Genomic DNA, 72089 nt, shown 5'->3' with positions numbered 1-72089 from the left:
AAATGCTTGGCTTAGTTTTAGTATAGTTCTTCTCACTCTTGGCTTGGAGTTGAGGACTTAGGTGACTTTGAGTCATTGATGTCCATTCTTGATTGATATATTAGAATAGTTAGTTGATTTGGTTTCCACTAACGCTAGTCTTTCACTGAGCTAATTAGTGAGTTGGCTAGGACTTGTGGATTGAGATCAATTATGCCTATTTGACTTATCCTCGAAGTTAGGGTTGATTAAGTAGGATTAACTCTTCATAATCATCATGTGTTTGTGATCAATGGCTAGGATAGGTAACCTTGACTCTCAATCCTTGCCAAGAGGTTTCTTAGCCTTTGAATTTCCCTTTCTTTTGATTACTTGTCTTGAGTTGATTACTTTTGGTATTTAGTTATTGTTTACTCATTTAATTCCTTGCTTCTCTATCATCAAACCCCCTTTCCCTCATAGCCAATAATTAAGATTTCATTGCAACTCCTAGGGAAGACGACCCAGGGTTTCAAACTCCCGGTTATTTGATTTGAATTGTGACATTCTTTTATTTAAACTTTGATTGAGAGTTAATTGTTGGTTTAGACTATGCTATCAACGAAAATGCTCTTTTCTAGTGTGAAATTCTAAACAACCATTAATTCTCACGTCAAGTTTTTGGCGCCGTTGCCAGGGAGTTGCAATGGTGTTATATTGTTGGCTATTGTACATATGTTAATATTGTGAATAGCTTGAATTTTGGTTTGTTTGTTAGTTTTTGCTAGTTGTAGGATTTGATTTTCATTATTTCTTGTTAGTTTTTGTTTTTATCTTCCATTGGTACTATGAATTCTCACCACTTTGGCTATGAGTTTGGTTTAAACTATGTTGTAGGAGATAGAAATTACAATGAAAACATGCATCAAGGATAGGACAATTAAAGGTGGGAGGAACCATATGCCTATGATCAACCTTCATGGCAACAACTTCCTTCAATGCACTATGAGCAAGATCCATTCCTTGATGTATACCAATCCAACGGTTATGGTGGATCTCCTTGTGATTATCAACAACCACCACCATATGCCATCTTATCAACCAATATTTTGTTTTGGTGTGTGTTGTTCTCTCTAAATTTGTGATCTGTGTCTTGTTTGATTCTATATTTCCATTGTTTGATGTATGCATGCATTTATATGATTGAGGCATTTGTTTCACTAAGCTCACATACCCATATGGCCTTAACCTTTCATCATCCATTGCAAACCAATGTTGAGCCTATTTTACCCCATTTGTTCTTATTTTAGTACATCACTAACTCTAAGCGAAAAATAATAAATGTTCTTAATTTGAATCCTTGGTTAGCTTAGACTAGTGAGTGTGTGCATGATTTAAGTGTGGAAAAACTGGGTTTGAAAATATTTGGTTTGTGAATTGGGTATTGTATATTTTTTTAAAAATGTGAAAAAGATAGTTGAGCACATGAACATGCATTCAATACCTTAATCATATGCATTGATTTCACATATATGTATATCCACCACATATATAAAAAAAAGAAAGAAAAAGAAAGGAAAAAAATAACAAGTAAAATAAAGAAAAAAAAGCAAGCAATAAAAGGGGACAAAATGCCCCAAAGTAAATGGTGGTAGCAATGCATATGTATTGTACTCGAATTTGGGATGCATGAATATGTGGAAAACATAGTTAATGGGTAGTTAGGTTTTGTATTTTGATTACATGGATTGTCTTAGGTTAGGTAAGAAGTTTAGGTTAATCAAGGATTCGGATTTTAGTCCACTTAACCAAATACATTCCTACCTTGACCCTAACCCCATTACAACCCTTGAAAAGACCTCTTGATACGTGTATTTGTGTATTAAATTTTTGTTGATTGGTAGAAGAAGAGCAAGCCTTAGAAAACAAGATTAGTAGAGAAATGAGAGAATCAACCCTCAAACACTAGAGTGATTAGAGTGCATACACTTCTGGTGAGGGTTTGATGCTTAATTCCTTGTTCTCAACTTTCATAAGCTTTCTTCTTACAAGTTTGCTTATACTTCATTTTGAGATTTGAATTAGTGAAATTCAGTTCATATTTATTTTTGGAAGATTGATTTACTTTTAACCAAGTAGGTAGAAGGATTTAGCATGTAGTTGCATTCATATTGATAGGTTGCATTGCATAAGTCCTACCATTTTTCCTTCGCTCTTTTGGTTCCCTTGAGCTTAGCATGAGAACATGCTAACGTTTAAGTGTGGGGAGATTTGATGAGCCACTATTTTATGACTTATTTTGGATCGAATCAAGTGGATTATATCAACTTTACTCACACTTATCCATGTAATTTGCATGTTTTTAAGTTTCCTTCCTAATTTTGTGCTATGATTGAAAACATGCTTCCTAAGCCTTAAAATTGCTTATTTTTAATTATCTTTTATTACCATTCGATGCCGTGATGTGTTTGTTAAGTGATTCCAGGGTTTATAGGACAAGAATGGCATGGACGATGAAGAGAAAGCATGCTAAAGTGGAAGGAACACATGAAATTGAAATTTTGAGAAGCTGGAGATGACGCGTGTGCATGGCTAAAGCGTACGCGTGATCGCACCATCTTCCAGGCGACGCGTACGCGTGACTGAAGCATACGCGTGACCAGGAGTTTCTTCCATTGACGCGTATGCATGGCTGACGCGTACACGCGACGAGAGTCACGTGCCTCAGTAAAGGGAATACGCTGGGGGCAATTTCTGGGCTGCTTTTGACCCAGTTTCAGGCCCAAAAACTTAGACAAGAGGCTGGGGAGTAGAGCTGGATTCAATCATTCACATCATTCATTCATTCACACACTTTAGATTTTAGATGTAGAATTCTAGAGAGAGGCTCTCTCCTCTCTCTAGGTTTAGGGTTTCTTCTTTCAATTTCTTCTTAGATTTAGATTTAATTCTTACTTTCATTTACATTTTCTTGCAACCTATTGTTCCTTCACCTTTGTCCTTTAATTCTACTTGTTATTACCTTCACTTTGTTGCCTTTATGTTATGCACTCTTGCTACTCTTGATCTTTGTTAATGCAATTTATATCTTCACGTTATTATTGCTTTCTTTAGTTGTTATTATTCATTTTTTTTGTAATTGGTAGTTGTTAGATTTTATTATTGTTGCAATTTTAACATGCTTTATTTTGTGCCTTCCAAGTGTTTGATAAAATGTTTGGTTGAATTTTAAATTAGATTTTTGTGTTCTTGGCTTGGGTTGATGATTTGGAGACTCTTGAATTGTCAAAGTCTCTTGTTGATTGGTAAATGAAGATTGCCGGTTAGTTTGACCTTCACTCCATCTAGTCTGTCACTATGAGTTGACTTGGACTTGTGAACTCAATTTGATTGTATGCACTTGACTTTCCTTCATTGGTTAGAGGTTAACTAAGTGAAGGCAATTTACATTTACCATCACAATTGACGACGTTAATGAGGATAGGACTTCTAATTCTCTTTCCTTGCTAAGAGCTTTCTTAGTTGTTAGTTTATTTTCTCGTTATTTACATTCCTTGTTCATCATTCAAAAAACCCAAAAATATACCTCATAACCAATAACATAAACACTTCCCTGCAATTCCTTTGAGAGACGACTCGAGGTTTGAATACTTCGGTTTATTTTTATTGGGGTTTGTTCTTGTGACAACCTAATTAAACGTTGATTGAGGTTTAATTTTCAGTTTAGATCTATACTTGCAACGCAATTTTATTGAGAAATTCTTTACCAACATTTTTTCTCCGTCACGGACACCAAGTTTCTAAATGTCAATTCGGTAAATTGAGTTCCATTGTCTATGGTGATAGAGTGTGGAATTCCAAACCTTGTGACAATGTTCTTATATAGAAATTTCCGACTTCTTTTGACAGTGATAGTTGCTAAGGGCTCTGTCTCAATTCATTTAGTGAAATAATCAATTTCTAGTATGAGGTATTTGACTGGTGCTTGTAGAAAGGGTTTGAGTAGGTCAAGGCCCCATTTTGCAAATGGCCATGGTGAGGTAACACTGATAAGTTCTTTAGGAGACGTTATATAGAAGTTTTCATGTTTCTAACAAGGCAAACATACCTTGACGAACTCAGCCATCTCCTTCTGCAAGGTCGGCCAAAAGAAGCTGGCTCGAATCACTTTTTTGGCCAGTGACCGAGCTCCTAGGTGGTTTCCATATATACCACTGTGTATGTCTTCCAAGACTTCCTTTGTGATGGAGGTCGGGACGCATTTTAAGAGGGATGTGATCCCTCTTTTGTATAGGATATTATGGACCAGTGTATAGTTTTGTGCCTCTTTTATGAGCCTTTTGGCCTCCTTTTCATCCTTGGAAAGTATATCAAATTTGAGGTAGTTGACTATGGGGGTCATCCACCCTAAATGTTGATTGTGTATAGTCAGTACTTCCTCTTCCTTTGATATGGATGGGGTTTGCAGAGTCTCTTGAATAAGACTTCTATTGTTGTCTCCTGGCTTGGTGCTAGCTAACTTTGATAGAGCATCAGCTCGAGCATTGGACTCCTGAGTTATATGTCTGTTGATATATTTGAGTAAAAATCAATTTTTGGGGTCTAACAAGGATTTGTATTCTCAAATAATATCAGGACCTTTTAGCAATGTAAAATACTACAACGAGCTGAAATAAAAAAGAGAATAAAAAAATAAAAAAGGATCTTAAAATTCCAATTAAGAATTCATAAGGTCCCGTAGGAATAGCACTTCAAGTGTTAAATTTTTATTCAGTTTACCTTTTAATAACTCATAATCAGATCTCGATGAATAAAAAATTTGAAACTTGACAAGTTAAAATTTCTGAAAAGTGTGTCAGTTGTTCTCGCATCTCATCCAAGTACTTCTTCATAGTGGGTCTTTAGCTTGGTAGGTGCCATTAATTTGCAAAGTGATTACTTGCGAATCAATGTACACCACCACCTTTTCTTCCTCCACTTCTTTAGCCAGCTTCAAGCCAGCAAGTAGGGCCCCATATTCTGCCTGATTATTGGAAGCGGGGAACTCGAACCTTAAAGATAGCTCTATCCGAGTTCCTTGGTCACTTTCTAGGATAACACAAGCCCCATTTCCATCCTTATTTGTTGACCCGTTGACGATTAGATTTTTGACGGTTTAGAATTCACAAATGAATTCTCGTTGCAAGTATAGTTTCTAAACCAATCACTAATCCTTTCATACAAAAAGTTGTTTGTCACTAAAACAAACCCCTAAATTTATAAACCGAAGTATTGGACCTCGGGTCGTTCTCCCTAGGAATTGTAATGAAGTGTCTTGTTATTGGTTGTGAATTATATTTGGGGTTTTTAAGCTTTTGGACAAGAAATATAAATGGCAAAGAAAATAAACTAACAACTAACAAAGCTCTTGGCAAGATATGAGAACTAGAAATCATATCCTAGTTATCCTTCTCAATTGTGATGAGAATTGTTCATTGCTACCACTTAGTTAACCCTTACTAAAGAAAGGCAAGTCAAGTGGATGAATTGACTTGAGCCACAAGTCCTAGCCAACTCCCAAGGAAAGACTAGCTTTAGTGCACTCCAAACCAATTAGCAATCTCTCCAATTATCAATCAACAAAGGAATTAGATAACTCAAGTGTCACTAATTACTCTACCTAGGCCAAGAGGAACAAAATCTAACTAATAGCTATAAGAGACATTTCATAAAAAACATAGAGTGCAATACAAGTGAACACATAAATTTGCAAGAATTAAAGAGAGATCTAACTACAAAGGCAAGAGGTCCACAATAGAAAACTAAATCAATCATGAAACAACAAAGAACTTACCAATTGCATTGAAGGAGAAATGTAGATCTACAAAAGAGAATTCACAAACTACAAACAAAGGAATTACATTAGAAGAAGAATCTTACAAGTGCAATAGAGGAGAAGAACGAAAATTAGAAGAGAGAATAAGAAGAAATAGATCTAGATCTAAGAACTAATCTAATCCTAATCCTAGAGAGAAGAGAGAGCTTCTCTCTCTAGAAACTAACTACAAAGCTAAACTAAAACTAATTGGTAACTAACATATGTTTCCCTCTTCACTCCTTGGGTTAAATAGCATCAAAAATGAGTTGGATTGGGCCCACAAGGCTTTAGAATTCGTTGGCCACGTTTTGCTTTAAGTGAACCAGGTGGCAGCAACGGTGCGTGCGCGTACTTTGCGCGTGCACGCCACCATACGTGTAGCAACTATGGCAAATCTTATATCGTTTCGAAGCCCCGGATGTTAGCTTTCCAACCCAACTGAAACCGCATCAATTGGACCTCTGTAGCTCAAGTTATGGTCATTTAAGTGCGAAGAGGTCGGTCTTGACAGCTTTTGCAATTCCCTCATTTCTTCATGAGTTCTCCATTTTTACATGCTTTTCCTTCATTCCCTTGATCCAATCCTTGCCTCCTAAATCTGAAATCACTTGGCAAATACATCAAGGCATCTAATGGAATCAAAGGTAAATCAAGATTAAACAATTAAGGACCTAAAAAGCATGTTTTCACTCTTAAGCACAATTAAAGGAGAATATGTAAAACCATGCTAATTCATTGAATACATGTGGGTAAAAGGTGATAAAATCCCCAAAAATCAATACAAGATAAACCCTACAAATGGGGTTTGTCAACCTCCCCACACTTAAACCAAACATGTCCTCATGCTTAAACCAAGAATGAAGTAAGGGTATGGCATTTATTCGATGGAAACTAACTAAATGCAATCTACCTATATGAGTTGTGAAATGAAAAGAAATAATAAGGGGACAAAATGCCCCAAAGTGAAGCTCAATAAGATCAATGCATATGAGTTGTGAAATGAAAAGAAAATGCATGAGTATGTGAAAAGGTGAAAAAAATGGGTAGTTAGATTAGAACTTAATTGTATAGGATGTCATAGGTTAGGTGGGAAGTTTAAGCTTATCAAAGATTCAAATTTCAAGCTCACTTGACCAAATATGCATCCTAATTTGACCCTAGCCCCATTACAACCAATGAAAAGACCTCATGATACTTGTATGCATGCATGAAATAAATGTTGATTGTTAGAAGAAAAACAAATCTTGGAAAGCATGAAATAGAGGAGAATTGAGTGAATCAACCCTAAACACTTGAGCGAATAGAGTGCAAACACATCTGGTGAGGGTTTGATGCTCAATTACATGTTTTCACCTATGATCATCATTCTTCATGCAAGTTTGTAAAAATATTTAATAACTCAATTCAATTGTGGATTAGACTTGCTAGTCCTTAGCCCTTGTGCATATATGTTTCTTGGGAATTGATTTATTTTGACCAAGCACTTGCATTCATTTAGTTAGTTGCATATAGGTAGATTGCATTTAGTTAGTTTCCATCGAATAAATGCCATACCCTTACTTCATTCTTGGTTTAAGCATGAGGACATGTTTGGTTTAAGTGTGGGGAGGTTGACAAACCCCATTTGTAGGGTTTATCTTGTATTGATTTTTATAAAAGCAAGGAAGCATACATTGTTGGAATGAGGTAAATCACTAGAATGAGGTGAGTGAATTAGTGTGACATTAAGAAATATTAGGTGTGTGAATTCTAAATTGCGCGGTTTAGAATACACATTAGCAGAAAAGCTATGTCACAAAAGAAGCATGCACTTCACTTATCCTAGTGTGCTTGAGATGCTTTAAGTAAGCTTGTAAGGTAAGACAAGCATTAGAGAAGCATGAAAGCATTCAAGTCAAACATATGGATGGATATAATCATAAAATACAATGCATTAAGGTAAATGCATAACATCATCCATCAAGAGGTTGCCTAATCGAGGGAAAAGGGATCCAAATCACATGGTGGCTAGCTACAACATGCAATTCAAAAGAGTTATAAGCTCGAAGACAATTCTCATCACTTGGTATTTTTCAAAAGGTAAGCATGAGGAACTCAAAACCAAGTAACAAAATATAACCTCAATCATAGAGTCCATCAAAGATTATCTAAAAACATTCATGCTAAAATAGCATTTAGGCAATAAGGGATATAGCAATGTATAGTAAACAAAGTCAATACTCCAACACTTATGATGAAAAGAGAGAAAATAAAATGAAAACTAAACTAAAAATAACTAATCAACTAACTAACTAACTAATTTGTTAACTAAAATAAATGGTTATCAATGGTGTTTGGAAGTGTTGGATGAGGGGTAGGAGGAGGGAAGAAGAAAGGAAAAAGGGAGAAATGGAAGGAGGAGAAGAAAAGAAATGGATGGAAGAACGGGGCATCCACGCGCACGCACGCATGGCGCGCGCGCGTCGTTGGCTTATTTCGAGAGTGGCGCGTACGCGTCATGTGCGCGTACGCGCGAGTTGGTTTGTGCGAAGGGCACAACGTTGGCGCGGCGCAGGCACAACTCTCTGGAAAATGTATGGAGGTTGGAACTTCTCAATCCACGCGTACGCACGCATGGCGCGCGCGCGTGGATGGTCGGAAAGCTGTAAGTGCGCGTACGCGCCATGTACGCGTACGCGTGGATGGTGCTCTGTTTTTCAAAATTTTTTTTTCTATGTTTTTGCACCAATCCAAGCATTCCAAACCTCCAAACAGCTACCAAAACACCATAAAACCTTATTTAACATACTTAAACTACCAAACATACTCAACTAACTAAACAAAACATGAAATTAAGCTAATTCTACCAATATATACAAAAGAGAAAATGAAAGGATTTTACCATGGTGGGTTGTCTCCCACCTAGCACTTTTGTTTATTGTCCTTAAGTTGGACTTATGGGGAGCTCCTCTCAAGGTGGCTTGTGCTTGAAGCTATCCTTGAACATCCACCAATGCTTGAATCTCCAATAAGCTCCATTCTTCAATTTTAATATCTTCAAGCCTTGATGGAGTTCTTCACAAACCATGGGCTCCTAAAATTGATCCTCATATATTCCCGGATCCCATATCTTATTTCCACACCCATCTTCAAGTTGATTATCATTATTCCATTTGGGTGGCATGACTTTAGAATTCTCAATAAAGTGACCAAACATTCTCCTAGACCCAAACAATCTAGCTCTATACCAAACCGTGCAATTAAGCTTTGAACATGCAACCATAATGAGCCTAGAATAATGTTTCCAACCACTAGCCATTTCCTTTTTGCTTTTAAAGCCACAAATATGTCTAAGTTGACCATCCGTCTCAAGCAAACCATATTCAAGGGGAATAATAAAGCTTGAGTATAAGGAATTTACCCACTTGAATGAAAGAATGGATGGTGGTGGCTTGGGGAGAGGTATCTCCAACGTGCTAGCAAGCTTTACTCCCTTGTGTTCTTCCTTATTAATCTCCACATCTTCATAAGCTTCTTCACTTCCAATCCTTTGTTCATCAATTTCATCTAACTCTTCCTCATCACTCAAATCATAAATGGGAGGTTGAGAGAAATCTACCTCCACATTGCTTTCTATCTCATTGGGAGAAGGTTCTTCAAATTCAAAGTATTCACCACCAAGATGGTTGGATGCATGATCTTCATCACCAAGGGAACTCAATTCTTGCTTCATTCTTTCCAAGTCTTCATTCAAAAATTGTTTTGGAGGTTGTGCACTTTCCTCCTCGACATCAAATTCAATCTTCTTGGATGGATTTTCTATGATTTTAGCTTCCCATGGAGGTTCCGCATCTCCTAGGTCTTCAACCACTTCTTCCTCTTCTTCAATAATCATAGGCTTCTCCAATTGTTCTAACACAAAGTAGCATTCCTCCTTTTCCACCGGAGTTTTCAATCTCTCCTTCATGCTATGTTCCTCTTTAGATTCTCCGCATGTAGCCATGGGAGTTCCTTGAGTGTCCAAAAGTTGGGATGCTAGCCGGTTTACCACCTCATCCAAGGCGGTCATGAATTGTTGCACATCCCTTGTCATCTCCTCTTGTCCTTGAAGAAGAACATCGAGGGTTTCATCCATTAGAGGTTGGGGTGGATGGGAGGGTTCATCATATTGGAGAAAGGGTTCATTATAGGAAGGTGGTTCTTCTTGGTAAGGTGGTGGTGTGTATTGAGGTGGTTCTTGGGAGTAGTAATCTTGAAATTGTGATTCCATGTATGGCTCATATGGTTCAAAAGGAGGTTGGTATGGCGGGTAAGGATCATGGTCATATGGAGGTGTTTGTTGAAAATAGGCTTGTGAGTGTGGTTGAAGGTTATGTTGAGGGCATGGCTCATGGGCATATGGTGGTGGTTCTTGAAAGTCACAAGGGAGTTCACCATAGCCATTAGATTGATATGCATCAAAGAATGGCTCTTCTTCATAGTGTATTGGTGGAGGTTGTTGCCATGAGGATTGATCATATGCATATGGCTCCTCCCACCTTTGGTCATCCCATTCTTGATACACATCTTCATTGTAGCTCCCATCACCTACAACATAGTTGTAATCACACTCATAGCCAAAGTGAGAATTCATAGTGAAAAGTAAAAATAGGAAGCAAAAGCTAACAAGAAATAATGAAACAAAGTCCTAGAACTAGCAAAAACTAACAAGCAATCCAAAAATCAAGCTATTCACAATATTCACATATATACAATAACCAATAACATAACACCATTGCAACTCCCCGGCAACGGCGCCATTTTGACGATTAGATTTTTGACGGTTTAGAATTCACAAATGAATTCTCGTTGCAAGTATAGTTTCTAAACCAATCACTAATCCTTTCATACAAAAAGTTGTTTGTCACTAAAACAAACCCCTAAATTTATAAACTGAAGTATTGGACCTCGGGTCGTTCTCCCTAGGAATTGTAATGAAGTGTCTTGTTATTGGTTGTGAATTATATTTGGGGTTTTTAAGCTTTTGGACAAGAAATATAAATGGCAAAGAAAATAAACTAACAACTAACAAAGCTCTTGGCAAGATATGAGAACTAGAAATCCTATCCTAGTTATCCTTCTCAATTGTGATGAGAATTGTTCATTGCTACCACTTAGTTAACCCTTACTAAAGAAAGGCAAGTCAAGTGGATGAATTGACTTGAGCCACAAGTCCTAGCCAACTCCCAAGGAAAGACTAGCTTTAGTGCACTCCAAACCAATTAGCAATCTCTCCAATTATCAATCAACAAAGGAATTAGATAACTCAAGTGTCACTAATTACTCTACCTAGGCCAAGAGGAACAAAATCTAACTAATAGCTATAAGAGACATTTCATAAAAAACATAGAGTGCAATACAAGTGAACACATAAATTTGCAAGAATTAAAGAGAGATCTAACTACAAAGGCAAGAGGTCCACAATAGAAAACTAAATCAATCATGAAACAACAAAGAACTTACCAATTGCATTGAAGGAGAAATGTAGATCTACAAAAGAGAATTCACAAACTACAAACAAAGGAATTACATTAGAAGAAGAATCTTACAAGTGCAATAGAGGAGAAGAACGAAAATTAGAAGAGAGAATAAGAAGAAATAGATCTAGATCTAAGAACTAATCTAATCCTAATCCTAGAGAGAAGAGAGAGCTTCTCTCTCTAGAAACTAACTACAAAGCTAAACTAAAACTAATTGGTAACTAACATATGTTTCCCTCTTCACTCCTTGGGTTAAATAGCATCAGAAATGAGTTGGATTGGGCCCACAAGGCTTTAGAATTCATTGGCCACGTTTTGCTTTAAGTGAACCAGGTGGCAGCGACGGCACGTGCGCGTACTTTGCGCGTGCGTGCCACCATACGTGTAGCAACTATGACAAATCTTATATCGTTTCGAAGCCCCGGATGTTAGCTTTCCAACTCAACTGGAACCGCATCAATTGGACCTCTGTAGCTCAAGTTATGGTCGTTTAAGTGCGAAGAGGTCGGTCTAGACAGCTTTTGCAATTCCCTCATTTCTTCATGAGTTCTCCATTTTTACATGCTTTTCCTTCATTTCCTTGATCCAATCCTTGCCTCCTAAATCTGAAATCACTTGGCAAACATATCAAGGCATCTAATGGAATCAAAGGTAAATCAAGATTAAACAATTAAGGACCTAAAAAGCATGTTTTCACTCTTAAGCACAATTAAAGGAGAATATGTAAAACCATGCTAATTCATTGAATACATGTGGGTAAAAGGTGATAAAATCCCCAAAAATCAATACAAGATAAACCCTACAAATGGGGTTTGTCAACCGTCTACATACAAACTCCATGTAGCTGGGATTCCTGGACTTTTGGTGTATTTGACAATGAAGTCAGCAAGATACTGAGACTTAATGGCCGTTTGAGCTTCATACTTTATGTCAAATTCGGACAACTCTACCGCCCATTATAGCATCCGACTTGCTAAGTCTGTCTTTTGTAGAATGTGTTTCATTGGTTGATTAGTTCAGACTTTGATAGTGTAAGCTTGGAAATAAGGTCGGAGCCTTCGAGATGTAATGATAAGAGCATAAGCAAACTTCTCTATCTTTTGATCATTCAACTCTGACCCTTGTAAGGCCTTGCTGATGAAGTAGATAGGTTGCTACTCCTTTTTGCCCTCTCGGACCAGGGCCGAGGCTATAGCCCGACTTCCAATAGATACGTATAGCACGAGTTCTTCCCCTTTTTTAGGTTGGATAAGTATGGGTGGTTGCCCCAAGAATATCTTGAAGTCTTGAAAGGTCTGTTCGCATTCTGGAGTCCATTCAAATTGCTTCCTTTTCCTTAGAATTGAGTAGAGGAAAAGTGATTTCAGAGCTAACCCGGCTAAAAATCTAGATAGAGCGGCCAACCTTCCATTTAGTTGTTGAACCTCTTTAACATAATTCGGGCTTTTCATATTGAGTATAGCCTGGCATTATCGGGGTTTGCTTCTATTCCTCTTTGTGTCAACGTAAATCCCAAGAATTTCCCAACTTCTACTGCAAAGATGCACTTTGAGGGATTTAACCTCATCTCATACTTTCTTATAGTCGAGAATACTTTAGGGAGGTCGGACATTAGTGTTGCATCCTCTTGGGTCTTGACGAGCATGTCGTCGACATATACTTCCATGAGTTTTCCTATGTGAGTGAAAAACACCTTATTCATCAATTGCTGATATGTAGCCCGTGTGTTCTTTAATCTAAAAGGAATTACCACCTAGCAATAGTTAGCTTTTGGAGTTATGAATGAGGTCTTCTCTTAATCCAGCTTATTAATGAGCGGATATTTTATACGCTTTTTGGCATCATTTTCATATAGTTTTTAGTATGTTTTGTTTAGTTTTTATTAAGTTTTTATAGGTTTTAGTGTTAAATTCACATTTTTGGATTCTACTATGAGTTTGTGTTTTTGTACAATTTCAGGTATTTTCTGGCTGAAATTGAGGAGCTGAAGTAAAAGTCTGATTCAGAGACAAAGAAAGCACTGCGGATGCTGTCCAGATATAACCTCCTTGCACTCGGAAGAGCTTTTCTGGAGCTACAAAAGTACAAATAGAGCGTTCTTAATGACTATGGAAATCTGACTTCCAGAGCTTTCCAGCAATGTATAATAGTCCATACTTTGCTACGGATTAGAAGGCCCAAAACTGGCGTCCAACGCCAGCCTCTTGCCCCTTTCTGGCGTCCAGCGCCCAAGGAGCAGAGCCAGGCATCCAAATGCCCAGAGAGGACCCCCTAGCCAGCGTTTCATGCCTAAAAGACCTTATAGCACATGAATCTCATTAAAGTCCAGCCCAAACACTCACCAAGTGGGGCCCAGAAGTGGATTTTAGCACTAAAAAGAATGTTTTACCCTTACTAGTCATTAGTTTAATATTTAAGGGATTTGATTTATGTTATTCGGACATCTTTTACCATCATTCAACATATTTTCATGTATTACTTTGTTTTTCACATCAGTATGAGTTTCTAAACCTCCTGGGTTGAGGGGAGGAGCCCTGCTGAGTCCTATGAATTAATAAAAGTATTAGTTTTTCTTCTTCGATTCGTGTCTGATTTATTTCTAAAATGTATATTCGTTCTTCAACATGGTGAATAGGATGATCAGTGACAATCAGCTCTGTTCATCATACTAAGATGAACGTGCCTGACAAACACCCGCGTCTACTTAGGTTCGTGTGAATACGTGGTCGAAAAGCGTGAACGAACAACTATGTTTATACATCTCTCAGACAGCTAATCCAAAGAAGCAGCATTCTCTGATCCGGACGATTCGACCTTGTTTGTGGCATTTTGAGTAGGATCGCTAAGAGAATGAACTGCTAAAGCTTCACCCTCCATCAGATTGGATGACCACAGGCAATGGCATTTGATCTGGAGCAGAGGAGATCAATGACCACGGACAATGGCTTTGATCACATACAGCCTGCCATAGAAAAGATCATTTACAAGCAGAGAAGACAGTGATACCAGAGTTAATTCAGAAAGACAAAGCAAATCCAATCTTCAATTATATTACTATTACTGATTCCAATAAATTCATAAAGTATTAGCACCCTGTTATAATAGATCTTTATCCTAAACTCCGTAATCCAACAACTCTTGATCTGCCTGACTAAGACCTGCAAGATAACGATAGCTTGCTTCAAAACATAATCCTCGTGGGATCGACTCTGACTCGCTCAGGTATTAATTATACGACCCAGTGCACTTGCTGTTACAGTTGTACAAAAGTGTGGGAATTCATGCACCACTTATACGTAGGGATTTGATTATACCCCGAATAACCATCCATAAAAAACAAGTATCTGTAGCCTGATGCTGAGTAGACCAAAGCATCTATGCTGGGGAGTGGGTAAGGGTCCTTAGGGCAGGCTTTATTGAGGTCGGTGGTGCGCGTGTACGCAAAACCCACACTATTTTGTACAACAGTAGCAGTACCAGCAAGTGCACTGGGTCGTCTAAGTAATACCTGAGTGAGTCAGGGTCGATCCCACAAGGATTGTGGCTTGAAGCAAGCTTATGGTTGTCTTGCAGGTCTTAGTCAGGCGGACTCAGAAGGTTGTTGATTTTATGTTGAATTTTGTATTTGTAAAACCAAGTGTTTCAGAGAATGGAATAGAGTTGAGAGTTGGAGTTGCTTTGTCTTTCTGAAGTAGCTCTGGTACTACTGTCTTCTTTGCTTGTGAATGATCTTCTTCTATGGCAGGATGTATGTGATTGACACTGGTTTGAGCAGCTGCCAATACTCCTCCGGATCTGAACTCCCAGTTTAAGGTAGATCCATCTTTACTTGAGGGTGAGGCACGTACAGTCCATTCTCCTTCATGATCCTACTCAAAATGCCACAGACAAGGTCGGATCTTTCGGATCAGAGAATGCTGCATCTTTAGGTTCTAGCCTCTCCCACAAAGACCCTAATCTCCCCAGAAATCGGCTAAACTGATGTCTCGAGAAGTCCCCAATGAAGTCGCGGATTAGCCGTCTGAGAGATGTATATTCAAGCTGTTGTTTATTACTGTCTAGTGAAAGACGTGTTCTGAATCCAAGTAGACGCGGGTGTTTGTCAGGCACGTTCGTCTTAATGTGATGAACAGAGCTAATTGGTTAGATCATCCTATTCATCACGATGAAGTACGAATAAACATCTAAGAGATAGATCAAACACGGATCGAAGAAGAAGAGATAGTACTTTTATTAATTCATAGGTCTCAGCAGGGCTCCTCCCCTCAACTTAGGAGGTTTAGAAACTCATACTGAAAATAAAACAATGGAAGAACGAACATAATGGCAGACCTCCCTTAGCGGGAGGTCTCCCCTAATGGAGAATTTGAAGAAGGTAAAAGTTCTTTTGAATTACATAAGTTTAATCCCCTTAAATAGATGACTAGTAGGGTAAAATAGTCTATTTAGTGCTAAAATCCACTTATGGGGCCCACTTAGTGAGTGTTTGGGCTGAGCTTTGATGAGATCCACGTGCATTGAGGTTCCTTGGATGTGGAATGCCAGATGGGGGTCCTCTCTGGGCCTTTGGACGCTGGGCTCTGCTCTTTGGGCGCTGGATACTTGGAAGGGTGCAGGAAGCTAGCGTTAGATGCTAGTTTTGGGCCTTCTAATTCGAAGAAAAGTATAAACTATTATATATTGCTGGAAATCTCTGAAATTCAGCTTTTCATAGCTGTTGAGAGCGCTCCATTTGGACTTCTTTAGTTTCAGAAAAGCTCTTCCAAATGTAGGTAGGTCAGATCTGGACAGCATCTGCAGTGCTTTCTCTGTCTTTGAATCAGACTTCTACTCCAGCTCCTCAAGTTTAGCCAGAAAATACCTGAAATTGCCCAAAAATACAAAAACTCATAGTAGAATCCAAAAATGTGATTTTAACACTAAAAGCTATAAAAACTTAATAAAAACAAAATAAAAACTACTAAAATCTATATGAAAGTGATGTCAAAAAGCGTATAAAATATCCGCTCATCATAACACCAAACTTAAACCATTGCTTGTCCCCAAGCAACTAAAAATACAGTAGGATAAAAAAGAAAATTAAGATACAATAAATTTCTAAGTTTTAAATGAAGCTTAGTTAAAATCAGATGAACGGGACTTAGTAGCTTTTTGCTTCTGAATAGTTTTGGCATCTCACTGTCCATTGAAACTTAGAGATGTTGGCATCCTTAGAAACTTAGAATCCAGATGATATCATTGACTTTCCTAGTTAAGCATATTTTGATTCTTGAACACAGCTTTTTGAGTCTTGACCGTGACCCTAAGCACTCTGTTTTCCAGTATTACCACCGGATACATTCATGCCACATACACTTTACCTAGGTGAACCTTTTTAGATTGTGACTCAGCTTTGCTAGAGTCCCAGATAGAGGTGTCCAGAGTTCTTAAGCACACTATTTTTGCTTTGGACCACGACTTTAACCGCTTAGTCTCAAGCTTTTCACTTGACACCTTCACGCCAGAAGCACATGGTAAGGGACAGCTTGGTTTAGCCGCTTAGGCCAGGATTTTATTCCTTCAGGCCCTCCTAACCACTGATGCTCAGAGCCTTGGGCCCTTTTACCGCTGCCTTTTGGTTTAAAGGGTTACTGGCTTTTTCTGCTTGCTTTTTTTTTCTTTCTTTTTATTTTTTTTGCCACTTTTTTTTTCGCATGCAAGCTTTTTCTTTTTCTTTTTGCTGCTTTTTCTTGCTTCACGAATCAATTTTTAGATTTTTCAGATTTCCAATAATACTTTTCCTTTTTTCTTATTTTTTCAAGAGCCAACATTCTAAAATTTCAACTTCAAATATGCACTGTTTATTTCATACATTCAGAAAACAAAAGCAAGTGACACCACATCAAACTAATTAAACTAATCTTATTTTAAACTTGAAATTCATACATCTCTCAATTCTTTTCAATAAAAAATTTTTATTTAAGCAAGGTGAGAGATATATGGAATATTTTACAACCTTAAGACATCAATGCAAATGATCATACAACTATAACAAGAGAATAAATAAAACAGACAGGAAACAAAAAAATAACAGAAAAGGAGTAAAAGAGAACGAATCCACCTGAATGATGGTGGCTGGTACTCCTCCTTGAGGATCCAATATAGTGCTTGCTCTTTTCAATGTGACTCCTTTGTCTTTGTTGAGGCGGCTGCACAGGTTCATGTGCATGCTTTCTGGTTTGCTCCATTCTCTTCTTCTACACTTAAGAGTGGTAGAGGTCACAAAGCAAGGCTTTTGCAACACCAAACTTAAGAGTTTTGCTCATCCTCGAGCAAATATAATCAATGGAAAAGAAGAAGGTGGGGTAGGTGGAGCTTCTGTGGGACCTCTTGGTCCTAAGAGGCTAGAGAACTCCAGATTCTCTGCTTCTCTACACTGGCATTTGAATGCCCAGGGGCTGCTCCCTGGCTGGCGTTCAACGCCAGCAATGCTCCCCTCTTGGGGTGTTGAACCCCCCAGGAGGGCTTCCTCACTGGTGTTCCAACTTTGACACTCTTTCCGGAGTGTTCTATTTTTACTACTGTGAATTCTGTCTCTTGACTGATACACATGATCATGACTCTAAAAAAGAAAAACAAAATAAAATAAAAAAGGTTGAGTAAAGTTGGGTCGCTTCCCAACAAGCGCTCTTTTAACGTCATTAGCTTGACCTTCATCTCCTTATGGAGGTGAATATGGGCTCGGATTTTTGCCCTCGACAGTGAATTTTCTGCCTGTCCTCTCATGAATGAGCTCTATATGCTCTAGAGAAAGGACACGGCTCACTATATGTGGTAAGGCTGGCTTCTTAGTGAAGACGACTCTCATGCCAGGTGAGAGGCCTTCAGTAGGAACTTTCTGTTCCCTCCAGCCTTTAGGTACTTTTTTTTAGTACCTTTATGCTTAGAGCTTGTTGAGGGCTGCCTGGTGCACGAAATTGTGATCTCAGGCAACGGCGCCAGAAACTCTGTACGCACGTCTTAATAAATCGTTTTTCATTCACAACTTCGATACAACTAACCAGCAAGTGCACTAGGTCGTCCAAGTAATAAACCTTACGTGAGTAAGGGTCGATCCCACGGAGATTGTTGGTATGAAGCAAGCTATGGTCACCTTGTAAATCTCAGTCAGGTGGATATAAAATAGTCATGGAGTTTTCGAACATAAGTAATAAATAGATAGAAAATAAGGATAGAAACACTTATGTATATCATTGGTGAGAATTTCAGATAAGTGTATAGAGATGCTTTCGTTCCTCTGAACCTCTGCTTTCCTGCTGTCTTTATCCAATCAGTCTTACTCCTTTCCATGGCTGGCTTTATGTAAGGACATCACCGTTGTCAATGGCTACTTTTTATCCTCTCTGGAAAATGGTCCGATGCGCTGTCACTGCATGGCTAATCGTCTGGAGGCATCACCCTTGTCAATGGCTGCATCCCATCCTCTTGTGAAAATGGTCCAAATGCTCTGTCACAGCACGGCTAATCATCTGAGGTTCTCGATCATACTGGAATAGCATTCACCCCCCTTTTGCGTCTGTCACTACGCCCAGCACTCGCGAGTTTGAAGTTCGTCACAGTCATTCAATCCCAGAGTCCTACTCGGAATACCACAGACAAGGTTTAGACTTTCCGGACTCTCATGAATGCCGCCATCAATCTAGCTTATACCATGAAGATTCTGATTAAGAGATCCAAGAGATACTCATTCAATCTAAGGTGGAACGGAAGTGGTTGTCAGGCACGCGTTCGTGGGGGAATGATGATGATTGTCATGTTCATCACATTCAGGTTGAAGTGCGAATGAATATCTTAGAAGCGGAATAAGTTGAATTGAATAGAAAAACAATAGTATTTTGCATTAATCTTTGAGGAGCAGCAGAGCTCCACACCTTAATCTATGGAGTGTAGAAACTCTACCGTATGAAAATACATAAGTGATAATGGTTCAGGCATGGCCGAATGGCCAGCCCCCATGAAAGTCTAAGATAGCATAAAACTGATCAAAGATATCTAATACCATAGTAAAAAGTCCTATTTATACTAAACTAGTTACTAGGGTTTACAGAAGTAAGTAATTGATGCATAAATCTACTTCCGGGGCCCACTTGGTGTGTGCTTGGGCTGAGCTTAAATGTTACACATGTAGAGGTCAATCTTGGAGTTGAACGCCAGTTTGTAACGTATTTCTGGCGTTCAACTCTGGCTTGTGATGTGTTTCTGGCGTTTAACTCTAGACAGCAGCGTAAAACTGGCGTTCAACGCCCTTTTACGTCATCTAAACTCGGCCAAAGTATGGACTATTGTATATTGATGGAAAGCCCTAGATGTCTACTTTCCAACGCAATTGGAAGCGCGCCATTTTGAGTTCTGTAGCTCCAGAAAATCTACTTTGAGTGCAGGGAGGTCAGAATCCAACAGCATCAGCAGTCCTTCTTCAACCTCTGAATCTGATTTTTGCTCAAGTCCCTCAATTTCAGCCAGAAAATACCTGAAATCACAGAAAAACACACAAACTCATAGTAAAGTCTAGAAATGTGAATTTAACATAAAAACTAATGAAAACATCCCAAAAAGTAACTAGATCCTACTAAAAACATACTAAAAACAATGCCAAAAAGCGTATAAATTATCCGCTCATCACAACACCAAACTTAAATTGTTGCCTGTCCCCAAGCAACCAAAAATCAAATAGGATAAAAAGAAGAGAATATACTATAAATTCCAAACTATCAATGAAACATAGCTCCAATTAAATGAGCGGGACTTGTAGCTTTTTGCCTCTTGAATAGTTTTGGCATCTCACTTTATCCATTGAAGTTCAAAATGATTGGCATCTATAGGAACTCAGAGTTCAGATAGTGTTATTGATTCTCCTAGTTCAGTATGATGATTCTTGAACACAGCTATTTTATGAGTCTTGGCCGTGGCCCTAAGCACTTTGTTTTCCAGTATTACCACCGGATACATAAATGCCACAGACACATAATTGGGTGAACCTTTTCAGATTGTGACTCAGCTTTGCTAAAGTCCCCAATTAGAGGTGTCCAGGGTTCTTAAGCACACTCTTCTTTTGCTTTGGACCTTGACTTTAACCGCTCAGTCTCAAGTTTTCACTTGACACCTTCACGCCACAAGCACAAGGTTAGGGACAACTTGGTTTAGCCGCTTAGGCCAGGATTTTATTCCTTTAGGCCCTCTTATCCACTGATGCTCAAAGCCTTGGGATCCTTTTTATTTACCCTTGCCTTTTGGTTTTAAGGGTTATTGGCTTTTTGCTCTTGCTTTTTCTTTTTTATTTTTTTTCACCTATATATTTTTTTTTCTGCAAGCTTTGTTCTTTGCTGCTTTTTCTTGCTTCAAGAGTCATTTTTATGAATTTTTAGATTATCAAATAACATGTCTCCTTATCATCATTCTTTCAAGAGCCAACATATTTATCATTCTTAAACAACAACTTCAAAAGACATATGCACTGTTCAAGCATTCATTCATAAAACAAGAAGCATTGTCACCACATCAATATAATTAAACTAAGTTCAAGGATAAATTCGAAACTCATGTACTTCTTGTTATTTTGAATTAAAACAGTTTTCATTTAAGAGAGGTGATGGATTCATAGGACATTCATAACTTTAAGACAAAGTTACTAAATACTAATGATCATGTAATGAAGACACAAACATGGATAAGCACTTAACATAGAGAAAACGAAAAACAGAAAATAAGAACAAGGAATGAGTCCACCTTAGTGATGGTGGCGTTTCCTTCTTGAGGAACCAATGATGTCCTTGAGCTCTTCTATGTCTCTTCCTTGTCTTTGTTGCTCCTCCCTCATTGCTTTTTGATATTCTCTTATTTCATGAAGGATGATGGAGTGCTCTTGATGTTCCACCCTTAATTGTCCCATGTTGGAACTTAATTCTTCTAGGGAGGTGTTGATTTGCTCCCAATAGTTTTGTGGAGGAAAATACATTTGAGGCATCTCCGGGATCTCATGGTGATGAGCTTCGTGCGTCTCTTGAGATCCATGAATGGGCTCTCTTGCTTGCTCCATCCTTTTCTTAGTGATGGACTTCTCTTCCTCAATGCAAATGTCTCCTTCTATGAAAGCTCCAGCTGAGTAACATAGATGACAAATAAGATGAGGAAAAGCTAGCCTTGCCCCAGGAGAGGGCTTTTCGGCTATTTTGTAGAGTTCAAGGGAGATGACTTCATGAACTTCTATTTCTTCTCCAATCATGATGCTATGGATCATGATGGCCCGATCCACAGTAACTTCAGATCGGTTGCTAGTGGGGATGATGGAGCGTTGGATGAACTCCAACCATCCTCTAGCCACAGGCTTGAGGTCCAGTCTTCTTAATTGAACCGGCTTGCCTTTGGAGTCAATTTTCCATTGAGCTCCTTCCACACATATGTCCATGAGGACTTGGTCCAACCTTTGATTAAAGTTGACCCTTCAAGTGTAGGGGCGTGCATCTCCTTGCATCATAGGCAAGTTAAACGCCAACCTCACATTTTCCGGACTAAAATCCAAGTATTTCTCCCGAACCATTGTAATATAATTCTTTGGGTTTGGGTTCTTACTTTGATCATGGTTCCTAGTGATCCATGCATTGGCATAGAACTCTTGAACCATTAGGATGCCGACTTGTTGGATGGGGTTTGTTAGAACTTCCCAACCTCTTCTTTGGATTTCATGTCGGATCTCCGGATACTCATTCTTCTTGAGCTTGAAAGGGACCTCGGGGATCACCTTCTTCTTGGCCACAACATCATTGAAGTGGTCTTGATGAGCTTTGGAGATGAATCTTTCCATCTCCCATGACTCGGAGGTGGAAGCTTTTGTCTTCCCTTTCCCTTTTCTAGAGGATTCTCCGGTCTTGGGTGCCATCAATGGTAATGGAAAAACAAAAAGCTTATGCTTTTACCACACCAAACTTAGAATATTGCTCGCCCTCGAGCAAGAGAAGAAAGAATAGATGAAGAAGAAGAAGAAGAAAATATGGAGGAGAGGGGGGAGGGGTGTATTCGGCCAAGAAGGGGAAGAGAGGGTTGTGTTGTGTGAAAATGAAGAAGAATGGAGGGCTTTATATAGGGAAGGGAGGGGGGTAAGGTTCGGCCATAAGGGTGGGTTTTGGGTGGGAAATTGATTTTGAATTTTGAAGGTAGGTGGGGTTTATGAGGTAGGTTTATGGGGAAGAGTGGATGGATGTGAGTGGTGAAGTGGTTATAGGGAAGAGAGATTGAGGTGATTGGTGAAGAGTTTTAGGGAAGAGTGTTTATGGAATTGTGTGAAAGAGGGGTGAGAAGAAGTGAGTGGAGGTAGGTGGGGATCCTGTGGGGTCCACAGATCCTGAGGTGTTCAAGGATTTACAAACTTGCACCAAATTAGGCATGCAAAATGCCCTTGCACACAACTCTGGGCGTTCAGCGCCAGATTGGTGCTTGTTCTGGGCGTTCAGCGCCAGCTCTTCTCCAGGGTGCAATTCTGGCGTTCAAACGCCCAGATGCTGCCCATTTTGGGCGTTCAGCGCCAGAACTATGCTCTGTTCTGGCGTTGAACGCCAGCCAGATGCTTCTTACTGGCGTTTAAACGCCAGTAAGGTCTTTCTCCAGGGTGTGATTTTTCTTCTACTGTTTTTGATTCCGTTTTCAATTTTTATATTTATTTTGTGACTCCACATGATCATGAACCTAATAAAATATGAAAGAACAAGAAAAATAAAATTAGATAAATAAAAATTGGGTTGCCTCCCAACAAGCGCTTCTTTAATGTCAATAGCTTGACAGTGGGCTCTCATGGAGCCTCACAGATGTTCAGAGCATTGTTGAGACTTTCCAACACCAAACTTAGAGTTTGGTTGTGGCCTCCCAACACCAAACTTAGAGTTTGACTGTGGGGGCTCTGGTTGACTCTATTTTGAGAGAAGCTTACTGTGCCTCTTTTCCATGTTTACAGAAGGGTAACCTTGAGTTGTAAACACAAGGGAGTGAGGCTCATTCAATTGAAGGACTAATTCACCTCTGTCAACATCAATCACAGCTCTTGCTGTGGCTAGGAAAGGTCTTCCAAGGATGATGGATTCATCCTCATCCTTTCCAGTATCAAGGATTATGAAATCAGTAGGGATGTAAAGGCCTTCAACCTTTACTAACACGTCCTCTACTTGTCTATAAGCCTATTTTCTTGAATTGTCTGCCATCTCTAATGAGATTTTAGTAGCTTGCACCCCAAAGATTCCCAGTTTCTCTATTATAGAGAGGGGCATGAGGTTTATCCCTGAACCAAGGTCACACAGAGCCTTTTCAAAGATCATGTTGCCTATGGTACAAGGTATTACGAACTTTCCAGGATCCTGTTTCTTCTGAGGCAATGTCAGTTGATCCAGATCACTTAGTTCATTGGTGAACAAGGGAGGTTTATCTTCCCAAGTCTCAATACCAAATAATTTGGCATTCAGCTTCATGATTGCACCAAGGTACTTGGTAACTTGCTCTTCAGTAACATCCTCATTCTCTTCAGAAGATGAATACTCGTCAGAGCTCATGAAGGGCATAAGGAGGTTCAATGGAATCTCTATGGTCTCTAGATGAGTCTCAGATTCCTTTGTTTCCTCAAAGGGAAACTCCTTATTGATCACTGAACGTCCCAAGAGGTCTTCCTCACTGGGATTTACGTCCTTCCCTTCCTCTCCAGGTTCGGCCGTGTTGACTATGTCAATGGCCTTGCACTCTCCTTTTGGATTTTCTTCTGTATTGCTTGGGAGAGTACTAGGAGGGATTTCAGTGATCCTTTTACTCAGCTGGCCCACTTGTGCCTCCAAATTTCTAATGGAGGACCTTGTTTCATTCATGAAACTTATAGTAGCCTTAGATAGATCAGAGACTAAGTTTGCTAAATTAGAGGTATTTTGTTCAGAGTTCTCTGTCTGTTGCTGAGTGGATGATGGAAAAGGTTTACCATTGTTAAACCTATTTCTTCCACCATTATTAAAGCCTTGTTGAGGCTTTTGTTGATCCTTCCATGAGAGATTTGGGTGATTTCTCCATGAGGGGTTATAGGTGTTTCCATAAGGTTCACCCATGTAATTCACCTCTGCTATTGCAGGATTTTCAGGATCATAAGCTTCTTCTTCAGAAGATGCCTCTTGAGTACTGTTGGATGCAGCTTTCATTCCATTCAGACTCTGAGAAATCATATTGACTTGCTGAGTCAATATTTTATTCTGAGCCAATATGGCATTCAGAGTATCAATTTCAAGAACTCCCTTCTTCATAGGCATCCCATTACTCACAGGATTTCTCTCAGAAGTGTACATGAATTGGTTATTAGCAACCATGTCAATGAGTTCTTGAGCTTCTGCAGGCATTTTCTTTAAGTGAATGGATCCACCTGCAGAGGTATCCAATGACATTTTAGCTAATTCAGACAGACTATCATAGAATAGGTCCAGGATGGTCCATTCTGAAAGCATATCAGAAGGACACTTTTTGGTCAGTTCTTTGTATCTCTCCCAAGCTTCATAGAGGGATTCACCTTCTTTCTGTCTGAAGGTCTGAACATCCACTCTAAGCTTACTCAGCTTTTGAGGAGGAAAGAACTTGGCTAAGAAAGCCTTGACCAGCTTATCCCAAGAGTTCAGGCTATCTTTGGGTTGAGAGTCCATCCATATTCTAGCTCTGTCTCTCACAGCAAAAGGGAAAAGCATGAGCCTGTAGACTTCAGGATCTACTCCATTAGTCTTAACAATATCACATATCTGCAAGAATTCAGTTAAGAACTGAAAAGGATCTTCAGATGGAAGTCCATGAAACTTGCAGTTCTGCTGCATTAGAGAAATTAATTGAGGTTTCAGCTCAAAGTTGTTTGCTCCAATGGTAAGGATGGAGATGCTTCTTCCATGTAAATTGGAATTAGGTGCAGTAAAGTCACCAAGCATCCTCATTGCATTATTATTATTTTCGGCTGCCATCTCCTCTTCTTGTTCGAAAATTTCTGAAAGGTGCTTGCTGGATTGTTGTAATTTAGCTTCTCTTAGTTTCCTCTTTAGAGTCCTTTCAGGTTCTGGATCTGCTTCTACAAGAATGTTCTTGTCCTTGCTCCTGCTCATATGAAAAAGAGGGAAACAGAAAAATAATAATAGGGATCCTTTTTACCACAGGTATAGAGGTTCCCCTGTGTGAGTAGAAGAAGAAAAGAATGTAATGTGAAGAAAGAAACACAAGGGTAAGGAGAGCAGAGATGTGGGATGAAGAGAGGTGTTAGTACATGAATAAATAAATAGAAGGAGATGAGAGAGAAGGAGAATTTTCGAAAATTATTTTTGAAAAAGAGTTAGTGATTTTCGAAAATAGTTTTTGAAAAAGGTTAGTAATTTTTCGAAAATTAAAATCAAAAATTAAAATAATTAGTTAATTAAAAAGAAATTTTGAAAAAGAGGGAAGATATTTTCAAAAATTAGAGAGAGAGGGAGTTAGTTAGGTAGTTTTGAAAAAGATAAGAAACAAACAAAAAGTTAGTTAGTTAGTTGAACCAAATTTGAAAATCAATTTTGAAAAGATAAGAAGATAAGAAGTTAGAAAGGATATTTTAAAATCAAATTTTGAAAAAGATAAGATAAAGAGATATTTTTGAAAAGATATGATTGAAATTAGTTTTGAAAAAGATTTGATTTTTAAAATCACAATTAATGAATTGATTCACAAGAAATCACAAGATATGATTCTAGAACTTAAAGTTTGAATCTTTCTTAACAAGCAAGTAACAAACTTGAAATTTTTTGAATCAAAACATTAATTGATGATGTTATTTTCGAAAATTATGAGATAAAATAAGAAAAAGATTTTTGAAAAATATTTTTGTAATTTTTGAAAATATATAAGAAAAATGAAAAAGATTTGATTTTTGAAAAAGATTTTGAAAAGATAAGATTTTTAATTGAAAATTTGATTTGACTCATAAGAAACAACTGAATTTTAAAAAAGTTTTGAAAAAGTCAACTCAAATTTTCGAATTTATGAGAAGAAAAAGGGAAAGATATTTTTTTGATTTTTGAATTTTTAATGATGAGAGAGAAAAATATGAAAATGATGCAATGCATGAAAATTTTAGATCAAAACAATGAATGTATGCAAGAACACTATGAATGTCAAGATGAACACCAAGAACACTTTGAATGTCATGATGAACATCAAGAACATATTTTTGAAAAATTTTTTATGCAAAGAAAACATGCAAGACACCAAACTTAGAAATCTTTCATGTTCAGACACTATGAATGCAAAAATGCACATGTAAAACAAGAAAAGATGCAAAACAAGAAAACATCAAGATCAAACAAGAAGATTTACCAAGAACAACTTGAAGATCATGAAGAACACCATGAATGCATGATTTTTTCGAAAAATGCAAGATGAACATACAATTGACACCAAACTTAAAAATTGACTCAATACTCAAACAAGAAACACAAAATATTTTTTATTTTTATGATTTTATGATTTTTTTGGATTTTTCGAAAATTATTTGAAAAAGAAAAATAAGGATTCCAAAGTTTTTAATATGAATTCCAGGAATCTTGTACTCTTATTCTAAAGCTCCAATCTGAGGGTTAGACATGGCTGAATAGCCAGTCAAGCTTTAGAAGATATTGATACTTTCGATGTATAGAGCAACTAAGTGTGTGAGAATCAACAAGCTCTTGTGATGATAAGTTGAAACCCCAGTCCAAAAGATTAGACATGGCTTACAGCCGGCCAGGATTCAACAAATCATCATGAAACACTAGAATTCATTCTTAAAAATTCTGAAGAACATAATAAAATTTTTGAAAAGAAATTTTTTTTTTCAAAAATAAAGGAGAAATTTTTGAAAGATTTTGTAAAATTTTTTGAAAATAAAACAAAAAGAAAATTACCTAATCTGAGCAACAAGATGAACCATCAGTTGTCCAAACTCGAACAATCCCCGGCAACAGCGCCAAAAACTTGGTGCACGAAACTGTGATCTCAGGCAACGGCGCCAGAAACTCTGTACGCACGTCTTAATAAATCATTTTTCATTCACAACTTTGATACAACTAACCAGCAAGTACACTGGGTCGTCCAAGTAATAAACCTTACGTGAGTAAGGGTCGATCCCATGGAGATTGTTGGTATAAAGCAAGCTATGGTCACCTTGTAAATCTCAGTCAGGTGGATATAAAATAGTTATGGAGTTTTCGAACATAAGTAATAAATAGATAGAAAATAAGGATAGAAACACTTATGTATATCATTGGTGAGAATTTCAGATAAGTGTATAGAGATGCTTTCGTTCCTCTGAACCTCTGCTTTTCTGCTATCTTCATCCAATCAGTCTTACTCCTTTCCATGGCTGGCTTTATGTAAGGACATCACCGTTGTCAATGGCTACTTTTTATCCTCTCTGGAAAATGGTCCGATGCGCTGTCACTGCATGGCTAATCGTCTGGAGGCATCACCCTTGTCAATGGCTGCATCCCATCCTCTTGTGAAAATGGTCCAAATGCTCTGTTACAGCACGGCTAATCATCTGAGGTTCTCGATCATACTGGAATAGGATTCACCCTCCTTTTGCATCTGTCACTACGCCCAGCACTCGCGAGTTTGAAGTTCATCACAGTCATTCAATCCCAGAGTCCTACTCGGAATACCACAGACAAGGTTTAGACTTTCTGAACTCTCATGAATGCCGCCATCAATCTAGCTTATACCACGAAGATTCTGATTAAGAGATCCAAGAGATACTCATTCAATCTAAGGTGGAACGGAAGTGGTTGTCAGGCACGTGTTTGTGGGGGAATGATGATGATTGTCACGTTCATCACATTCAGGTTGAAGTGCGAATGAATATCTTAGAAGCGGAATAAGTTGAATTGAATAGAAAAACAGTAGTACTTTGCATTAATCTTCGAGGAACAGCAGAGCTCCACACCTTAATCTATGGAGTGCAGAAACTCTACCGTATGAAAATACATAAGTGATAATGGTTCAGGCATGGCCGAATGGCCAGCCCCCATGAAAGTCTAAGATAGCATAAAACTGATCAAAGATGTCTAATACCATAGTAAAAAGTCCTATTTATACTAAACTAGTTACTAGGGTTTACAGAAGTAAGTAATTGATGCATAAATCTACTTCCGGGGCCCACTTGGTGTGTGCTTGGGCTGAGCTTGAATGTTACACGTGTAGAGGTCAATCTTGGAGTTGAACGCCAGTTTGTAACGTATTGCTGGCGTTCAACTCTGGCTTGTGACGTGTTTCTGGCGTTTAACTCTAGACAGCAGCGTAGAACTGGCGTTCAACGCCCTTTTATGTCATCTAAACTCGGCCGAAGTATGGACTATTGTATATTGCTGGAAATCCCTAGATGTCTACTTTCCAACGCAATTGGAAGCGCGCCATTTTGAGTTTTGTAGCTCCAGAAAATCCACTTTGAGTGCAGGGAGGTCAGAATCCAATAGCATCAGCAGTCCTTCTTCAACCTCTGAATCTGATTTTTGCTCAAGTCCCTCAATTTCAGCCAGAAAATACCTGAAATCACAGAAAAATACACAAACTCATAGTAAAGTCCAGAAATGTGAATTTAACATAAAAACTAATGAAAACATCCCTAAAAGTAACTAGATTCTACTAAAAACAATGCCAAAAAGCGTATAAATTATCCGCTCATCACTGCCCAACACCAAACTTAGAATTGGTGTTTGGGACTCTGCAGAGCTCTGCACAGAAAGAGAGGCGTGGCACACTAGATGTTGCACTGTTATCTCTCTTTTAGAAGGAAAATTGGGATGAGGCATCTTGAATAAGATGTGATCCTCTCTTAACTTTAGGGTTAATTCTCCCTTATCCATATCAATGATAGCATTGGCTGTGGCTAGGAAAGGTCTTCCAAGGATGACACAGTCATCCTCATCCTCTCCTATGTCCAAGACAATAAAGTTGCAGGGATGTAAAGGTTTTTAACTTTAACCAAGATATCCTCCACTAAGCCATATGGCTTCTTCATGGTCTTGTCTGCCATCTCTAAGGAGATGTTTGCAGCTTGTACCTCAAGTATGCCCAACTTCTCCATTACAGAGAGTGGCATGAGGTTAATGCTTGACCCTAGGTCACATAGAGCCTCTTTAAAGGTCATGGTACCTATGGTTCAAGGAATCAGAAAGCGTCCAGGATTTGGAAGCTTCTGAGGTAGCTCTTGTTAAACCAAAGCATGGAGTTTTTGGTAAGCAGTGGAGGTTCTTCCTCCAGAGGCTTTGTAGCAAATAGCTTGGCATTCAACTTCATTAGAGCTCCTAGGTACTGCGCAACTTGCTCTTCCCTAGTGTCTTCATCCTCACTTCAGGATGAGTAGTCATAAGAACTCATGCATTGCAGAAGTGCATTCAAAGGAACCTCAATAATAGGACACTTAATTGCAATTCCTAGGGAGAATGACTCGGGACTTAAAACTCTTAGTTATTTTGGTTTGAATTGTGACAATCTTTATTTTAAACTTTGATTGAGAGTTAATTTTTGGTTTAGACTATGCTTGCAATGAGATTCTATTTTGTGGAATTCTAGATCAACAATAATTCTCACACCAAGTTTTTGGCGCCGTTACCGGGGATTGTAATGATGTTACATTATTGGCTATTGTTAATATGTGAATATGTGAATAGTTTGTTTTTGATTGGTTGCTTGTTTTTGCTTGTAAATATGTCTCTTGGTTGTTAGTTGCTTTAATAAATTTTTGTTTTAAAATGCATATGTGAATAGTTATTGCCTTTTTGACTTGAGTTTCATGTTTAAATTTTTTATTAATTTTTGAATGGTTAAATTTGGATAGATTTTTGTTTGTGCTTGAATAGTCCATGATTTTGATTTGAAAGATAAAATTTTGGTTAGTTTTAAAGTTTACTGTAACACCCCAATTTCCCTAAACCTTACCTCTAGCCGTAAGGCAAAGGTTAATCAGAAGTTACGACAGTTCTAAGGCTTATACATATTTATATATAGAAGGAAATAATATATTCTAGAAGCCTGATGAAGGATTAAGCTCAAAGACAGAATTACAAAAGTGCAAAACGTTCACGCGAAACTAACGCATAAGATATAAGGTACAGATGCAAAAGATCAGAACATATATAGATATAAGAATATAATAATCATAGGGAACTAGCCGCAGCTTGCGGAGTTTATACCGACTAGTATATATAAACATACAGAGTTTTGGAGTTCAAAACAGCTTATACAACTATTCTCTCTAAATAAGCCTCTAAGGCCATAAAGATAAATATACAAAGAGATGTGAGAGTAACTACAACAAAGTAAAATAGAAATGAATAAAGAAGGAACCATACTCCACTCTGTCACCATATCCACAATTTACCAAGGTGAATTACGACCTACATCTAAAAAACAATAACAAAGTATGGAATGAGAACCGGAGGTTCTCAGTATGGTAACAGTGCCCAATGATGTAAGATGTAAGGCTCCGGGACACCGAAGGCAATCCTAGAACTTCACATCACATACGGATATTCAAGCTTAGAACAAAATAAATAAATAAATCAGGAACTTAAACCATAAACCGGGTTATCTAAACTTAGAGGAATTCTAACTAATACTAATCACACCGCTGTATCCCACAGCCTTCACCACCCTAACCTCCGTGCGATCCCATCGCCACCGCCTACCTAACCTCCTCAGCACCAGACAATCACAAGATAAATGCAAGCAAGTAATACACAGGTAATAATCATATATAGAAAGTAATTCAAGAAGCAAGTAGGCATATTATACAATTAGGCAAACCCAAGTAGTCAAAGCAAGCAAGCATATAAGAGATGCATATGATGAATGCCTATCCTATTGGCTCATGATATCACTTGTCGGTCTATGAATGCCAACCCGACATATCCTTTCGGATGTCGCCATTCTGCCATGTTCGAGGATATAGTGCTTGGCACGCTTTCGTTCCTAGGATATAGTGTCTGGCACACTATCGTTCTGAGGATATAGTGCCTGGCACACTTGCATGCTCAATTCGAGGATATAGTGCCTGTCACACTCTTGCGGCAGAGAAGGAAAAACAACACCAACATATAACTCATCACAAATCATTCCAAGGATATAGTGCCTGGCACACTTTTCACATCCAACAAGTCAATCCACCTCAAATCATCACCGATCATCACCATTTCTTATCCCAATCACTTTTAATTATCAATTATCAACATTCCAAGGATATAGTGCCTGGCACACACTCTCTCTCAATCATTATCACTCCAAGGATATAGTGCCTAGCACACTCTCAACATTAATCAGGATCATTCATTCCTTTTTAAGTCTTCAACTCATCACATCCATCATCGATTCATAATTTCTATTTCAAACTCATCAATTTACCAGTTTCTCAATTCATACATCATTCTTCCTTCCCCCTCAACTAAACTGATCATCAATACACCAGAAACCTAAACCTCCGTTCGCTAACTTTTCAAAGAAAAACTCACATAGATTCTCCTAAAACCTTTCCTATATTTCAATGCCCAAAAATAAGTCCAAGAGTCTTAAAATGGTGTCACAGAAGCTTACAAGCCTAATTCTCCATATCTAAACTCAAAACGGAAGTATCCTATAGATTCGAATCCAGTTGAAATAGTTTAGTTGAATAAAATAAAAAAGGAAAATCATTCCTCTTGCAAAAACTAATTTTAAGTTGGAAATCTCTGCACCAAGACAGCAAGCTACCTGTTCTTACAAAATTTACCAAAAATCATATTTTCATTTGATGTATCTGAAATTTTTCAGAAATAAACTAGACTCATAGAGCTTTAAATCAGTCAAAGTCTCATAGAAAAATTATTTTTCTGGAGAGAGTTATACTGATTACAAGTTTACTTTCAAAAACTAGTTTTGCTGTCAAAATAGCTAAGAGCTCTATTTTTAAAACGAGCACAACTCCTTCTACAAAATTCATAATAGTCTAAAATTTTGACACAAACAAGAAAATAGTCCAAGTCTCAATGTCCTTTTGGTCAAAATTATGGTCAGGATTGAGAGATATAGGCTTGGAAATTTGCTGGTTTGATTATGTAGCAGCAGAAAGTCAGTTTTAAAGTAACAAACTTCAAAAATTTATATATCCTAATCCAACTGTTAAAATTTAACCAAAATTTCCAAGATTTTTCTACACATCACAAATATGTGAGAAAAATTAATCTTATTCAATTGTGATGGTTAGATCGTTTCCAAAAAGTGTCCGAAACTGCTGCCAGAAAATAGATTATGCAGAATTTTGTCAAACCTCAACTTTCAAAATATTTCAACCAAAAGCAGGCCAAAATCATACCAACTCCAATTTACCTCATAACTCACCATTTGTGTCACAATCTACCATTCATACCAAATTTGTCATTCACCCTTTAATATCCTCAACCTTAAATATCAAATATATAACACTGTAATCATTCCTCCACCAATCACACTCATCAATTTCCATTATCAAATACATAACAATAAATTCATTTTTTTTAATCAACACATTAATCAAATTCCATTCCACCATTTCCAACAATCATCATAATTAATTTCAATCTCAATCCTCAATTTCCTCAACATCAACAACCATCATAACACTCATAATCAATATCAACCATCAACAATATCAACAATCACTACAAATCCTCATCAATTTCAATAATCATCAATCCCTCATCAATTACAATTAAATCACACATTTATCATCAACTTTCATCGTCATTAAATACCAAAAATCATCATCAAACTCATATACTCCTCATACCAAAACTCCATATCATTATCACTATCATACAAGTTATCCCCAAACATCAAAATCACATACAATTAGACATACACCCAAAGCATTCAATCCTATCTTAAGGTCAATTAGCCTAAGTTTCTAGAAACATTACATATTACATAAAAAAAACTGAACCATAGCTTGACCGATTCCCAAACGCACCAAAACACCAAAACAAAGCCACCAAGCTTGATCCAAGGTCTCAACCAACTCCAACAAACACCAAAGCTCAAACTAACAACACATATATCACCAAAAATCAAAACCTAAGATACACAAAACAACTAAACACAAGGGTTTAGTGAAACCTTACATTTCCCAATGAGATTAGGAGTAAAATTCAACAATTATCCGCTACTAGAGGTCACCTAAATAAGCAAAACCACAAAACCTCCTCAAAAACCAAACCCAAAAATATAGAAACTTAGGGCTTGGAACTGGAGCATGAAAAAAGAGATCTTACCAAATTTTCTTAGATAGAAAGAAAGAGCTCGTCAAGGGCTTTGCGTGGCCACAAATAGCTCGTCAATCGGAGCTCCGAATCAAAAGTTATGGCTCCTAGAAGGTGGAGGTGAATAGTAACACCACCCCTTCTCCTCTCTTCTCTAAAACCGCGGCCCTCTCTCTCTATTTGCATCAAATGAGCTTCTTTGGCTCATTTATTCACTTATATATGTTAGGCCTTGGGCCCGGTTTAACCCGTTAGCATTTTAGGTCCGTTTGGCCCACTTTGGGCCAAAACCTTTAACATAAGTGCCCGGTTTTCAATTCTGAATTATTTTTATCCTTTCAAAACAATAAATGAATTTTTTCAAAATCTTATTTTCCTAAAAACGCGGTACTGGACAGACTAGAGCCGGTACTGCCAGCTTAAGTGCCAGTACGTATTTTACAAAAACTGATCGAAACAGATATATTTTTCAGTTTAGAAAAATCCATTGAAATCAAATTTCACCTTTTTATCTTCAATTTAAAACTTCTAAATTTTGAATCTATTCCGGGCACTAAAATTATTATTTTTATAAACCCTATGCATTTACTGTGCGTGAAAACTCTGGTTCTTACATTTACTGTAAATAGTTGCATATTTTTTTAATTTCTGTTTTAAAAAAAAAATCACCCTCTGTGCGTGCGCACAGCTCTATGCATACGCACACTTTCATACCACCTTTCTGTTCATGGCGTTCGCAAAGCATATGCATACGAACTATTGCCCATTTTCCTGTACGTGCGTATGCACGAATGTTGATGCGTATGCACTCCTAATTCATCCTTCTCTGTTGGGTGTTGAGAGCACCCGCACACTATATGCGTCCGCATCCCCTACTTTTCCATTCTCTCCTCTTTTTCTTCTTCTCAAAGCCACCGTAACCCTTCCTCTTCTCTGACCCAACCATTCACCATCATCATCTTCATCTTCTTCACTATCATCACCATCCATCACTGTCTCTTCCCAGCCACTATAACCTCCATCACCATCACCTCAGCATCGCCACAGCCACCTCCCTTTACCACAACCGCCGGTGACAACCTACACCGCCGCGCCCCTTTCTCTTCTTCTTCCCCTCTTCTCACCTCCATGGAGCCCAGAAACCACAGCACCAGCTCCTCCTCTCCGCTAAAGCCCAGAGCAGCAGCGGCCACCTTCTCCATTCCTGGGTCTCTTCTCAGCGGCGGAACTTGAAATAAAATTTTGGGGACCAGATAGAATAATTGTCAAGATGCTTTTGATATGGACCCATTTAAGATAAGTTCGTCTAACCTCATCTCTCTAATTTAGGTGATATTGCCAAATTTAAAGCCGTTTTTTAGGGTCTCGTTCTAAAGAATTAAGGTCAAATTCATCAGCTGCAACTCTTTAAACTTTTGAAGGTTGTATCTCAATTTCTTCGTGATTCATTAAAGTAGAAGAACTATTTACAGGTGTTAATATTGTAAAAGTTTTATGTTCTCTTTCTTAAATATTAGCCTTCTTCTTAAAAAATGTATCAATTCTTTGATTTTTTATGATTATTTTATATAAAAATTTGAATATATATCCTGTAAAATATGTAAAAAAGAAGTTAGAAGGACAAATATTAAAATTTATAATATTTATTAAATTTTTTAATCAATTTATACAAATACAATAATATCAATATTTATTGAAATTCTAATATTTTTTATCATATAAAAAATTAAATTAAATAAACAGTAAAATATAAAATAATATTAAATTACATAAATAAAAAATACCTAATTTTTTATATTTGAACTCAAAGGTAGAATGAGTGTTACTTATTGAATAGAGAGCTGCGAAATGCGAATACACTCAGTTCAGTCCAAATCCAACATGTTTTGAATGTTTAAAACTAAAAACTATTGTGCAATAAAAGCAAGAGATGAAGATTGAACTTTGGTATTTTAAGTCAAACTAAAATATTTAAGCCAACCGAATTATTTTTTATTTTTTAAAGAAGTATTACTAATTTTTTTAATAAAAGTTTGGGGGGCCATGCCATGGCCCCCTTGTTTGAACTAAGCTCCGCCTCTGTCTCCTCTCGTCTGCCACCAAACAGCCGCGACACCCAACCTTCGCTGCAGCGTCCTTACCGGCGTTCCCGCCGCGTCACCACCACTCCCTGTCCGAACCCTAACTCCACCCACCATCATAAAACCACCGTAGCCTCTACCATCGATGAGCCACCGCAACCCTCTCCTCCTCTCTTCGTTCCCCAAAACCACCGCACCTAGCTCCCCTGTATCCTTTCCGTCGCCATCAGGTCCAGAGACTACAGGGTCTTCTTCTTCGCGAACCTTCTTCCGACATGGCCCCTGTCCCTCTCGTTCTTTCTTGGTTGAAGAACAGAGCAAGTACAAGATCTTGTTCTCTTCGTCTCAAGCGAGTTCCGACTTCTGCGACATATCCCCTGTTTCTCGGCCCTGTGCCGCCTTTCCTCTCTGACGCAGACCTTGGCCGGCCATGCTGCCACTGTGCCAGTGCCACCACCAAGCCGGCCGGGTTGCCCCAGCCATTCTCTCAGCATCATCATCCTTTCCCTTCCCTTCCTCTGTTCCAATTCCCTGTTTCCCAGGTTACCCTTTCATCTCATTTTATTTTAGTTCTATTTGATTAATCTGGTTTAGCTGATTCTGTTTAGCTTGTTTTGTTCAATTAGTTTAGTTTAGTCGAATTAGGTGGTTAGATAATCTGGCGTGGATAGTAGATTTAGGTTTGTTTTGATTCATGCTACTGTTTGGAAATTTTGCTGTTTCATTGATTTGCCCCTGTGCTAATTTGGCTTGTCTGATTCTTCTGCACCCCTGTTTCTTGCTACTGTGCTTTTGTTCATGGCTGTTTGGAGTGAACCAGTTGCTAGATATTGTTAATGGTTGCTTGTGCAGTGATAATTCTTGCTCAATGTATGAATTTAAGTTGTTATTGCTGCTCTATACTTGCTGTTGATGCTGAATTCCCTCTATGCTAATCTGGATCATTCCTTGCTGCTGTGTTCTTATTTATTGCCGCTGTTTGGAATGAATATTTTCTAAATGTTAATCCTTCTTTTGATATACGGATAAGTTCAGAATATTGCTTGTGCAGTGAGGATGATTTTTGATAATTTTCTGAAATTGATTTGACCTTGCTGCTGCAATTTTTGTTCGCTGCTGATGTTGCGCAATCAATGTTGCTTAATTGTTTTTGATATCCATCTTTAATGCACTTGATTAGTCGAGTTGACGCTTCATTGTTGTTGGTTTTCAACTGTTGTTAACTCCACTGAAAATGAAACTTGCATGATTTATACATTGTGAAATATGATTTTTGAGTTGAGGAACATACAACTTGTGAGTTTTTGAGCCTTATTGTGTGGTTACATTATTTGACCACTTATTTCATTCTTGTGTGTTGCTCTTCTCTATTATTGCAATCTTTAGTTTGTTTAATTCTATATATCCATTATTTAATGTATGATTATGCAATTATGTGATTGAGACCATCACTTTATTATAGCTCACTTAACCTAAAAAGCCTACCATTTCATTTACCTTTGTTTGCCACTTTGAGCCTTTTTAATCCCATTTTGTTCTTTATATTGTCATATCACTAACCTTAAGTGGAAAACAATTATTTTTCCTATTTGAATTTTTGGTTAGCTTAAGTAGTGAGTGTGTGTGTGTCAACTAAGTGTGGGAAAAATATGGGAACCTTAGTAGATAAAAATGTGTTTTATGCTTATTGGAAATATTGGAAATTTGGGGTACATACTCATGTAATATTATAGAAACCATATGCATTGATGTGTTGGTATATATATATATATTATGATTAAAAAAAAAAAGAGAAAAAAACAAAAAAAAACAAAAAAATAATAAAAAAGTTGAAAAAATTACCCCAATGAAAAATTTAATAAGAGTCAATGCATATGTGATGGATTGAATTAAAATGCATGAGTGTGTGTATATGTAAAAGTGAGATTATGGGTAGCTAAGCTTGATATTAGAATTGTATAGGTATTGTATGTGTTAGGTGAGAATTTAGGTTAATCAATACATCTTAGAATTAAATCAAACACGGATTGAAGAGAAACAGTAATACTTTTATTAATTCATAGAACTCAACAGGGCTCCTCTCCTCAACCTAGGAGGTTTAGAAACTCATACTGATGAAAAAGTACAATGATAAACAAAATATGGCAGACGTCCTTATGAGAGGTGTAAAAGTTTTTTAAATACTAAGCTGACGACTAAGGAATACATAAGAAAGGGTAAAACAGTCTTTTAGTGCTAAAATCCACTTTTGGGGCCCACTTGGTGAGTGTTTGGATCGAGCTTTGATGAGATCCACTTGATATGAGGCCTCTAGGGCATTAAACATTGGCTAGGGGGTCCTCTCTGGGCGTTTGGACACTAGTCTCTGCTCCTTGGGCGCTGGACGCCTGGAAGGGATCAGAAAGCTGGCATTTGACGCCAGTTTTGGGCCTTCTAATCTGAAGCAAAATATGGATGATAAACAGCTATTTTACAGTTTATCTTGTGCTTAATTTAGGGGATTTTATCCACTAAACTCACACTTATTCATATAATTCGCATGTTTTACATTTTCCTTCCTAATTTTGTTATGATTGAAAACAAGCTTCTTTGGCCTTAAATTTGCTAATTTTAATCCTCTCTTATTACCATTCGATGCCGTGATATGTTTGTTAAGTATTTTCAGGGTTTATAGGGCAGGAATGGCTTAAAGGATGGAAAGGAAGCATGCAAAAGTGGAAGAAATACAAGAAATTGAAGGAATTGCTAAGCTGTCAAGCCTGACCTCTTCGTACTAAATCGATCATAACTTGAGATACAGAAGTTCAAATGAGGTGGTTCCAGTTGCGTTGGAAAGCTAACGTCCGGAGCTTCAAAATGATATGCAATTTGCCATAGTTTCCATGAAGTTAGGTGATGCGCATGCGTGGATCACGCGTACACGTGACCTTGCGAGAGTTCAGCGACGCGTACGCGTGACAGAGCCACGTGCTGGACGTATCAGAAATCACTGGGGGCGATTTCTGTGCTGTTTTTGGCCTAGTTTCAAGCCCGAAAACACTGATTAGAGATTACAGAGTGAAGGAAACATGAAGACAACTTTCATTCACATAATTTTAGGTTTTTAGATGTTGTTTTCTAGAGAGTCCTCTCTTTAGGTTTTAGGATTCTTAGGTTTAGCTATTTTCAATTCCGAATTTCTACTCTACTTTAATTTAGTTTCTCTTCTACTCTTATTTATTCTAGCACTTTAGTTTCTCTTCTCTTGGTGATTTATTTATTTATCCACTTTAGTTTATGAATTCTCATGTTAGATTTGATTTTCTATTTAATGCAATTTGAGATATTTTGTATTTATGATTGCTTTCTTCAATTTATGTTATTGATGCTTTCAATTGGTTGTTTGGATTTTATTATCTCTTATTGCTTTTCTATGCTTTTATGTTGTGCCTTCCAAGTGTTTGATAAAATGCTTGGTTAGATTTTAAATTATCTTTTTATGTTCTTAGCTTAGATTGAGTAATTGGAGACTCTTGAGTTACCAAACTCTTTTGTTGATTAGCAGTTAGTAGTTGCTAGTTGATTTGAATTCTACTAAAGCTAGTATTTCCTTAGGAGTTGACTAGGACTTGAGGAATCAAATTGATTATTTCTACTTGACTTTCCTTCAGAGTTAGAGGTTGACTAAGTGGAGCAATGGACGATTCTTGTCACAATTGATGATGATAATGAGGATAGAACTTCTAATTATCAATCCTTACTAGGACTTTTCATAATTATTAGTTTATTTTCTTATTATTTACATTCCTTGTTCCACCTTTCAAAAACCCAAAAAGATATAATCCCATAACCAATAGTAACATACTTCCCTGCAATTTCTTGACAGACGACCTAAGGTTTAATACTTCGGTTATTTTTATTGGGTTTGCTTAACTGACAAACAAATTAAATTTGATTGAGGTTTAATTGTCGATTTAGATCTATACTTACAACGCGCTTATTTTGTGAAATTCTTTACCGATGATTTTTCCACCATCAATGGACTATTATACATTGCTGAAAAGCTCTAGAATTCAGCTTTCCATAGCTGTTAAGAATGATGCATTTGGATTTCTGTAGCTCCAAAAAAGATCTTCCGAGTGCAAGGAGGTCAGATCTGGACAGCATCTGCAGTACTTTCTCTGTCTCTGAATCAGACTTTTGCTCCAACTCCTCAATTTTAGCCAGAAAATACTTGAAATTTCACAAAAATACACAAATTCAAAGTAGAATCCAAAAATGTGAATTTAACACTAAAACCTATGAAAACTTAATAAAAACTAAGCAAAACATGCTAAAAACTATATAAAAATGATGCCAAAAAGCGTATAAAATATCCTCTCATCACAACACCAAACTTAAACTGTTGCTTATCTCCAAGCAACTAAAAACACAGTAGGATAATAAGAAGAGTAGGATACAATAAATCTCAGAGTTTCCAATGAAGCTCAGTTTGAATTAGATGAGCGGGACTTAGTAGCTTCTTTTACTTCTGAATAGTTTTGCCATCTCACTATCCATTGAAACTTAGAAATGTTGGTCTCTTTAGGAACTTAGTATCCATATGATATTATTGACTCTCCTAGTTCTGTTCTTTTTGATTCTTGAACACAGCTTTCAGAGTCTTGGCCGTGACCTTAAGCATTTTGTTTTCTAGTATTACCACCGGATACATAAATACCACAAACACTTTAACTGGGTGAACCCTTTCGGATTGTGATTCAGCTTTGCTAGAATCGCCAGATAGAGGTGTTCATAGTTCTTAAGCACACTCTTTTTGCTTTGGACCTCGACTTTAACTACTCAGTCTCATGCTTTTCACTTGACACCTTCACACCACAAGCACATGGTTAGGGATAGCTTGGTTGAGTTGCTTAGGCCAGGATTTTATTTCTTGTAGGCCCTCCTAGCCATTGATTCTCAAAGTCTTAGATCCTTTTACCCTTGCCTTTTGGTTTAAAGGGTTATTGACTTTTTCAATATGCCCTCCTTTTCCTGCATTTTTGGGCAGTAATGGATTTTTTTGCTTTGTATTTATTTTGTTTGCTATTTTATTATTTTTTTTGCATACATAATAATTTTTTTCTTTTGCAACATGCTTTTTCTTTTCTTTTTCTTTTTGCTATTTTTTCTTGCTTCAAGAATCAATTTTTGAGATTTTTCAGATTATCAATAATACTTTTCTTTTTTCATCATTCTTTCAAGAGCCAACATTCTAAAATTTCAACTTCGAATATGCACTATCCATTCATACATTCAGAAAACAAAAGCAATGCCACCACATCAAGATAATTGAACTTTTCTTATTATAAACTTGAAATTCATGGAACTTAATTTTCTTTTTTCAAAAAAGAAGTTCTTTTAAGCAAGGTGATAGATGCATGGAACATTTTATAACTTTAAGACATAAATGCAAATGATCATGCAGCAAGAACAAGAGAACAGATAATACAACATAACAGAAAACAGAAAAGTAACGTAAGGTTTAGGGTTTAGGGTTTATGGGCTTGAGGTCAAGCCTTCTTAGTTAAATGGGCTTGCCTTGGGAATCCCTTTTCCACTGTGCTCCTTCCACACAGATGTCTAAGAGCACTTGATCCAGTCTTTGATCAAAGTGGACTCTTTTAGTGTAAGGATGAGGATCACCTTGCATCAGAGGCAAGTTGAATGCCAACCTCACACTTTTCGGGCTAAAATCTAAGATTTTCCCTCGAACCATGGTGCTCCAATTCTTTGGATTTGGGTTCACACTAATGTCATGGTTTTTAGTGACCCATGCATTAGCATAAAACTCTTGCACCATTAGGATCCCAACCTCTTGGATGGGATTGGTTAGGACTTCCCAACCTCTTCTCCGGATCTCTCTTTGGATTTTCGGATACTCATTCTTCTTGAGCCTGAAAGGGACCTGACGAGCAGACTTCTACCAGTAAAGAATTTTATAAAAATAATCACATTGTAAGTATAGTTTCTAAACCAGCAGAGAATCCTTTCCTACAAAAATTTTGGTTGTCACTAAAGCAAACCCAATAAAATTTATAACCGAAGTATTTAAACCTCGGGTCGTCTCTCAAGGAATTGCAGGGAAGTATGATTTATTATTGGTTATGGAAAAATGTATATTTTTGGGTTTTTGAAATAGGGAACAAGTAATTTAAATGGCAAGAAAAATAAATTAATAATTAGAAAAACTTTTGGCAAGGTATGAGAACTGGAAATCCCATCCTAGTTATCCTTATCAGGTGTGATGAGAATTGTTATTGACCCCACTTAGTTAACCCTTACTAAATAAAGGAAAGTCAAGTGGACTAATCAATTTGATTCCTCAAGTCCTAGTCAACTCCTATGGAAAGACTAGCTTTAGAGGGATCCAAATCAATCAGCAATTTCCAATTTTTAATCAACAGTTGAGTTTGACAACTCAAGTGTCACCAATTACTCAACCAAAGCCAAAAGGGAAAAATCTAAATTATTTATATCATAAATAGAAGAAAGCAATCATAAATCTGAAATACCTCAAATTGCATTTAAACATAAATTCAAATCTATCATGGGAAGGTTCATAAGCCAATTTGGTAATATAAGTAATTAACAAGTAAAAGCAATAGAATAAATAAAAGTAGAAGAGAAACATAAATTAAAGGAACATTGAACCTGGAATTAGAGAAAACGAAGGAATCCTAATCCTAAAACCTAAGAGAGAGAAGAGAGCCTCTCTCTCTAGAAATCTACATCTAAAACCTAAATTGTGAATAATGAATGTTGTGTTTTGAATGAATTGATTCCCCCACTTTATAGCCTCTAATCTGTGTTTTCTTGGCCAAAAATTGGGTCAAAAACAGCCCAAAAATCGCCCCCAGTGATTTTTGATACGTCCAGCATGCGGCAAAGTCACGCGTACGCGTCGTCCACGCATACGCGTGGATTGAATTTTCTCCAGGTCACACGTACGCATGATCCACGCGTGCGCGTCACCTATCTTTGAGGCAGCTATGGAAAATTATATATCATTGTGAAGCCCCGGATGTTAGCTTTCCAACGCAACTAGAACCGTCTCATTTGGACATCTGTAGCTCAAGTTATGGTCGATTTAGTACCAAGAGGTCAGGCTGGACAACTTTAGTAGTTCCTTCAGTTTCTTGTATTCCTTCCACTTTTGCATGCTTCCTTTCCATTCTCTAAGCATTCCTGTCCTGTAAATCCTGAAATCACTTAACACACATATCAAGGCATCGAATGGTAATAAGAGATGATTAAACATAGCAAATTTAGGGGCAAAGAAGCATGTTTTCAATCATAGCACAAAATCAGGAAGGAGAATGTAAAACATGAAATTTACATGAATAAGTGTGAAAATAGTGGATAAAAATCCACTCAATTAAGCACAAGATGTACCACAAAATAGTGGTGCATTAAATCTCCCCACACTTTAACATTAGTAGGTCCTCATGCTAAGCTCAAGAGAAACTATAAGAGTGAAAAGGAATGGTAGAAAGTATAAAATGCAACCTATCTATATGAATGCAACTACATGCAAAATGTTTCAACCTACTTGGTTAAAAGTAAACAAATCTTCTAAGAATAAATATGAACTGGATTTCACTAATTCAAATCACAAAATAAAGTACAAGTGAACTTGCAGAAGAAAATAGCTCATGAAAGCCAGAAACAAGGAATCGAGCATCGAACCCTCACCGAAAGTGTATACACTATAATCACTCAAGTGTTTAAGGTTCGATTCTCTCAATTCTCTACTAATCTTGCTTTCTAAGGCTTGCTCTTCTTCTAACAAGCAACAAAAATTTAATGCACAAAATACACATATCAAGAGGTCTTTTAAGGGTTGTAATGGGGTTAGGGTCAAGGTAGGATTGTATTTGGTTAAGTGGACTAAAATCTGAATCCTTAATTAACTTAAACTTTTCCCACCTAACTTAAGACAATCCATGTAATCAAAATACAAAATCTAACTATCCATTTACTATGTTTACCACATATTCATGCATTCGATTTTGAGTATAGTACATATGCATTGCTATCGCATTTACTTTGGGGCATTTTGTCCCCTTTTACTTATTTGCTCTTTTTCTTTTCTTTTCTTTATATATATATATATTCTTTTATTTTAATCTGAATACATATGATTAAATTATTGAATGCATGAACATATTCTCAACATTCTTTTACATTTTCAGAAAATTCTAACATACTCAATTCTCAAACCAAATGTTTCCAAACCCAATTTCTCCACACTTAAATCATAAGCACTCTTACTAGTCTAAGCTAACCAAGGATTCAAATTAAGGACATTATTATTTTCCTCTTAGAGTTAATGATGTGCTAAAGTAAAGAACAAAGGGGTAAAATAGGCTCAAAAATGGTTTGCAAGGGATAATGAAAAGGTTAAGGCCATATGGGTATGTAAGCTAAGTGAAACAAAGGCCTCAATCATGTAAGTGCATGCATACATCAAACCATGGAAATATAGAATTAAGAAAGACAAAGATCACAATTTTAGAGAGAAAAACACACACCAAAAAAATAAAATATTGGTTGATAAGATGCAACCAATCAAGTAGCCTCAAAATCTCACTGGTTTTGTGTGTTCGAGCTCTAAAACCATGTTCCAAATTAAAATTTCTTCAAACAAGTTTTTCAAAAAGTTTAATTCACACGAGTGAAATGCTATAAAAAGTTTCTTGAAAAAGAAAATATTATTTCAACAAAGTGGTAAAATATGCACAAAATCAAATAATCATGCAATCAAACATGCAAATGCAACAACTAACTACAAAGAAAATAAAACATTAGTGTTGAGAAGGAAATAACTAACCCACGAAAGTTGGTATCGACCTCTCCACACTTAAAGATTGCACCGTCCTCGGTGCATGCTAAGATGTGCAAGTGGACGGGTGGTTATAACTGATGTGTTTCCAAAGAATGTGCAGATGGACTTGTCTGTCGCCCCATTAAGAAGCTATCATTTTTTCCTTTCTCGGTGGCCATCTTGAAAGAATAGAAAAAGGAAGAAAAGCAACCCAGAAATAAAGATAAGAAAACAAATAAAGTATGAGTGGGTAATGCCAAATAATAAGAGTCTCAATTACATGGTAGTTACAACATGCAGTGAGAAAATAGTAGAAGCATACGGCATATCAATAGTGAAGAATTGCAACAATGGGGAAGAGAGTGTGGGTAATGAAAGACAATATAAATTCATGTCAATGCAAAAGGAGTACAAGTATCATAAAAGATTAGCAGTGACTTAAATAATATTACCTTAATCAGAATAAAACAAGTCATGAAGCACCAGAGTAATGCAAGAAAAGATGCTATAGTTGAATAAGAAAATTTAACACCAATGGTAAAATAATAAACTTAGAAAGAAAAAGAAAATAAAAATATGCACAAAATTAAAATGCAATGAATGAAAGTATGCAAATAAATTAAGTAAAATAGAATGAAAGTGAAGAGGGATGAGAAGTTAAAGGGATAAAGAAGAAGAAAGTAAGAAAGGAGAAGGAGGAAAAGGATGTAGAATAAAGAAGAAGGAAGAGAAAGAAAGAAGAAAGAAATAAGGATTAGAAAAGAAAAGATAATAAAAGTGGCGGCGCAGGGATCTGGTGGTGTTGCGCTAGTGACACGCATGCGTACTTCACGCGTGCGCGTGGGTCGCAAAATTTGGAAGGTGGCGCGTGGGCGTCGGTCACGCGTACGCGTGACTGTGTTTGTGCTATTCGCGTGAAGGCATTCTTGCATGCGCACAACTCTCTGTTTGTCTTAGGGTGTGTGCCAAAATAACATGTGACGCGTGCGCGTCATTGACGCGTGCGCGTCATTGACGCGTACGCGTGAGTGGTCAGAATTTGAAAATGGCGCGCATGCGTCAGTTACGTGTACGCGTGGGTGAATTTGTGCCTTGGGCACAGTGCCCACACCAGGCCAGCACAACTTTCGGCCTGACACCTTTTTACGCTGATTTTCCTAGGTCACGTATGCGTGGTGATGCTTGTGCGATTGGCACACTTTTTGCATTGCTCCAACGCAACTCTCTGCCACTTTTTTTTATATGCAATATGCAGATGCAAATGCAGAATGCAGGTGAATATGCAGAAATTATGAATGAACAATAGTAAAAATAAAATAAAATAAGATTAAGAATAAGAATAAAAAGGAAAGAATATACCATGGTGGGTTGTCTCCCACCTAGCACTTTTAGTTAAAGTCCTTAAGTTGGACATTTGAGAGCTCCTTGTTATGGTGGCTTGTGCTTGAACTCATCCAGAAATTTCCACCAACGTTTGCAATTCCAATAGCCTCCAGGGTCCCATACTAGGCACGTAAAGCCTTCGAGCAAGTTAAAGTAGGTTTTCAGGCTCCAGGAGTATTGATTGTCAGGATGAATTCCAGGATCCCAAACCTTGCTTTTGTAACCGCCTTTGCTTTTATCTACATTGTTCCAATCGAGCGGTACACAACCTGAATTTCCACCGAGATACCCAAACTTCTTCCAAAATCCATCCAATCGAGTTCTATACCAATCCTTGCACTTCCAATTGGAGCGTGGAACCATATTGAACTTTGGATGCCAACTTCTATTATTAACCATCTCCCTCTTACTCTTAAAGCCACAAAGAGCTGTAAGCTGGCCATCTGTTTCAAGCAAACCATATTTTATTCAGTCTCAAAGAATTCAATTACAGATGCAAGTTCATCTCTAGGAGAGCTTGATTCATGATCATCATTACCAAGGAAAATTGCTTCTTGATCTGTTCTGTCCAGTTCTTCATAAGGTACATGCTTTGGGGGTTGTGCGCTATCCTCCTTAGCATCAGTTGCAAATATCTTGGCGGGATTCTCTACAATTCTTGATTCCCATGGAAGTTCAGCGCCTCCTAAGTCTTCAACTAATTCCTCTTCTTCGATAATTGTAGCTTCCTCTACTTGTTCCAGTACAAAGTCATGCTCTTTACTGTCCACCAGAGCTTCTAGTGTCTCCTACGTACTGGGGGCTAATCGATTTATCGCTTGCTCCAATTGATGAAGGGTTGCATGAAATTTATCCACGGTTTCCTTAAGACAATCCTGTGATTCTTGGGTCGACGGATATGGACATGGTGCGTATGGAAGTGGTGGTTCTTGGGAGTAATTGGATTGGAATTGGGGTGAATAAGGGTTAGGGTCATATGGAGGTGAATGGTTGTGGTTAGCTTGTGAGTATGGTGGCTCAAAGCTATGTTGAGGAGGTGGTTTATAGGCATATGATGGGGCTTGTTGGTAACTACAAGGGGGTCCACCATATCTATCATCTTGGTATGCACCTCGGAATGGCTCTTGACCATAGTAATTTGGTGGAGGTGGTTTGTCACGAGAGGGTCCACCATAACTATTGTCTGGGTATGCATCGTAGAATGGTCATTGTCCATGGTACCTTGAAAGGTGTTGTTGCCGAAAGGGTTGATCAGATCCTCGTGGCTCATTCCATCTTTGATTTTTTTGACCTTGATGCATATTCCTGTTATAGCTTCCATTCCTTACAACAACATTAGAACCAAACTCAAAGCGACGGGGATGAGAACTCATAGTAGCTAATAAAAATTAAAAACCAAAACTAATTAAAAAAATTAATGAAAATAAACTCCTAAAACTAAAAATATTAACAAAGAAATGAAGAAGCAAAATTATTTACAATAACCAATAATAAGGCACACGTTTGCAATTTCCCGGCAGCGGCGCCATTTTGACGAGCGAACTTCTGCCAGTAAAGAATTTTATAAAAATAATCACGTTGTAAGTATAGTTTCTAAACCAGCAGAGAATCCTTTCGTACAAAAACTTTGGTTGTCACTAAAGCAAACCCAATAAAATTTATAACCGAAGTATTTAAACCTCGGATCGTCTCTCAAGGAATTGCAGGGAAGTATGATTTATTATTGGTTATGGAAAAAGGTATATTTTTGGGTTTTTGAAATAGGGAACAAGTAATTTAAATGGCAAGAAAAATAAATTAATAATTAGAAAAACTTTTGGCAAGGTATGAGAACTGGAAATCCCATCCTAGTTATCATTATTAGGTGTGATGAGAATTGTTATTGCTCCCACTTAGTTAACCCTACTAAATAAAGGAAAGTCAAGTGGAATAATCAATTTGATTCCTCAAGTCCTAGTCAACTCCTATGGAAAGACTAGCTTTAGAGGGATCCAAATCAATAAGCAATTTTCAATTTTCAATCAACAGCTGAGTTTGACAACTCAAGTGTCACCAATTACTCAACCAAAGCCAAAAGGGAAAAATCTAAATTATTTATATCATAAATAGAAGAAAGCAATCATAAATCTGAAATACCTCAAATTGCATTTAAACATAAATGCAAATCTAACATGGGAAGGTTCATAAGCCAATTTGGCAACATAAGTAATTAACAAGTAAAAGCATTAGAATAAATAAAAGTAGAAGAGAAATATAAATTAAAGGAACATTGAACCTAGAATTGTAGAAAACCAAGGAATCCTAATCCTAAAACCTAAGAGAGAGGAGAGAGCCTCTCTCTCTCTAGAAAACTACATCTAAAACCTAAATTGTGAATAATGAATGTTGTGTTTTGAATGAATTGATTCCCCCACTGTATAGCCTGTAATCTATGTTTTCTGGGCCAAAAACTGGGTTAAAAATAGCCCAGAAATCGCCCCCAGCAATTTCTGATACGTCCAGCACACGGCAAAGTCACGCGTATGCATCGTCCACGCGTACGCGTGGATTGAATTTTCTCTAGGTCACGCGTACGCGTGATCCAAGCGTGCACGTCACCTATCTTAGGAGCAGCTATAAAAAATTATATATTTTTGCGAAGCCCCAGATGTTAGCTTTCCAACGCAATTGGAACCGCCTCATTTGGATCTCTGTAGCTCAAGTTATGGTCGATTTAGTACCAAGAGGTCAGGCTGGACAGCTTTAGCAGTTCCTTCAGTTTCTTGTATTCCTTCCACTTTTGCATGCTTCCTTTCCATCCTCTAAGTCATTCCTGCCCTGTAAACCCTGAAATCACTTAACACACATAGCAAGACATCGAATGGTAATAAGAAATGATTAAACATAGCAAATTTAAGGCCAAAGAAGCATGTTATCAATCATAGCCCAAAATCAGGAAGGAGAATGTAAAACATGCAATTTACATGAGTAAGTGTGAGAATAGTGGATAAAAATCCACTCAATTAAGCACAAGATTTACCACGAAATAGTGGTGCATCAGGAACTCAAGGATCACTTTCTTCTCTGTCACTACTTTATAGAAGTGGTCTTGTTGGGCTTTCGTGATGAATCTCTCCATCTCCCAAGATTCAGAGGTTGCGGCTACTACCTTTTCTTTTCTCTTTCTTGAGGATTCTTCAACCTTGGGTGCCATGAATGGTAATGGAAAGAAAAAATCTAGGCTATCCAACACCAAACTTAAAACTTTGCTCGTCCTCGAGCAAAAAATAAAGAAAAGAGAATAATGGAGTAGAAGAAGAAGAAAATAGAGGAAGATATAAGGAGAGAGCGGGCTTGACCGAATGGCTTATGAGTGTATATGAGAGGTGCATGTATGGAGGGTTATGAGGAGGGGTATATATAGGAGGGGGTAGGGTTGGATTCGGCCATGGATGGGTATTTGGGAGGGAAATTTGATTTTGAAGTGGGTGGGAGTTGGTGGGAGTTATAATGGTTTTGGGATGTGAAATGGATGTGATTGGGCTAGGGTTTTTAGGGAAGTGTGTATGGGAAAGTGTTAAAGTAAGCAGGGTAGGTGAAGATGCTGTGGGACCTACTAGTCCTGAGAGGCTGGGAATTCAGATTCCCTGCCCTCTGCACTGGCGTTTAAACGCCCAGGGCTATACCCATGGCTGGCGTTCAAGCCAGCAACACTCCATCCAGAGTGTTTTGTTTTCTCTACTGAACAATTCTATCTCTGTTCTAACTGATGCACATGATCATGAACCTAATATATAAAAGAAAAACAAAATCAAAATAGAAATAATTACTTAAGGTTGGGTTGCCTCCCAATAAGCACTTCTTTAACGTCATTAGCTTTACGGTTAGCTCCTTACGGAGGTAAGTATGGGCTCAGAATTTTGCCCCTTACAGTGAACTTTCTTCCTGTCTTCTCATGAATGAACTCTACATGTTCTAGAGATAGGACACGACTTATTATATGTGGTAAGACTGGTTTTTTGGTGAAGATAACTCTCATGCCAGGTGAGAGGCCTTCAGTGGGGACTCTCTTGTCCCTCCAGCCTTTAGGTACTTTCTTCCTAGTACCTTTGTGCTTAGAGCTTGTTGATGGCTGCCCAACACCAAACTTAGAGTTGATGTCTGGGGGATCTGTAAAGCTCTGCACAAAAAGAGAGGGTTGGAACACTAGGTGTTGCACCATTGTCTCTTTTTTATCAGAGGGAGAATTGGGATGAGGCATCTTGAACAAGATGTGGTCCTCTCCTAGTTGGAGAATTAGTTCTCCCTTGGCTACATCAATGATAGCATTGGCAGTGGCTAGGAAAGGTCTTCCAAGGATGACAGAGTCATCCTCATCCTCTCCTATGTCCAAGACTATGAAGTTTGTAGGGATATAGTGGTCTTCAACCTTTACTAAGACATCCTCTACTAAGCCATATGGCTTCTTCATTGTCTTGTATACCATCTGTAGTGAGTTGTTTGTAGCTTGTACCTCAAAGATTCTCAGCTTTTCCATTACAGAGAAGGGCATGAGGTTTATACTTGACCCTAGGTCACATAGAGCCTTCTCAAAGGTCATGGTACCTATGGTGTAAGGAATCAGGAAGCGTCCAGGATCTCGAAGCTTCTGAGGTAGCTTCTGCTGAACCAAAGTATTGAGTTCTTGGGAAAGCAGTGGAGGTTCTTCCTCCAATGCTTTGTACCAAATAACTTGGCATTCATCTTCATAAGAGCTCCTAGGTACTGAGCAACTTGTTCTTCCTTAGTGTCTTCATCCTCATCAGAGGATGAGTGTTCATCAAAACTCATGCACTGTAGGAGTTCATGCAAAGGAACCTCTATGGTTTCTATATGAGCCTTGGCTTTCTTTAGTTCTTGGATAGGGATTTCTGGAGTGGGTATTGACCACTCAGAGGGTGTGCCTTGACTAGCGTTCAACGCTAGCTTCCCTGTCTGTTGGGGCGTTGAGTGCCTAGTGAGGGGTTCCTCACTGGCGTTCAACGCCAGAGTTCTTGCTTGTTTGGGCGTTGAACACCCAGCCAGTGTTTCCTGGCTGGCGTTCAATGCCAGTTCTGCTGCCAGGATAGGCGTTGAACGCCCAGCCAGTGCTCCCTGGCTGGCGTTCAACGCCAGCTTTGTTGTCAATATGGGCGTTGAACACCTAGTGAGGGGTTCCTCACTGGCGTTCAACGCCATGCTCTTGGCCATTATGGGCGTTGAACGCCCAGTGAAGGCTCCTCACTGGCTTTCAATGCCTTCCCAGGCTCTCCAGATTCGGCCTCTGCCTCTATGGTGATGGCCTTGCACTCTTCTCTTGGATTCACTTCATATTACTTAGAAGAGTGTCAGGAGGAGTCTCAGGAATCCTCTTGCTCAGTTGACCAATCTGTACCTCCATATTTCTGATGGAGGATCTTGTTTCAGTTATGAAGCTATGAGTGGTCTTAGAGAGGTTGAAAACTAGAATAGTCAGAAAGGCTCTGCTTAGGAGTCTCCATATTCCCTTGAGAAGATGGGAATGGTGGTTTGTTGTTGTACATATTCTGGGTTCTTCCACCTTGATTATTATTGAAGCCTTGCTGAGGCTTCTGTTGATCCTTCCATGAAAAGTTAGGATGATTCCTCTATGAAAGGTTGTAGGTGTTTCCATAGGCTTCTCCCATGTAATTCACCTCCTCCATGGTGGGCTAGTCAGGATCATAAGCATCTACATTAGGAGATACTTCTTGAGTGCTGCCAGCTGCAGCTTGCATTCCAGTCAAATGCTGAGAGATCATATTGACCTGCTGGGTCAAGATTTTGTTATGAGCTAATATGGCATTCAGAGTATCAACTTCAAGAACTCATTTCTTCTGAGGGATCCCATTGTTCACATGGTTTCTCTCAGAAGTGTACATGAATTAGTTGTTTACAACCATCTCAATAAGTTCTCTTGCTTTTGTAGGTGTTTTCTTCAAGTGGAGTGATCTACCTACAGAGCTATCCAATAATATTTTGGACGTCTCAGACAGACCATCATAGAAAACTCCTATGATAGGCCATTCTGAGAGCATGTCAGGAGGACACCTCCTGATCAGTTGCTTGTAACTTTCCCAAACTTCATAGAGGGACTCACCTTCTCTTTGTCTGAAGGTTTGAACTTCCACTCTGATTTTTCTCATCTTTTGAGGAGGAAAGAATTTAGCTAGAAAAGCATTAACCAGCTTTTTCCAAGAGTCTAGGCTCTCTCTAGGTTGAGAATCCAACCATATCTTAGCTCTTTCTCTTACAGCAAAGGGAAAGAGCATAAGTTTGTAGACCTTAACAGTATCACAGATCTGCAAGAATTCCGGCAGGAATTGATGTGGATCTTCCATTGGAAGTCCATGGAACTTGCAATTCTGTTGCAGAGGAGAGACTAACTGAGGCTTAAGCTCAAAATTGTTAGCTCTAATGGCAGGTACAGAGATACTTCTACCATAAAAGTCAGAGGTAGGCATGGTGAAGTCACCAAGAACCTTTCTTGCCTCTCCTTCCTGTTCGGCCATGTCCTCTATTTATTGTTCAAAATTTTCTGAGAGGTTTCTTCTGGAGTGTTGTGCTTTAGCTTGTTGCAATCGCATCCTTAGAGTTTTATCAGGTTCAGGATTAAGATTAAAGAGAGGCTCTTTATTCCTGTTCCTGGTCATAAACAAGAAAAGAAGAAAGAAAGGAAGCTTCTATGCCAAGTGGCAGAGAACTCCCAGTGAGATGTGGCTAAGAAGAGAAAGAAGAGAGAAGGAGGGGAAAATAATGAAGATAGGAGAAGGAGATAGAAAACTGAAGATGGAAGAAGAGAGATGAGAGGGATTCGAATAAATAGAAGTAAGAAGAGAAGAATTTAGAAATGGAAAAGACAAATAAGAATTAAAATATTTTTTATTTTATTTTATTTATTAATTAATTTCAAAAATTAAATTTAATTAATTAAAAGGAATTAAAAATTAGTTAATAAATTTTAAAAATAGAAGAGAGAGAAGAAGAAGAGAGTTTTCAAAAATTAAGAGAAAGAAGAAGTAGTTAGGAAGTTTTGAAAAAAAAGAGAGAGAAGATAAGCAATTAATTAGAAATGATTTGAAAATAAGATAAGATAGGAGGTTAGAAAAGATTTGATTTTGAAAATTGAAATTTGAATTTGAAATTTTAAATATTGAACTTTTAAATTTTGAATTTTGAAAAAAGTCAACAAGATAAGATAAAGATTTGAAAAAGATTTGAATTTTGGAAAGATAAGATTTTTGAATTTTTAAGAAAGATAAAAAGATAAGATTTTGAAAAAGATAAGATAAAAATTTTGAAATTAAAATCTGAATTTTTATTTAAAAATTTCGAAAATTAATTAAAAGATAAGATAGAAATTTTTTTTTTATTTTTGAATTTAATGAAGAAAGAGAAAAACAAGTAAAAGACACAAAATTTAAAATTTTTAGATCTAAAAGCACCTAGTGTGCAAAAATTAGAAAGAAAAATACAATGAGACACCAAATTTAAAAATTTTAATATCAAAACAAAAAGAAAAGCAAGAACACCTTGAAGATTAAGAAGAACACCAAGAACAAAATTCAAAGAATTTAAAGAACACAAGAACATGAAAAAGACACCAAACTTAAAATTTTTGAAAACTAAACATAAAATTTTTGAAAATTTCAAAGAAAAATACAAAAAGACACCAAACTTAAATATTGACAAAAGATTTAAACAGAAAAAAACTATTTTTGAAATTTTTTTGAAAAAAGACTCTAAAATTTCGAAAAACTCAATAAGAACAAAAACAAAAGACTCAAACCAAAAACAAAAATTAAACAAAAGAAAAGAAAAAAATTTATTTGTTAATGTTTTTAATTTTTTTCGAAAAAAGAGAAAAAGAAAATAAAATAAAAGAAGCTAACAAAATTAAAGACAATACCTGATCTAGGGAACAAGATAATCAGTCAGTTGTCCAAACTCGAACAATCCTCGACAATAGCGCCAAAAACTTGGTGCACGAATCCCCACACTTCATACAACTGTACTAGCAAGTGCACTGGGTCGTCCAAGTAATACATGAGCGAGTCAGGGTCGATCCCACGAGGATTGTGGTTTGAAGCAAGTTATAGTTATCTTGCAGGTGATAGTCAGGCAGATAGAAGAGTTGTTGATTTTGATTCGTAAGATGGAATTATAATGATAATCTTAAAACTTAGATAAATGTAAACAAGGAAAAGGAATTGGTTAAGGCTTGGAGTTGCTTTGTCCTTCTGGATTAACTCTGGTCTTACTGTCTTCTTCAATTGTGAATGATTTCTTCAATGGCAGGCTGTATGTGATCAACACCTTTCTTGAGAGGTCGTCAATTCTCCTCTAGATCTGAACACCAAGGTTAGTGCGCATCCAGTCTGATTGAATACGAAGCTCGTACAGTCCATTCTCCTTAATGATCCTACTCAAAATGCCACAGACAAGGTCGGATCTTTCGGATCAGAGAATGATGCATCTCTGGGTTCTAGCCTCTACCACAGAGACCCTAATCTCCCCGTAAATTGGCTGAACTGATGTCTCGAGAAATCTCCAACAAAGTTGTGAATTAGCCGTCTGAGAGATGTATAATCAAGCTGGTGGTCCGTGCTTTCTAGTCACGTATTCACACGAACCCAAGTAGACATGGGTGGTTGTCAGGTACGCTGACTTAGTATAATGAACAAAGATGATTGTCACTGGTCATTGAAAGAAGCGGAAGATTGATGGTTTAGAAGTTATAACGAATACTCGTTATAAGTATAGTTACTAAACCAAGCAATCAACCTTTCTTACAAACGTTTTGGTTGTCACAAGTAACAAACCCCTTAAAAATTGTTAACCGAGTATTCAAACATCGGGTTGTCTTCTCAAGGAACTGCAAGGAAGTATATTCTTATTATTGGCTATAAAGGTTGTAATCGGGGTTTAGAAGGTGAGAAGCTAGTGATTTAAATGACAAGTAAAGTAAATGGCAATCAAAATAAATAAAACTGTAAAGCAAACTTTTGGCAAGGTAAGAGAAATTGGAAGTCCAACTTAATTATCTCTCTCAACAATAATGAAAGTTGAATCTAAATTCCACTTAGTTAACCTTTACTAAAGCAAAGGAAAGTCAAGGGACTAATTAGTTTGACCTTCGAATCCTATTTAATTCCTAAGAAAAAGTTGGAATTATTGAAGTTCAGTTCAATTAGCAAGATAGCGATTATCAGTTATGTTGAGTTTGATAATGTTGAGTTACTGATTTCTTAACCAAGACCAAAAGGGGAAAAAGTAAAATTGCTGGAATAAAAATGTCCTTAGATGGAAAGCAATGGTAACACAAATTAAAGAGAAAGCAATCAATAACTGAAATACCTCAAATAATCATTAATTCAAATCATAACATGGAAAGGGTTCATGAGCCAAATTGGCAACATTTATAGATACGAATAAAAGCATTAAAGTAAAAGTAGCATAGAAACATAAATTAAAGTAAATACTAAACCTGGATTGAGAGTTACTCTTAAAAACTAAGAGAAGTCCTAAATCCTAATCCTAAGAGAGAGAAGAGAGAACCTCTCTCAAACTAAATCTAAATCATGGAAAGTGAAAATTGGCGAGCTCCCTTTGAATGGATGCATTCCTACACTTTATAGCCTCTAATCTGTGTGTTCTGTACTTGGATCTGGGCCAAAAGGGCTTCAAAAATCGCCGGGGGCGTATTCTGTGAATTCTGGTACGTGGCCTCTGTCATGCGTCCACGTGGGTCACGCGGTCGCGTCATTCGGAGCATTTCCTTGCCACGCGGTCGCGTCAGTCACGCGTCCGAGTCATATACGTTCTGCTTAAGGTGCGCGGTCGCGTCAGTCATGCGACCACGTCGCTGCTTCTTTGCTTCTGGCACGCGATCGCGTCAGTCATGCGATCGCGTGGATGCCAATTCCTTCAGGAACTACGTTTCGCACTTCCCTTCCATTTTTGTACGTTTCCTTTTCCATTCTTTAAGTCATTCTGCCTTAGAAAATCTGAAACTACTCAACACACTAATCACGGCATCGAATGGAAATAAAGGTAATTAAAATAATTAATTTTAAAGCTTAGAAAACATGTTTTTCACATACATCACATAATAAGGAAGGGAAAGTAAAACCATGCAATTAATATGAATAAGTGGGTGAAGGATTGAATAAATCATTCAAACTAAGCACAAAATAACTCATGAAATATAGGTTTATCAACCTCCCCACACTTAAACAATAGCATGTCCTCATGCTAAATCCAAGGTAAAGAATAAGGTAAGGTTAAAGTTGTGGAATGTTATGCAATGCAACCTATTCTAAATGCATCTACCTAAATGAGTCATGCAATTCTAATTTATCCACTCATATATAAAGCTTACATATAGTTAATTTAATTCACATTCTCAAGGAGTCATATATATATATATATATATATATATATATATATATATATATATATATATATATATATATATATATAGCCAACCCTTAAATAATAAAGCACTTCTGCAAATAAGATGGGAAAGAAAAATATTGTACAAACTTGCAAAACAATTAGTAATTTAAGTACATATATATGTTGATGAGCTATTAAACCCTCACTGGATTTTGTGTTTACCCTCTAGTCACTCAGTGTTTATTGGGTTTATTCACTCTACTTTTCTTTTTATTCTTACTTTCTATAACTTTGTTCTTCATCTAACCAATCAACAATTATAGAGTACAATCATACCAAAAATCATGAGGTCTTTACTTAAGGTTGTAATGGGGCTAAGGTAAAGGTAAGGATATATGTATAAGGCTAAGTGAGCTAATAAGTGAATCCTTAATTAGACTAAGATCTCACCTAACATACATATTTAGTAAAACATAACCTCTTTACCTATTTTCCCATATTTTCCCACTTGTTGTTACATGCTCATGCTTCAATTTTTTTTTTATTTTTATCCCATGTGCATTTATTTTGCATTGGGGAATTTTGTATCCCTTTTATTAATTGCTGAAAAATAACTTCTTTTTTTTTATGCACATGGTGACTTAACTTTGATTTCTCATGAGCATGCTTCCCAAAGTTTCTGAGTTATTTTATTTCTTTCAACTTTTTCTACCTTTTGTTTCTATCATCCATGTTCCCAATAGGTTTTCCACATTTTAATCTATTCATAATTTTCTATCTTAAGCTAACCAAGGATTCAACTTGGGATTTTATTTTATTTTTCTGCTTAAGGCTAGTAGTGTGGCTAAATAGAATAAAAGGGATTTTAAAGGTTCAAGGGGGCTAACAAGGGTGATGTGAAAGGTAGGTTATTTTGGGGTAAGTGAGCTAAAATCAAATGATGGTCTCAATCATTCTTTTGGTATGTATTTATATTCTATATTCTATATTCTATATTCTATAATTGGACATATAGATTAAAGCAAAGTAAAGGACATCAGAATAAAAAGAAGCGAAACACACAGGAATGAAATTATGGTTTGAATGTAACCATACAATTAAGCTCAAGACTCACAGGCTGTGTGTTCTCTAACTCAAGCATCATATATCATTCATATATGTTATGCAGGTTTAGTTAAAAATTCCCATTATTCTCATAAAAAAATTATTTAGGGTAGCCTTTAAAGTTTTAATGTTCCTCCTTGATGAAATGTTGTCAACTTAACTATATGATGTAATGCTATATATACAAGGTTTATGGATTTAAATCTGTTATGTTCAATTTCCTAGCTTACTACCTTTTTATATTTTTCAATTTAAACTATTCTATCTTATGCTAAAAAGGGTAAACTATACTAATTAATCCACTAATAAGTCAGAATTGCAAACTAAACTAAATAACTAAAATAAACTAAAAATACAAAATGCGGAAATAGAGTAAAAATACATAAAAGTAGCAATGTATAAGTACTCAGAAAATAACAGTAAAAAGAAAAATACAGAAAAATATCCATAATAAAAGAAAAAAGAGATGTAGTGGTTCACCAAAATAAAACACCAGAGATGGCGACCTCCCCACACTTAAAATGAAGCATCGTCCCTGATGCTCAGTCAAGCCGGGTGTGAAGGGTGTCATCACTAGTAGGGATGGTAGCTGGAGGCTCTGTGGTGGTGGTGCTTGGAGGAGGAGAGGGGGGAAAAGGGTTGGGGGGCTGCGCGACGGATAGGGTTCGCGTGGCTGGGGGGAGTTATACTTTGAAATCCACGCGGCCGCGTGGGGCACGCGGTTGCGTGGTGGGGGAGAAAACAGAGGTGACGCAATCGCGTGGGTCGCGCGATCGCATGGGAGGGGTAGAAGAGGGGGTGACGCGATCGCGTGGGTCGCTGGAATTTGTGCTAGATGCACGACTCCAGCGTCATTTCAGCGCAACTCTCTGTCTCCTCCTAGGGTGTTGTGCAATCCGTGCGACGCGATCGCGTCGCTCACGCAGTCGCGTGGGATTGGTTTTATGCATGTGACGCAATCACATGGGGCATGCGATCGCGTGGGCTAATTTGTGCAAAACGCACAAGGACCGCACGATTCCAGCCTAACTTTCTGGACGTTGGATCTTTACGCCGATCTCCAGGGCACGCAGCCGCGTGGGTGACGCGGTCGCGTGGATAATGTTTTCGCAATATGACGCGATCGCATGAGGCATGCGGTCGCGTCGTGCATCCTTTTTTTTATATGTATGATAAATGCAGAATGCAATGATTAATATGAGTGCTATGCATGATTCCAGGTTCAATAAAGTAAAATGAAAAGGAAATAAAAACAAAACCAATTAACAAGAAATAAACTGAAAAAGAAGCGACCATACCATGGTGGGTTGTCTCCCGCCTAGCACTTTTAGTTAAAGTCCTTAAGTTGGACATTGGAGGAGCTTCCTGTTATGGTGGCTTATGTTTAAATTCGTCCAAAAATCTCCACCAGTGCTTGGAATGCCAATAGGCTCCGGGATCCCAAACTAGGCATGTAAAGCTTCTGAAAAGCTTCAAACAGATTGTTAGGCTCCCGGGGTGACAAATGTCAGAATAAACTCCAGGATCCCAAGGCTTGCTTTTAAATCCGCCTCCGTCTTGATCTACATGTCTCCATCCGGGCGGTTTAAAGAGTAGAATCTCACCATGGTGACCAAACGTTCTCTGTGATCCATGCAGTTGAGCATGATACCAATCCGTGTACTTCGAGGTGAAGCGTGGAACCTTATTGAACCTTGTGCACCAACTCTGAGTACGAGCCATTTCCCTCTTACTCTTAAAGCCACAAAGAGCTCTAAGCTGGCCATCTGTTTCAAGCAAACCATATTCAAGCGAATAAGTAAAGTTATAGGTTAAGGATTGTACCCACTTGAAGCTTGTATTAGGTGGTAATGGCCTTGGGGTAGGTGTTTCCGGTGGTTCTGTAAGTTCTACTCCCTTGTGCTCTTCTGTGAATTCCTCTACTTCCTTGCAAGGTTCTACAATTATATCTGTGTCCTGGTCAAAGTCTTCTATGTCTTTCTCATCACTTGAGTCATAGATTGGAGGTTGAGAAAAATCTACCTCCACATCGTCTTCGTATTCACTTGGGGAAGATTCTTCGATCTCAGAAAATTCACTTGCGGATGCAAGTTCATTACTAAGAAAGCCAAACTTATGACTATCATCATCAAGGGAATTTGTGTCCTGGGTTATTCCGTCTGATTCTTCATAAATGACTTGCCTTGGGGATTGTGCACTATCCTCCTTAGCATCAACCGTAACGTCCTTGACGGAGTTCTCCTCAGTTCTGGATTCCCATGGAGGTTCAGCATCTCCTAGATCTTCAACCAACTCTTCTTCTTGTACAGTGACAGCTTCTTCTACTTGTTCTAGTACGAATTCATTCTCTGTCTTGTCCACTGGAGTTTTTGGTATCTCCTTTATGCTCCGCTCTTCATTAGACTGTCCACATGGGGCTGTGGATGATCCTTGTATATTTGAGCACCTAGAAACCCATTGAATTACTGCTTGCTCCAGTTGTTGAATGGTTGTTTGAAGTTTATTTACTGTTTTCTTTAGGCGAACCTCTGCTTCTCGGGGTGCCGGATTTGGACATGATACATAAGAAAGTGGTGGTGGTTGGGAGTGATTGGATTGGAATCGGGGTAAGGAAGGATCATATGGTGGCGAATGGTGAAGAGAAGCTTGTGAGTGTGGTGGTTCAAGGTTATGTTGAAAGGATGGTCTATAGGCACGGGGTGGGGCTTGTTGGTAGTTACAAGGTTGTCCACCATATCTTTCAGCTGGGTATGCATTGTAGAATGGTCCTTGTCCATGATATCTCGGAGGGTGTTGTTGCTTAAAGGGTTGATTAGATCCTCTTGGCTCTATCCATCCTTGATTGGTCTGACCTTGATGCACATTCCTGCTGTAACTTCTATTTCCTTCAACAAAATTAGAACCAAACTCAAAGAGAGAGGGGTAAGAGTTCATGGTAACTAATGCAAATAAAAATAAAAATAAGCAAATAAACAAGTAAAAGAAAAATATTTACAATAACCAATAATAAGGCACACGTTAGCAGTTCCCCAGCAACGGTGCCATTTTGAAAGAAGCGGAAGATTGATGGTTTAGAAGTTATAACGAATACTCGTTGTAAGTATAGTTACTAAACCAAGCAATCAACCTTTCTTACAAACGTTTTGGTTGTCACAAGTAACAAACCCCTTAAAAATTGTTAACCGAGTATTCAAACCTCGGGTCGTCTTCTCAAGGAACTGCAAGGAAGTATGTTCTTATTATTGGCTATAAAGGTTGTAATCGGGGTTTAGAAGGTGAGAAGCTAGTGATTTAAATGACAAGTAAAGTAAATGGCAATCAAAATAAATAAAACTGTAAAGCAAACTTTTGGCAAGGTAAGAGAAATTGGAAGTCCAACTTAATTATCTCTCTCAACAATAATGAAATTTGAATCTAAATTCCACTTAGTTAACCTTTACTAAAGCAAAGGAAAGTCAAGAGACTAATTAGTTTGACCTTCGAATCCTATTTAATTCCTAAGAAAAAGTTGGGATTATTGAAGTTCAGTTCAATTAGCAAGATAGCGATTATCAGTTATGTTGAGTTTGATAATGTTGAGTTACTGATTTCTTAACCAAGACCAAAAGGGGAAAAAGTAAAATTGCTGGAATAAAAATGTCCTTAGATGGAAAGCAATGGTAACACAAATTAAAGAGAAAGCAATCAATAACTGAAATACCTCAAATAATCATTAATTCAAATCATAACATGGAAAGGGTTCATAAGCCAAATTGGAAACATTTATAGATACGAATAAAAGCATTAAAGTAAAAGTAGCATAGAAACATAAATTAAAGTAAATACTAAACCTGGATCGAGAGTTACTCTTAAAAACTAAGAGAAGTCCTAAATCCTAATCCTAAGAGAGAGAGGAGAGAACCTCTCTCAAACTAAATCTAAATCATGGAAAGTGAAAATTGGCGAGCTCCCTTTGAATGGATGCATTCCTACACTTTATAGCCTCTAATCTGTGTGTTCTGTACTTGGATCTGGGCCAAAAGGGCTTCAGAAATCGCCGGGGGCGTATTCTGTGAATTCTGGTACGTGGCCTCTGTCACGCGTCCGCGTGGGTCACGCGGTCGTGTCATTCGAAGCATTTCCTTGCCACGCAATCACGTCAGTGACGCGTCCGCGTCATATACGTTCTGCTTAAGGCGCGCGGTCGCGTCAATCATGCAGCCGCGTCGCTGCTTCTTTGCTTATGGCACGCGATCGCGTCAGTCATGCGATCGCGTGGATGCCAATTCCTTCAGGAACTCCGTTTCGCACTTTCCTTTCATTTTTGTACGTTTTCTTTTCCATTCTTTAAGTCATTCTGTCTTAAAAAATCTGAAACTACTCAACACACTAATCACGACATCGAATGGAAATAAAGGTAATTAAAATAATTAATTTTAAAGCTTAGGAAACATATTTTTCACATACATCACATAATAAGGAAGGAAAAGTAAAACCATGCAATTAATATGAATAAGTGGGTGAAGGATTGAATAAATTACTCAAACTAAGCACAAAATAACTCATGAAATATGGGTTTATCAGTCATCCTATTCACCATGTTGAAGAACGAATATACATCTTAGAATTAAATCAAACACGTATTGAAGAGAAATAGTAATACTTTTATTAATTCATAGAACTTAGCAGGGCTTCTCCCCTCAACCTAGGAGGTTTAGAAACTCATACTGATGAAAAAACACAATGATAAATGAAATATGGAAGACGTTCTTAATGAGAGGTGTAAAAGTTCTTTAAATACTAAGCTGACAGCTAAGGATTACATAAGAAAGGGTAAAACAGTCTTTTAGTGCTAAAATCCACTTCTAGAGTCCACTTGGTGAGTGTTTGGGCTGAGATTTGATGAGATCCACGTTCTATGAGGCCTCTAGGGTGTTGAACACTGGCTAGGGGGTCCTCTCTGGGCGTTTGGACGCTCGTCTCTGCTCCTTGGGCGCTGGACGCCTGAAAGGGGGCAGGAAGCTGGCGTTGGACGCCAGTTTTGTGCCTTGTGATATGAAGAAAAGTATGGAATATTATACATTTCTGGAAAGCTCTGAAATTCAGCTTTCCTTAGCCATTGAGAACGCTCCATTTGGATTTTTGTAGCTCTAGAAAAGCTCTTTCGAGTGCAAGGAGGTCAGATCCGGATAGCATTTGCAGTGCTTTCTCTGTCTCTAAATCAGACTTTTACTCCAGCTCCTCAATTTCGGCAAAAAAATACCTGAAATTGCACAAAAACACACAAACTCAAAGTAGAATCCAAAATATGAATTTAACACTAAAACCTATGAAAACTTAATAAAAACTAAGCAAAACATGCTAAAAACTATATGAAAATGATGCCAAAAAGCGTATAAAATATCCGCTCATCAGTGAGCATCTTATACCCTTTTTCTAGTTATTTTTATATTATTTTTAGTTAGATTTTATTAAGTTTTACTATATTTTAGAGAAGAATTCACCTTTGGATGTTACTTTGAGTTTTTCTTGTGTTTTCATAGTTTTAGGTGAAATTCAAAGCAGTTTAGAGAAGCCTGGAGTAAGAAAAAAAAATGCTGTCAGCTCCCCCCTAGGTGCTGAATGCCCAAACTGGTGTTCAACGCCAGCAGGGGCATAAAGTCAGAATGCACTCTCCCTCTCTGGCGTTCAATACCCAGACTGGCGCTGAACGCCAGCATGCAGACCGAAGCATACACCTATTGTGCCTCCAAGTGGATTTAGCACTTCTTAGGCTTATCTTATCTTATCTTTGTAATTTTTATTTTAAAATAATTTATTTTAGATTTAGCATTTATTATTAGGTTAGTATTTAAAAGAGAAGATCCATTAGGTTCGGCATCAAACTTCTTCCTTCCGCACTTTTTCAGAACCCTGTTTTCTTCGTAAGTCCTGAGTAACTAAACCTCCTAGTTAAGGTTAGGAGCTCTGTCTATTTCTATGGATTAAGATTATTATTCTTCTATTTTAATTAATGTTTGATTCAATTCTAAGGTGTTTTTTTGGTTCTTAATTTTATGAATCTGTGCGGAACGAGAGTATGACCTTTATTCTACACGAGCTCTTGTGATTATCGAGAGAGCTATCTCGCTTGAGCTACAGCTTGAAAACACTCCTTCTAAACTGCTAATTACATGAACTAATCAGATAAGTGACATAAAATCCTGTTAGCCTTGGGTAATTGAGGTTTTTATGGTGCTAAACTAGTTACCTGAACTTCATCCTCTGATCTGAATTGAATGACCACGAGAGTGGCTTTTAATGAGGATTAGAAGAGATTAAATTACTAAGAGATTAGGGTTTAATTACTTATGGTTTTCCATAGAATGAATCACTCATTGTTAAAATAGTGGGTAAGAAATTTTAATCCAGAAAAATAAACATCTCCGAGACCTAAACTATTTTCTCATCTTTTTTTTACACTAAACCTTTAACTGCTTTCTTAATTGCTTTGTTTTATGCATTCTCAACAACAACTCTTTTAACTGTTTGTCTGACTAAGCCCAGCAAGATAACTATTGCTTGCTCAATCCAACAATCCTCGTGGGATCGACTCTCACTCACCTGAGGTATTACTTGGAGGACCCGGTGCACTTGCCGGTAAAGTTGTGCAAGTTCTAATTTCACGCACCAAGTTTTTGGCGCCGTTGCCGGGGATTGTTTGTGATTGACAACTACCGGTTGTTTTTTTTGCTTAGATTACGTATTTTTATTAGTTTTTGATTATTTAATTTTTCTTTTAAGTTTTGAGTTTTCTGTTTTTCTTTTATGTTTCTTTATTTTCGAATTTTCCCTTATTTATTTTCTCTTATTTTCTGATTTTAAGTTTGGTGCCCTGTTAGCAATTTTCTTTTTGGTTTAATTAATTTTCTTTTTAATTTTCGAATCCTATCTTGTTTATCTTTCTTGATTTTTGATCTTTATCTAATTTATCTTTTTCTTGATTTTTGAATTTTATTTTAGTTATCTTATTTTTCATTTAATTTCAAATTTTAAGTTTGGTGTCTCTTTAGTTTCTATTCTTCTTTCTTTTTGAAATTCGAAAACTTTTGAACCTCTTTCTTTCTAATTTTAAAAAATTTTTAAACTAAATCTTCCATCTTTATCTTCGAATCTTTTTGTTAATTGCTTACTTTATCTTACTTTATTTCTTGTAAGATATCTCACTGGGAGTCCTCTATACTCTGACATAGAGACTCCCACTTTTTCTTTGTTTCTTGTTGTTTATGAGCAGGAATAGGGATAAAGAACCCCTTCTTGATCTTGATCTTGAACCTGAGAGGACCTTAAGACGACATTTACAATAAGCTAGAGCTTGTAAAGCCAGAGAGAATCTCATGGAAACTTTTGAGAAGGAAGCTGAAGAGACCACTATGGCAGGAGGAAATCCGAACGCTGAGGAGTATGCCAGGAAAGTGCTTGGCTCATACACTGTACCCACTGCTGACTTCTATGGGTGCAACATATCACTACCTGCTATTGGTGCCAACAACTTCGAGCTCAAGCCTCAACTGGTCACTCTGGTGCAATAGAATTGTCAGTTTTATGGACTCCTGCAGGAGGACCCCAACAAGTTCATATCTGATTTCCTACAGACCTGTGATACTGTTAAGATGAATAGAGTGAACCCTGAGGTTTACAAGATCATGCTCTTTCCTTTTGCTGTAAGGGATAAAGCAAAACTATGGCTGGATTCTCAGCCTAAGGAGAGCCTGGAAACATGGGACAAGGTGGTCACTGGATTTCTGACCAAGTTCTTTCCACCCCAGAAGCTGAGTAAGCTTAGAGTGAAAGTCTAGACCTTCAGACAAAAAGATGGAGCATCTCTCTATGAAGCTTGGGAGAGGTACAAGTAAATGATTAGGAGTTGCCCTCCCAACATGATCTCAGATTGGACCATGCTAGAGATCTTTTATGATGGCCTCTCTGAAATGGCTAAGATGTCACTGGATCACTCTGCAGGCAGATCACTGCACATGAAGAAGATACCTGAGGAAGTACACGAGCTCATTGACATGGTTGCCAACTACCAGTACATGTATACTTCTGAAAGGAACCCTGTGAACACTGGAACTACTCAGAAGAGAGGAGTCATGGAAGTGGACACACTGGATGCCATTTTGGATCAAAAAAACCTTATGTCCCAACAAATTAACATGATCTCCTCTCCCAACACTTAAGTGGGATGCAAGTTTCATCTGTCAACACTCAAGATGCACCTATGAAGGAGAAGTTGGTGACATTGCTCAAACCACCATGGAAGATGTTAATTACATGTGAAATTCCTCTAAAAATCCCAACAATGATCCCTTTGCACATATTTTTAATCAGGGATGGAGGAATTACCCTAACTTTGGATGGAGAGATTAGTAGAGGCTGCAACAAGGCTTCAACAATCAGGGTGGAACCAATCAAAATAGGTTCAACAACAGACAGTTCTAACCCTCTTAGCAGCAGATGGAGACGCCTACCCAAAGCCTCTCTGACTTAGCCACAGTAGTTTCTAACCTCTCCAAGACCACTTATAGCTCTATACAAGAAACTCGATCTTCAATTCAGAACTTGGAGATACAAATGGGTCAGCTGAGTAGCCAGATACCTGAGAAACCTCCCAATACTCTTTCAAGCAACACATAGGTAAATCCAAGGAAATAGTGCAAATTCCTCACTGTGGACAAGGAGGCCGAATCCAGGAAGAAGCAAACTACTAAGGATTTGAAGGAGAACAAGGCTCAAGATGAGACTGGGAGTGCATTTGTACATGCCCCTATGGAGATGAAGGAGCCTGAAGCACAACACCCCCTGAATATGCAAGAGGAGACCAAGGATTAGCAACTTGCCCAATTCTTGGCAATCTTCAAGAAGTTACAAGTCAATATTTCTTTTGCTGATGTGTTAGAGAAAAAAACCCCCTATATGGCCTATTTAAGAAATGCAGTTTCTGAAAAGAAGGCCCTGAAAGGAGATGAAACTGTGGTACTGACCAAAGAGTACAGTGTATTAGTGCAAAAAAAGCTACCTTAGAAAATTCCAGATCCTGGAAGCTTCCTGATTCCCTGTACTATAGGGACCATCACATTTGAGGAGTCATTATGTGACCTTTGATCAAGCATAAATCTTATGCCTCTCTCTGTAATGAAGAAGTTGGAGATCCAAGAGGTGCAGCCCACAAGGATCTCACTGGAGATGGTAGAAAAATCCCTAAAGAGGGTATTTAGAATGGTAGAGAACATCCTTATAAAGGTTGAAGACCTTTACCTCCCTGCAGACTTCGTGATACTTTACATTGGAGAGGACAAAAATGACTCTATCATCTTTGGAATGCCCTTCCTAGCTATTGGGAATGCCTTGATTAATGTTAAGAGAGGTGAGCCAACTCTGAGACTATGGGAGGACCACATATTGTTCAAGACGCCCAACCCTTACTCTCTCTCAAAGAAAGGAGGTACTACAATACAGCACTTAGTGTTTCAACCATCTCTCTCAGTAGAAAGCCATACAGAGCTCCCTGACATGAATCTTAAGTTTGGTGCTGGGCATTCACCACCAACCATTGAGGAAGGAGCCCCTAAGAAGAAAGTACATAAGGACTGGAGGAACAAGAAGATTCCAACTGAAGACTTCTCACCTGGCAGGAGACACAACTAGAAAATTGCTTAATATAGACAGATTTACAAACAGATTTAGTCTTTATTACAGACGAATTTTTGGTTACCGACGAAATTACCAACAGATTTTGTCCCTCTGTAAAAGTCTCGCCGGAAATAATTTACCGACGGATTTTTTTCCGTCGAAAAATTACTGATGGATTTTTACCATTTACCGACAGATTTTCCCTCGGTAAATTCTCCCCTCCATTTCCCTAAAATGGAAAACTCTCCGATGGAATTTTTGTCGGTAATTAGAGACGGATTTTCTGACGGATTTTTCATCGGTAATTACGGACAAATTTTTTGACAGATTTTCCGTCAGTAATTAGAGACAAATTTTTCAACAGATTTTTCGTCAGTAATTGGTAACAGATTTTTCATCTGTAATTGAAACTTTGGAAAGTCATCCCAAACTCTAAATACAGACAGAAAATCCATCTGTAAATTTGTCAGTAAGGTAAAATAGATTTTTTTAGATTTTTCCATTGCAAATTAAACTTGTTTTCATACAAAATAAATATAAATTTAATACAAATTTTTATCTAATTTGTATTCGAATATTTATAATATTTCAAAAAATAAAAAAATTCATCGTATTATCAAACTAAAAGAAAAGTACTATAAACAAGAAAGTCAATATAATTCAAAACATAAACAAAGTATATTGATCATCAACTATAATTGTCAGTATATTGTTCAACCATACTAAAACTATTAGCTATAATCTTCAGTGTCATCTTCCCAGTATATTGGTCATCTTCATCCTTGCTGGGAGTTGTATTATGTGTACCTCATTCTTGTATATCTTAATCTCAGCTTCCAATGGAGCAATGATGCTGTCAATTGGGAGAAAATCATCATCCTTTTGATTTGCATGTACCCTTCTAAGAGTTGCTTCTACTGCATATTGTGTAGCTCAATGCACATTTTTTTTATCTATAAGTTTTTTGAATTCCAGATTCTGCATGGCAATAGATTTAAAAACATGCATTTAGATATACTAAACATGATTTCAAATTCCATGAAATAACAGGACCAGACTATACAGCACCTTCTGTTTGAGATGATCCTCAGTAACTCCAAGCCTCTCCTCCAGTTTATTAACTTCATTTTTCAATTGGCAGACTCCAAAAGGAATAGTTAGTTCTGAGAAGATCTTATATATGTTTTGTAATTATAATGCTCGATCAGCAAATAAACTTTCTTTTTTATTCGTCTTAAATAATGCCAATTGGAACTATCCTTGGTTGATTAGTTCTAACATAGAAAATACAGACATGAGACAACATCAATAATTAAAGAAAATAAGGATAGTCAAATTAAGATGCAAATGTCACTCCTAACCATAACAATAACTTGTAGTGCTCCAATTGGATACATGATTGGATAATATGGTAAAATAAATTAGTCCAAAGGAATATGAAAAACTTCACACCTCACTACACGTGTTAATCATATTTTTTTTAGTAGATTGAATTTTAACATCAAATACTTTATATATTTTGTATGTGTATATTTGACTAAATCATTACTCTCTTTTTTTGAAAGAAAGAAAACCAATGGGTTATGACGGCTTGTATAGAGAGAGAAAAAGAGAGAGAGAGAGAACAGGTCCATTTTTTTCACAGCCGTCGTCGGTAATATTGCATCTATTAAGATTCAAGTTTGACAAGAGAGGAAGATCTGGCAAGAAATAACAAGGACAAATTAATATATAATATATACTAATAAACATGATGAAAAATATTTTACAGCAACAGTACACTAACAAATCTACATCTCTGATGTTTTAATATAGAGCTGAGCTAATTGGAGGGTTTATTCTTTGCTTGGAATATGAGTGCAGAAGTATCATTTTGGAGGGTGATGCAGAGTTTTCCAGAGAGATAAGATCAAGAATTCACCCATTCTCACAATGGCACCACTGCAGAATATCCTTAAATATGCTGGCTGGTTTATAAGTTTAGTAGTTGTATAGTTGTATTATTTCGAGGGAATATAATGAAGTGGCCAATTTTCTAGACCAGCAACATAATAAGTATAAAATTATATCAAGCAATTAAACCTGCAAGAGAATCCAAGCATGCAGCTGTTACAAGGCACCCTTCCAAGTTTAGTAAGGAAAGCTTTTGCAATCCTGAAATGAACCAGGACATCATCGAAAATTAATGAAGCATAAACAATTATAAGTCAGTGTTTTGTGATTAAAAGGATTACTGTAGAAGAAAAAGATCAGTGAAAAGACACATAGAAAAAGTTGTAAGTCTCCATTTTTGACTTTGTAGAAGAATATCTTGTTATATCATACTTTATTGTACTAAATTTGCTTAGAATATATTAAATAATAATGGGATCTACTCTTCGCTTAGCTAAAATCAATATATATCCAGTTTCATAACTTGCTACTATATATGTATAAAAGCTACCAAGATATATTTTGAAAAATGCTATTGATGAAAATATCAAATGCTTTCATACTTTAATAATCTTCATGTGTATAGTTTGGCCTAAAGTATGGAAGCAAGCATTTTATATTCTCATTGCCCCCACATCATAAATAATATAAATTAAAATGTAGGAGTTATATTATATATAATATAATATTGCTTGTAGGAATTGTTGACTTTGATTTCAATTGTAAATTTTAATCAACCATGCATGATAAATAATTAAGTGATTTTTACCATTGATGTTGTTACCTTTTTTTGTAGCTAAACATGTGCTCTAAAGAAAAAGTTTATTGAATTAGAATGCTACTAATATCTAGCACTAAGAAGTGGTGCTGCAGATATTGTTACTAGTGAACATAAAGAAAAATAAATCACATAAGGAAAACTTAAGGGACATGCTTATATCTTGTCATGAGAGCATTATTTCAGAACTTACGGATTGCTCCAGATTAGTGTCTCCAAGCTGGCCAGTCCTTTTTAGCCATGTCGAGCACAGTGCGACAGCAAGACTGGCATTCAGATATTGGTGCTCACCTTCAAGACCAAGTTTTAAACCATTTAGCAAACTCGGATCTAATGGGGTTACAACTTGAAGGGGTACCTGCAGTTACATATATCCTGTCTTTCAGATGGCCATTGATAAATGGAAAATCGTATGAAGATGAAAGCACAACCTGATCAAAGGAAGAATGTATATGATAAGATATGCATCACTCCTTTCCAAAACAATGTAAATATTGATAATGATGATCTTGATATAGCCTCAACAAAGTGAATTAATGAACTTGCACATGTTCAATTGCTACTGAATTCGTCACATTAACACAAGATATTTCACTCTTAATACAGAACGAACACATGAAACGTTGTGTCATGTTACTTGATTTTTGATGTGCCAATGTTGTTATACGATTATGCCTACTGATGAGTTATTTAGATTCTTTTTAAGAAGCTGAGAACAAAATAGCCTCATGAAAGAACACAATTGCATTCAATTGAGAAGCCTTCTCCTCAAGCACAAGCATTGCTTTGTCAAGCTGAGGCACCGTAAAAGCTGGGATTTGATTCTGCAGTGGGAAAAATAGAAAATATAGATTACAATTGATGGATTTAGAAAGAAAGGACAGACAGAGAATTCAAAAGGCATTCATATTCAAAACTAAGAGAAAATATTTTAATCTAAACATACCTTGAATATACCAGCCTTCTCACCAGCAATTTCTCCAAGAGTATTCCCTGTTAACAGAATCCAATAGAAATAAACTGAATGAACAGTATCATTGGCATTGCAACATCATGTTAGATATATTCTGAGAATTCATGAATTTTATAAGATATTATCAAGAATACAAAGATTGAAAACTAACCAAGAATCTCCATGTGGTCATACCCTAAGGAAGTTATACCACAAACAAAAGGTTCTCGAATCTGAATAAGATTAAACACCTCGTCTGCACGAACACAATATTGAGAACATATATCTACCTAATTATCCACTGAGACTAACTAACAAACATTTGATATGCATGTTAGCTCAAACCAACAAATAAGCAAACCATCGAACACTTGGTGTGCATTGCGAAATTCATAGAGGGGAGGGAAGAAGAAAAAGAAAAATGCACGAGTGTTTCTCTGAATTCTTGTTGTGCGATCTTACGCTCCTAAGCCCGGATTTGCACAGCTTCGGCCTTGAGCTTCTTGCGCTCCTCATTGGCAACTTTAAGGGCTTCTCTGCGAGCTTTGTCCTTGCGCTGATTCTCGATCTGAAGCAGCTCCATTTCTTGGATGTACTGCTTGTGAACCTCCTTCACCAGCTTCCGAGGAAGGTATTGGAATCCAGGAACTTGTGGTTCTGGCGGTGGTTGTTGTGGTGCGAGGTAGTAGCGAACGACCGACAATGGCAGCGGAGGCGATGGCGGAGGAGGAGGAATGGAAGAGAGTGTGACGGAGAAATTTGGAGGGGATGAGTGTGGAGATGTGATACATTTGCATTTTAGCTAGATTAGATGGTTACTGATGAGCGGATAATTTATACGCTTTTTGGCATTGTTTTTAGTATGTTTTTAGTATATTTTAGTTAGTTTTTATTATGTTTTTATTAGTTTTTAAATAAAAATCACATTTCTGGACTTTACTATGAGTTTGTGTGTTTTTCTGTGATTTCAGGTATTTTCTGGCTAAAATTGAGGGACTTGAGCAAAAATCTGATTCAGAGGCTGAAAAAGGACTGCAGATGCTGTTGGATTCTGAACTCCCTGCACTCGAAGTGGATTTTCTGGAGCTACAGAATTCCAATTGGTGCGCTCTCAATTGTGTTGGAAAGTAGACATCCTGGGCTTTCCAGCAATATCTAATAGTCTATACTTTGCCCGAGATTTGATGGCCCAAACTGGCGTTCCAAATCAGCATAGAAATTCTGGCGTCAAAACGCCAGAACTGGCATAAAAGCTGGAGTTAAACGCCCAAACTGGCACCAAAGCTGGCGTTTAACTCCAAGAAAAGTCTCTACACATGAAAGCTGCAATGCTCAG

The 72089-nt window shown here is 37.5% G+C and overlaps 1 non-coding gene across 1 annotated transcript; it reads left to right on the top strand.

Moving 5' to 3' along the window:
- The first annotated feature begins 24806 nt into the window (after positions 1 to 24806).
- On the top strand, positions 24807 to 24914 carry LOC148561935 (small nucleolar RNA R71). Its single transcript, XR_015886451.1, has one exon. It is a non-coding gene; the product is annotated as a small nucleolar RNA R71 (small nucleolar RNA).
- The last annotated feature ends 47175 nt before the right edge of the window (positions 24915 to 72089 follow it).

The sequence above is a fragment of the Arachis ipaensis genome, chromosome B6 (genome assembly GCF_059453495.1).
Source record: "Arachis ipaensis isolate K30076 ecotype BB chromosome B6, ASM5945349v1, whole genome shotgun sequence".
NCBI classification, from domain to species: domain Eukaryota; kingdom Viridiplantae; phylum Streptophyta; class Magnoliopsida; order Fabales; family Fabaceae; genus Arachis; species Arachis ipaensis.
The sequence above is the reverse complement of the archived record's forward strand: the minus strand, read 5'-3'. Positions and strand labels throughout refer to the sequence as shown.